Source organism: Zingiber officinale, chromosome 1A (genome assembly GCF_018446385.1).
Source record: "Zingiber officinale cultivar Zhangliang chromosome 1A, Zo_v1.1, whole genome shotgun sequence".
In the NCBI taxonomy this organism is placed as follows: Eukaryota; Viridiplantae; Streptophyta; class Magnoliopsida; order Zingiberales; family Zingiberaceae; genus Zingiber; species Zingiber officinale.
The window spans coordinates 189,216,173-189,288,261 of NC_055987.1; the positions used below are offsets into that span (position 1 = coordinate 189,216,173).

A 72,089-nucleotide genomic window follows, 5' to 3' on the forward strand; every position below is an offset into this window, starting at 1 on the left:
GCTGTGCCATACTTCTAGTCTGACAACGGGTGGTCCTGCCGTCCCATCAAAGAACATGCTCGGACTGTGGCAGCATGGTGTCAGGTAAGCTCTCTGACAAGTGCATACCGTGGTATGGGTTGCTGACACGTACGCACCTCGGTGGGCGTGCATCAGTTCCTTCTCCGTCCTATATAAAGAGGCTATTACTTCGTCAAAGGTACGCATGATACAAATTTGGCAATCACTTTCTCCACCACTTACCTTACTTGAGCGTCGGGGGACCGTTGCCGGGGCACCCCTCCCGGCTCGGTTTTGTTGCAGATTCGCCGGAGCACTCGAGGATCCAGCAGAGAGCGCCACGTGCCCAGCATCCGCTGACTCTTGGTTCGGACAGGATCACTATTGTAACAACTATAAAATTGTAACTCTTAATATTATTTCATATTTATTATAACACGAATTTAACTTATTCACTTAATATTCATATTATAGTAATTATAAAATCTTAAGTGTTACTTAATACATCACATTTAGTTGAGTGACGGTGTATATGAATTGAAGTGTCCTTTTGAAAAAAACATCAGAATGGACATCTTTGATGATTTTTAAAAATATGAAGAAAATAATAATTTATTTAAATATATTTATGTAAAAGGTATTCTAGATGTCCAATACGATCGGCCTTACAATCTTATAATCATAAATTAAGAAATAGAGCATAGTGCATTTTTTTGAATAATTTATTTAAATATAGAAAGTATTAAGGTTTGACGAATCTATGTCTTTGATTGGCACCCTTTCTTCACGTTTTGTAATAAAAAAATAGGTGAAAAAGTATTTTAAAACATTTTTATATTCTTCATCGAATATATTAAAAAATGATTGAATCCAGGATTATTCAATCTAAGTGGGCTAGGTCAAGTAGATGCTTGGCCAATTAGATTGAGTCAAACAATTTGGTCAGGTGGCGTAAACTGATCAATCCCGTAACATGCAAATACCAGTCCGTGGGACTATCTCAATCGTCTATCTCAACCCTGCATTATGTGTCTCACCGTACTACCGTCCGTTCTTTTTGGTTTACCCATATTTAACACACGATTTACTAGCTCCTCGTCTCCGATTCTAGGGTTTTCGTTAAGCCGACGCTACTGCGCCGAACTGAGTGCGAACGCGAATTCATCCCTTTCGATTCCCTCAAAACATGGCGACCCAAATGAGTAAGAAGCGAAAGGTGTAAACAATTGTAGCACGAGATTCCTCTCTTCCTGATAATTTCTTTCTTCGCGCCTGACTTTCGTCGAATGTCGTCTCCGTGTCGCAGTTTGTGGCCGACGGAGTGTTCTTCGCGGAGTTGAACGAGGTTCTGACGAGAGAACTGGCGGAGGATGGGTATTCGGGCGTGGAGGTCAGAGTTACGCCAATGCGGACCGAGATTATCATACGGGCAACCCGCACCCAGAATGTTCTTGGTCGGTAGTGAAACAAATTTGAAATCTTATTCTTCCGCTGTTTATTTTCTTAAGGCTATTTATGCTGTCTCTTTGGGATGTAGGTGAAAAGGGTAGGAGAATTAGGGAGTTGACTTCGGTTGTGCAGAAACGATTTAAATTTCCTGAGAATGGGGTCGAGCTATATGCAGAGAAGGTGAACAATAGAGGGCTTTGCGCGATTGCTCAGGCTGAGTCGCTTCGTTACAAGCTTCTGGGGGGACTTGCTGTTAGGAGGTTTGGATCATTTCTACACCGTTTAATTTTTTGCAAAATGGATTCATTATATTTCTTATGCCAACTCTGTTATTTTTATTGTGTTTCATATCCTGAAGTTTTTTTAAGTAGTATTTCTAATGCCCTGAGTTCTTTTCATGGTATATATTAAGGTGATGGTTTTTTGGTATTGTACCGTGAGGTGTCTTTTCCCTCGTTAAGTTGACCATTTTGTTCAATTTTGCACGATAAGTAAGATTATAACTTATTTTTAATAGTAATGGTTTTTGGCCTTTTGGCCTCCATGAATTAACTTTCTTGCATGTTTATAGTCATCTATAAAGCAAATAGGTCATTTGGTACCATGTTTGTGTCGGAAGGTGACAAAATCAAGTATTCCTTGGGGCAATTAGGGGCCAGATATTTTTTTTTATCTCATGGCTGAAGCTCCTTTGTATACATGTAATTTACTTTTGATTAATGTTTTTCCATGTTTATTTCCTTGGCAATGGTTCTTGACCCACAAATCCACGGTGGAGTGTGCCTATGCTTGTACCCTTTGATAGCACTGATGGCTCCTTGTCCTAGGTCAAGGAAGTGAGTTTATCTTCCAACTTGTGTAGGAAGATGGATCTTACATGATTGGTGAGAGTACAATTATTTCCTTTTCAGTCATGGTTATTATTTTAAACCCCTGTTCAATTAAGATTGTTAATTTTAACCTGATGGTGAAAGTATATAAAAATATGAATACTCCTAACTGCTTAAGCTTTTGAGACAGGTAGTCGTTCAATCAAATTTAAAAGAAGCTATTATAATAACACACGACTTTTGTTTTCTTCTGTGATAATCTCACTGGTTTTGATATTCAAAATATATATCCTCCAGTTAAGTCCACTTGTTTTCCCTGTACTACTGCAGTCCAGCCTATATATCCACACATGTGGAGATTGTTTAAAATATACAGGATTGATTAATATATTTTTTTACAATTAGTCTGTAGTTGTTTTAGGTATATCCCCCATTTCTGTTGGACAGCTGACCAATGAAACATGTCTTCCAAGTCAACATGAAACTTTGTTTCTCTTATTGTTACTGAGCGTGACTATGTTTGTTTTCAGGCTTTAGAGCTTGTGGTTTTGCATTTTTTTTCCTTGAGCATCATTAATTATGTTAGTGCTAGGCATTATATTGTCTAATGGCTTGTTCTTATGCTCATATAATGAATTAGGAGCTTGTCAGGCTTCTTGTATAGGTTATGTACTTGAAGAACTTAATGTAAGCTAATTGTTATCATTCATTAAAGAGGATATTTGTTGCGTCTTATATGCATATGGATGTTCCTTTCACCGTCATGTTATGTAAAGAAGAAAAGAAGTGAATTTGTAAACAAATTTAAGTTAATGCAGTTGCAATTGCACCTGCATGGTCATGAGACAATAATGAAAGAAATTCCTTACTTATTATTGTTCTGCACCAGATATGAAAATCCTGTTGTTTCTTCATGGTGCTTTTAACTTTATTCCCTCCATATGTCATACTTCCCATAAAAAAAATTTGACCCTTAATGTTCTTTATAACTTTATAACTTATTTTTTTTAATATATCAGCTGTTTTTTTTATTACCATAACTTCCCTATGTTTTTGTTTGGATTTCTACTTTTAACTTGTGCCAATACCAGTGTATTACATACTCCAGCAATAAGGTATCAGTGTCTTATTTTCAGGGCCTGTTACGGTGTTTTGAGATTTGTCATGGAGAGTGGTGCCAAGGGGTGTGAGGTATATAATTTTTCCTAAGCTTTATATTCTATGGAGATTTAAATTGATATCATGATCAATCTCACAGGTCATTGTAAGTGGAAAACTTAGGGCACAGCGTGCTAAATCAATGAAATTCAAGGATGGGTACATGATTTCTTCTGGGCAGCCAGTCAAGGAGTATATTGATTCAGCAGTGAGACATGTTCTCCTGCGACAGGTTTTCATCTCCCTACTTTGCCATGATCTCTGGTTATTTTAAAGTTCCTAAATTTCTTTATGTCAAACTTTTCATCTGGGTTTAATTGTTGATATTGTGTTACTTAGGGTGTTCTTGGAATCAAGGTGAAAATCATGCTGGATTGGGATCCAAAGGGTAAGCAAGGCCCTACTACCCCACTTCCAGATCTCGTCACCATTCATCCGCCGAAGGATGAAGAAGAATATGTCCAGCCTTCACTTGTGTTGGCTCCAGAGATACCTGTGGTTTGACGACCTCCATTAAAGGGAGATAGATAGCCTGCATCTATGTTACGCTTGTTTAAAGAGCATATTAGTTTGCACCTGATGTTATGCTTGTATCGTGACTCAAAACAAGTGGCATATTATTTATGATGTGATTGGATTCCTAACTAGGTGGGAAAAGAGAGGTTGGGGAAAAGAAATGCAAACTTTTATATAGATGAGCCATAATTCAGTGATAATTATGTACGTGTGCATCCTTTCTTCCCCTCTCTTGCTCTCTGGATGTGTGTGGATTCTTGCGGATCAATCTCTCCAGTTTTAGTGATTTGGTAGAGATAATGGACATGTGCCAATGCACCTTTATAGTGCTTCTGACAGTGCTAAAACGACATGGCAATCCATGCATGGCCTTAGTTAAAGAAACACACGCAAGTAGCATTCGTTAGTTAAAGAAACACACACAAAGATGCTCAGTGCATCATTTGTAGTTGATAGTCACTCCCGGGTGTAGTCGGACGGCTTCAATTTTTTTTTTGCCACCAGATGTGAAATATAATTTATTTTGATTTTTTTTTCCAACATTTAACAAATTTTTATGTGAAAATTGGAGTATAAATAAATGATTTAATGTATACTGTATTTTTTTTCATAAACACGTGCTCTACTCTACTGTTTACAGTTACTATTATTTATTAAATCGAAACGATCTTCGTTTTTTTTCGGTGCCAACTCTTAAGCGTTCCTTTGTTTATTATCCTACTCCAGTGCCGCCGTTTTCACGTTTTCAGTCCCTCCTCCCTCCAGCGCCCCTGTTAGCAAGAGCCCTAGGGGTCGAGGCGGCGCTGACGGAGAAGTTACCTTGAAGGGATGGAGCACGAATTGCCGGCGGAGGCCCTTCCGCACCCGCCTTCCGTAGTCGAAGACGGTGCTACCGACGATTGGAGCAAGGAGGACGATGATCCTATGGCGGAGGACCACCCTCAGCCTTCAGCTGCCGTCACTGACCTGGTGGATCCTCATCCCGAAGGTACCTTCTTTTGCTCTATATGCTAAATCCCAAGTCCTACTTCAAGTTCGTCAGTAAAGTGGATCTGACACGGCTTCCAGACGATGATTTGGTTTCTCGCTTATTGTTGCCGATAAAAAAAAAATCTGAAATATGTTGTGATACAGGAATTAATTGTTTTGCATATAGAGATGGGTCTTTTTATAACATTGTCCCCGCAACAGGGTGTTGAAATCCACGCAGGAAGTTTGTTTTTATTTAGTTCCTAACTGATGCAATTATTATAAACCATGGAGATGAAGATTACGGGAAATAAGATGAAAAGAGTAAAGAAATAAGAGAATTGAGACAAAACTAGTTTGAGAATTCTTGCATGATATGAGGGAAATGTTTAAGCATAATTGGTAGTGGTTTCACTTACCTCTCAAGTCCCATTGTGGAACTAAATTGAGGTGTCACAATTTAATTTGAATACTTGTGCATGTAGAGCATTTAAGAGTCTGTGGTTCATAGGCTATCGTTTGTTTTAATTTTAGTTAATGAAATCTATCTGCTGTAGTAGTAATTGCAAATATATTGAGTTCGCTGAAATTCTATCTGGTGTAATTTGATGTTCCAGTCTGATGTAAACAGACTTTAGAATGATATAGAGTGATTGTTTGTGCATGCTTTCTGTAATATGGATTGAGTCAGTTTTTGATTGGGATCTAATCTTCATTGTAAATATACAAGAAATGATTCAGATTTTCTTTTCTTTCATCCACTTTTCACGTTGCAGAGTATATGACATTTTTTTTTGACTTTTGAGTCTTTGGTACGTTCATGCTCTTACGCCATGCAAATAAACATTCTATGAATTAAGCAAGACAACTTCTATAATCTTTTCAAATTATTTATCTCAATAATTATTGTTTTCACTTAACATTTCATTCCCTTTGCCCCTTGTGCATTTTCTGATGTCAGATATTTTTCTTTTTGTAGATACAAAAGCAGATATTCAGTCTGGCCTTCAGTCATTACAGCTGGAAACAGGAGGTAATGTATTTTGTGATCCATCTGAGTCTTATCGCATAGAACTTAATCTGCATAATAGACGAACCACAAAGAAGATCACAAATTTATCAATGAAAATTATTTCTCTTGTATAAGTTCATTGTCATAGTGATGTATAGTGAAGGTGAATTTTGGTTCAGATTAACTTGACCCTTACTTTTTAGAAACAAATTTCTCTTCTGCTTTACTCAATCAACTTTTAGTCTTAGCTTCATTACACCTCGACAATGGAACCATTTTACTGTACTCTTTATTTTGACTCCCATGCTTGTTTTTTCCTGAATGACAGTTAAAGATAAGAAGGCAATTACAGATGAGAATGCTGAAGAACTTGATGACAAAGAAGAAAACAAGAAGAGACACTTAAATGTTGTCTTCATTGGTCATGTTGGTACGTCAACATAGATTGTATTAATCCTCTTTTCTGTTGAGTCTAAGATACATTAAAATTATCATGATTCTTTTGATTAGATCTGTGTTTTATTTATGCAAATAAATTTTCTCCAGAAAACTACATTTGCTTATGCTAAAACTATCTTTACTGTGTTTGAGAAAATTTAAACTTATCTTACATGTTCAATTTTTTGATTTGCCGTTAGGTACTTTTTTTTGACTAATTAGTTTTAGATGCCATATCACAAACCTTATTGAGATTCATTTGTTTACAGCATTTTTTGGATTGGATGCTTTCAAGTTTTATTGCTACACTAGTTATTAAGTTAACCTATACAATCAAAACTCGGAAAATGCTCTCCTGAAATCTATCAAAGTGAAACAAGATAGTATTTACCATTATCAGAGACTTGAGAAGAAATAGCATTAATGTAAATGGATTTGTTCGAAAAAAGATAGAATATTATGATTGTTTTACATGTGAAATTTCATTTGATGTTATGTATTGCTATATTCTATAAGATACTCTATATACCTCTTACATTTGAATTATAATATTTTGTTCTGCTCCAACTCATCTAATCGAGTGTAAGTTGTCTTGAGACTTATTTTTCTAAAACAACTGTCATAAAAAGTTGGAGCATGCGAACATCTGAAGCTAAAGATAATCATATATAAACATGCATGAATCAATACTCAAATTGAACAGAGACAATTCAGATGAATAAATCAAGCTCAAAAGGAAACCATGATGTATTCAAGGTCAAATATTTAAAGTTCTGCTTGTAGCACAACCCTCCTTCCTTTGATATTCTTCCTTGCTACCAACGTTTCGAAGGCCACAAGATTGAACTCCTCTCCTTGCCATAACCTTCTGTTTGCCACTACCTCTCGCCCTCACTCTAGTACTCACTTGCACTCTCATGTCTTCACATCCCTCAAAATCTTCATAAGTGGATATTTCTAGTAAGCGACCTTTTAACCGTAGTCAACCTCCAATTCGTTGGTTCTACCAAAGCTCAAACCCAAACCTAACTCAATCTCTCATGTGGATCATAATTTGTTGATTATCATAATTACACCACTCGAATTCCTCATCTAGATTCCTCATCTAGATTCCTCAAATTTAAGTGGGCTCTCTCGCCAAATCTAAATCAAATAATGAATAATTAAAATTAGGAATTTCTCTTTTACCAATTAATTTCATGTCACAATTAAGTCTGAAATAAATTTTTCTAACAAATTAATCTAATAAATAATAATTCAAAAATTTAATAAAATCTAGAAATAGAAACAAATTTATTGGTCTCCACATTGGCAAATTCTATTTGAGTTGTGTCATTACCTATTTTCCTTTTGTTTTTCTGAGGTGGGAATAAATGCTGAATCTTTGTAAATGAATTGTTTGTTAACTAACCATAAGAAAGATAAGCACCCGGATAATTGGTTTGTGGATCTGGAGTGTTGACCTGGAAACTTTGTTTTCTTAGATTTGACTTGGAATGATTAATAGGAAGATTTTTCTTACATTATGTTTTGGTCCATTTTATTTTTTAACAGCTCTATTTGACTTGACCTATAATTATATTTTCTATTTCCCTTGAGGTGGGAACTGATGCAGAATTTTCAATCTTTGTAAAAAGAATTGATATATTTTAATTCACATCTCTGATTTGATAAGCACGCTAATTATTTATGTTGTCCCCCACCCCCCAAATTCTTTATCCATGCATTCAGATGCTGGTAAGTCAACAGCTGGTGGTCAAATACTTTTACTTAGTGGTCAAGTTGACGACCGAACAATTCAGAAGTATGAAAAGGAGGCCAAAGATAAAAGTCGAGAGAGTTGGTATGTGAATGATTCTTCAAAATCATCTTTTGCTACTCATTTTTCAGATACTGTTATATAAATACAATAGAAGAATTACTGCAGTGGAATGATATATATTAATCATGTCTATCTATCATTTGGTTAGGTAATGCTCTAAGTTTCATCTTGTAGTTTCTTCAAGTTCTATGAAATTGTTTTGATATTGTACTGCTACTTTGGCAGTAGTTTCAAATCAGTTTTCCAATACTTACAAATAACTTACTCTTACTCACCAAGAGCCAGACCTAGTTGGTGTCGGGCACTCCATTATAGTCTATTTGGCATATATCATTGAGTCAGTGCCTAACTGAATTAAATCTACATTTAGTTGGTCTTGATTGGTTGCTTTAGTTGAAAATTTTAAATAGCGCATGTGGGCATTGGTTGGGCCATTGAATTCAATCTAGATGTGTTTGTTTACATAATCAATTTTTTTTAACTCTAATTATACAATAATTATGTGTTGAGAACTCAATCAATGTCAATAATCAACTAAAAATAGGTTACCCATACCACATTATGAATGGTAAAATGCAAAAAAGGTCTGAGTTTCCAAGGCAAATATACAGTGCTTATTATACAAAAAATTTCTAAAGTGAAAAATTTATGTGCATTTTTTGTCTTCTTTATGGATCCCCATGATGAGATGTCTTATTATCTTTCAAAAGTGTGCAATTAGAATACATATAATTCTTATTCAGGTGTAACATCTTTTTGTTGGAGACTATCAAACAAACATTTGTTTGAACATTTCGTCTTTCGTAGTTAAAGGATCCTTTCTTATTCGAATTATTGATTCTTTTTATTTGCTATTCACTGAAACAAATTAGATTATCCTCCTTCATATTTTACTAATTCTTGCAAATTTAGTAATTTACAATCAGTCTTGTTAGGATGAATTATTATAGGGTCTATAAAAGAGATCCGTGTTGTTGTTTCATTGTTAAATTTAATACAGTATTTGGGTTTCCACAGTCCCCTTCTCTATTGTGAGATTGTCTACATATGTATGCAAACACCTGTGATATATGTGAATTATGTTTTGTTTAACCCAATAAACATGCAAGATCTATCTTACTTGTTGAAGATTAGAGAAACATCGGACTGGAAATTTGCATGTAACCCATATAACCTTTTATCTAAATGCATATTTTGACTGACTGCATAATGACTGATTGGGCTAGATGTAAAATCAGCCGTGTCCTTTTTAGTAGCTGTTCAGCAAGATAATTGCTAATATGGTTTTACTGTGTACCTCAAAGATCATGACTTGATACAAACTTCCCTGTTTGTTGCTTAATGCACTATCTGATGTGCACTGTACTATAGATTTGATATGCCTTTTAGCTTTCCTGGTGGATAGCCATTATCCTGTTTATTCTGCTGATAGAAGTTTTTAATGATCTTGAACTGAAACTTTGATAACCATATCTAATGTGCTACGTCTTTATTTCTCTTAATTCAATTTTCTGGTCGATAGTGCTTTTATAAAATCTTTACTGATAAGGTTATCTGGGACTTCATTAAAATTTTATTTATTTTATCCTTTCTGTACATAATCTTCATTTATAAATTTATTTTATTATTCTATTAATTTGAAACTCTGCCCATGATGACCTAGTCATGACTAGTCCCAAGTCAGGAAAAAGGAGGAGGGTTACGTTAGGTTGCTAGCCAGCGTTAAACTATGACAAATGTTCAATAAATTGATCTATTAAATTCTATTAGTTTGATTGACTAAGTGGATTTATAATGCATATCTAATTGCATCTTTTCTAAATTGTTTTGACCGAGAAGATTTTATTCAAACATTAAAAGTGTTTTCAATTATAGCATAAGATACATGTAGTTTACCCCTAATTGTTCAACTCATGACTTTTTGTTGTTGCATATTCTATTTGATTTTATCAATAAAATTCATATAGCTAATTCCAATAGTTGTGACTCATGCATTTGTTGTTGTTGTATATCCTATTTGATTTCATTTTGCTGTGGTCAGAAGTATGCTTTTGTTTCTGTTCTGTCTAGAGCACAATCATATGTTTAGTTTATGGAATGGAATTGACCAGGAATAAAGTAGATACTGTTGGAAATGGAATTAGTGTATGAATATATATTTCTTAATTTGGCTTATGGAATGGATTGGGGGTTCTGTAAGAAGTAGTCAAGGAAGAATTTCCACAAGACCAGACCTTCTAGAACATTGGAATAATTATTGGGATTGATAAAAGGAATAACTAAGAAGAATTAAGAAGGAATAGCAATTCTATCAAAACTAGTATTTTGAGATTCATTTTTTTAACCCAACTGAGGATTTATGATTATGTTAGAATTCATGAAGTACGTAACATGACCAAGCATGCTGTTAGTCTTCTTGAGAGGACATTGAAAATTTTCTTGGGTAATTTATGTTTTGTAGTCTTAACTAAACCTTCTTGCACCTTTGAGATTATTTGATTCAATGAATGTATACCTTATTGACCTTTTAATTCACTATGAAGTTGCTACCTAATAACCATGCTGTTAAGGTCTCTTGAAAGGAAATTGAAAATCGTGTTTGGTAATTTATGCTTTGCAGTCTCACTAAACCTTCTTGCACATTTGAGATTGTTGATTCTATGTATGTATAACTTATTGGCCTTTTAATGCAAGAACCCTAGCACATTCATATTAATTTTTTACATTTTTTTCTGTTATGATATGTAGTTAGACTGCATTAGACTGATGCACGGCTTCATGTGAGTTCAATTGATGGTGAACACACCATATTGATTCTAAGAGTGGGAGACAGAATAATGATTTGTCATTGTCAATTGGACCAGGTCGTATGAAGCTTGTAGCTCAATATATTATCATCTTTTATCTTTGTAAAATTTTAGTTTATTCACTTTTTCCATTCATTTATATGAATTTCGTAGACAATTCTCATCTTCTACCTGACACTAATTGAACAAATTCATATCATATATTACAAGATATTAATTGAATGCTTTGTGTTCTAGGTACATGGCTTATATTATGGACACCAATGAGGAGGAGCGTGTTAAGGTCTGTTTCTATATTGTTATGACACTTTCTCATAGTATTACATCTTTCCGATTATGCTTAAGCATTTGTTTTTGTGATTCAAGTTTACTTGTCTTTTATTCACTGAGCAGTTTTTGAAATGGGAAATTCTGTGCATTTGATGTTGGCAATGAACCACAAGAAGTTGCTTGTTGCTGATAACTTTCTATGCCAAATGACTAGTCTGATTTCGAAACATTTTCTTTGTTCATCTGTTATTGTGTTTTCTAGGGAATAACTGTCGAGGTTGGTAGAGCGCATTTTGAAACAGAGAATACAAGGTTTACAATTTTGGATGCACCGGTAACTTAAAGTCCACTTCTTTCCTTGTATAAGTTCTTGACATTAATTGATATTTAGCAACTAGTTTCATATGTGCATGTTTGGTGGCTCAACTTTTTTATGTTCTATAATTCTATTGTTTTGACTCTTCAATATTGGATTAGATTGGGATGAACTGTTCTATAAGGCTTGGTTATTGTTGTTGATAATTTCATCAATAGAGCATTGCCATGCCAAAGTTTTGAACAACAGTTAAATCGCAGTAATGCAAATTTTAGATTGAAGGCTTTAATTATTTTATGTTTCACCTATCTTGATTCTTTTTATTGTCAAAGAATACTGGGCTAAAAATTTGTGCAGTAAGTGGCTATGCGCATTAGATGGTGTTCAAGAGTGCACACTAGTTTTTTTGGCAAAGTTATGCCACAACCACCAGATTGCACTCAAACTGTAAACTTAATTACTTCATGTTGGATTCTTTAGAGCTTTATTGGCTACTATTGTTTTCCTTCTACGAGGATGTATAGAGATTTTGCATAATTTTGTCATTCACTATATCCTATAGACACATGTATATATACATCTCAATGAAAAAGATCAATAATAAAAAATGGATGATGTCTTTCTTAATACAAACCAAGAGGAAAAATGAAAGTAAATCATGATCCATTAAGCCTTAAAAATCAACAGTTTGAACTTTGAAGTTCTGTATGAACTTGTAGGATGAAACTTAAATTGAAAATCATCGTGCAGCTCTGATCCTAATTTCTAAGTGTATTTCTCTAGGAATTTTTGGCTGATAAATGAGACATTGTATCTATTTGATATATAATAGCTCCATTGTTCTTCTAACAAGAACTTTGGTTGTTCTTTAAAACAGAGGCCTAACTGTTTTTTCTATGTCATGGTCTGTCACCAATGTTTTTTGATCCTTTTTAAGTTTCAATGCTAAATCTTTTATTATTCATTGGCTCTAATTTTTAGCACTTCATAAGATCCTCAGGAGCCGTGTATTTTCCTCAGCTTAAATTACTGCTTATTGCCAAGTCTATAGGCAATATTTATTTTCCTTCCATGCAGGGCCATAAAAGTTATGTTCCTAACATGATAAGTGGTGCATCTCAAGCAGACGTCGGCGTTTTGGTACCTCTTCCAGTCAACCCAAGTTCGTCTAAGATATGATATATTCCACTATTCAATAATCACATTGTATTCTGCTTGGTGATAGGTAATATCTGCTCGGAAAGGTGAATTTGAAACTGGGTATGAGAAAGGAGGACAAACTCGTGAGCACGTCCAGCTTGCAAAGACATTAGGTGTTTCTAAATTGGTTGTTGTTGTCAACAAAATGGATGATCCAACTGTGAAATGGTCCAAAGAAAGGTTCAGAGTTCTTTTTTTAATAGAAATCTAACCACTTTGCCAGGTTCATGATTTAGTTTCTTTGTTATTTAGGTTTGATGAAATAGAGTCCAAGATGGTGCCTTTTCTCAAATCCTCTGGTTACAATGTAAAGAAAGGTAAACAAGCTTAATTTTTAATTTCCACATGTTTTTTTTTTAAATATGTTTTTTTTTCAAGATTGTTGACATGAATATTATTCTCTCTGTTGATCCTTCATAGATTCTTTTCTTCCTTTATTTCTATGTGACGAAATCTTTTCGGAAAGGTTTAAAATCTGGGATTGGTAATTTGGTAGAAATATTGATATCAAGATTCAAAGTATCTATTTTGGTATGATTCCTCTTGGACTAGTTCATAGAGAACTATTTTGGTATGATTCCTCTTGGACTAGTTCATAGAGAATAGCTGAGCTGATCTAGTGCAGAAGAGGAAGATTAAGAAATAGAAAAGGAGTGGAGGGAGTGGAAGAAGAGGAAGAAAGATGGCGGATATGATTGGAGGAAGCAGTTGAATTAAGGGGATTGAGGTTAATGGGTATAGGATAATGGATTTTCTTATTAGGTTCAATGGGTGGATGAGCAGAAGAAGAGGAGGTGGATATTCTTACCACATGCAATTGAGGCTGCCTCCTATTGTTCCCCAGTTTTGTCCGTTTTCCTGCCTTTTCAATGCCAAGCCAAACTTTTCCAGTATAGTACTAGTTCTTGTTTGTCCACTTTTAACTTAGTTCACCCGTTTTAATTCCATTCCTAGTCTACGTGTGTCCAAGAATATTTGAGCATCACGGAGCAAATTTTAATCCAACTGATACCTATAATTGGTTAGGAGAATTAACATCAGCACAAAAATTAGTTTTTCTCCTTAAAAAAAACAAAGATTATAAATAAAATTCCTAAACGCACCTGCTGATGCATCCTCCAGTATGCTCGGTACCTTTTCTTAAACGGACTCAACTGGTGACCTTAAAAGAAATGCTAGAGATTTTTTTTTTTGGTGTGGTTCTGTTCATGCAGCTACTATTCACACAGCACTATTCATCAAACATTTCCGAAATGAGGCATTTCCTGATCATTCAAGTAGCAAGAAGGTATTTAAAAAGACATAATAAGAATTTTTGTTAAAGATCTAAAACTTTTTTTTTTTTTTCAAATATCGAGCTTTACTTAAATGTCTAACGGAACTAACTAAAGAAAGAAATCTGGCTAACAAAGAACTCGAATCAACTCCTTTCTCTTGTTAATTCCTGGAACATTATTTTGAAATATACATAAACTAAAAAGGGCCTCGGTTATGCACTGCCTGGTACAAGCCTACTCATCCATCAAGTCTCTTGTCTTTTTATTCCCGTCTTTTCGTTACCTACACCATATGAATTTAGTGAGTCTAAAGACCCAACAAATTCAAACTAATATAACGAGTAATATATATACATCCATATGCATTTCAAAATATTTTTATGAAAAACTTACCTTAATCATTTAACCTTAAACCGGTGAACATAAACATGAACTTCAACATTACATCACTCTTAAGTCCTTTTAGGCGAGTTTAGATCATTGAATGTGGCACCTTTATCTCAACCTTTGATTGTTTGGCCAAACTTTTTCGTAGTACTAGGTTTGGTAGTGGTCATCGGTATCCTCTAAGCAGGATTCCACAACCCCTCTTTTTCACCTCTGTGCTAATAAGGATTTCGATATCCTCTAAGCCAAACTCCTATTCACTTCTGAGTTTAATACGGATTCCGGTATCCTCTAAGGCGGACTCCTTACCCGTTAATTTTCCACATACGAATTGCCTCGCTAATCAAAAACTTTTACCTTTTGTGCATCAAACATAAAACAAATAATTTCATTTCTTTTTTCATAAGAAAATTAAAAGCTGCCCGAAGTTTCCGAGACTGCCTTATCGACCTCGTTCCTCCAAGGCCATCAAATCATTTCCATTCACCTCTAGGCATGCCCGTAAGGATCCAACTACATCTCATAATTCCAATTACAAGAAACAAAAAGGACAAAATCCAGCACCTCATAACTCCAATTACAAGAAACACGAAGGAAAAATCCAATACTTGATAATCCCAATTACAAGAAACAAGAAGGAAAATCCAGCACAAGAAACGAAAAGGAAAAATCTAGCACCTCATAACTCCCATTTCCATTAACACGAAATAAAAAAATCCAGCACCTCATAATTCCAATTATAAGAAATGAAAAGGAAAAATCTAGCACCTCATAACTCCCATTTCCAGAAACACGAAGGAAAAATCCAGCACCTCATAATCCCAATTACAAGAAACAAGAAGGAAGATCTAGCACCTCATAACTCCAATTTCAAAGAAACAAAAAGGATCATTAAACTTTGCCATAACATCGCAAAACTTAAAAAAAAAGAACGTCATCAATAATTCATATTCATAACACTTAAAACGCATATTATGACCCATATAGTGCAGAAATAAAGTTTGAGACCTTGCCTTAGCGTTTTAATGGGCGACAACCTGAGCAAAGTCTAGGGGACTGACAGGAGATGATCGAGAAAGCTTTTCTTCCAAAATTCCTTAACCTATACACAAAATTTTCGAGATGGAATTGCAGAGGGATGGCAGCTAAGAAACCCTAGGCTGGGAGATGATCCCTTTTTTTTTTTCCCTCGAAACCCTCGTGAAGCCAAGCTAGGGTTATATGGTTGTCATTGATTAATTTAAGGCCATTAACTTAATAGTTAAAATATTAATTACCCAGGCCCGATAGCATATAATTACCAATACCTATTTAATGAGATTGAAACTCTAGTTTTTTTTTTTAATTTAAAATGAATTTCTGAAAATTTAAAAGAAATGCTTAAAATAAGAAACCTAAATTACTTTATCTGCATTATTATTTTAAATAATTTATTTCATGCAAGTAATATATATATATATATATATATATATATATATATATATATATATATATATATATATATATATATATATGTTCACGCTCGTTCGGCGAGTGACTCTGGGCTACTCAGAGTGAATCCAGGCTTCCGGACCACTCCCGGGCACCCCGAGTGGTCAAAATTCACTCGGGCCGCACGGGAGTAGTCCGGGCGCTCGGATTCACTCTGAGTCGCCCATGCGTCACTCACCGAATGGGTGTGCAGGGTATATATATATATTTGACACTGCATATTCGAAGGACAGAAGTAAATTTATATTAATAATTACAATGCTAGTTTGTATTTGATTGCTTATTTATACACTCATTTGTCCTATGGAGATCATCAGATCCTGATTTAGTTATGGCGTCCTTATCTGGTTCGTGAAAAGTGTACCCGTTCTATTCATGGCATTGATTGGAAGAGAGTTGTTTGTATGGGGGATTAAATTATTTCTGTTTAGGACTACATTTTTTAACTCGCTTGTCATGTACTTTAGAGGTATATTATTTTCTAGTTATATTTTTTATCTTTTGCTCACAAACATATCATTCTTTTATATATTTCACTGGAAATTGTTCTAGGCAGGAGTTATATTTGGGTTTAGCGAATGCTTGTTTGTATTTAATTATGATAGAGTTGCTTGACTTCTCTCTATTTGAAATGGGAAACTTGAGATATGTGCAAAAAATATTCATCACAGCCAGCTCAATCAACCTGCTGACTTGTGTGCGGTGATTCCTTATTCAATGGGGTCAGAACCTGTTGTGCAAGTTGGTCTTTCCTCAGCTCTATATAGTTCCGCTGCGACTCAACTCAAAATCTTCTAAAGCTAGCAAAGAACTTATGAGAAAGCATATATTCTTTGCTCTACCTATCTTTCTGCTTGAGGTAGAGCGGATCTGACTTGCTATCTATTCAACCCGGCTCTGTATTCATTCAAGGTTTATCAAATATCAATCAAATGGTGAGTATAAGAAGTGAGTCTATTGCCAACACGGTGATAGAAGCATTGGCTTGATATGAATTGCCTGACCTTTCTCAGTTTGAAATGGGGAGCTTGTAATATGTGCAAAAAAAAATACTCATCCTAGCTATAAACACAAATTAAATTGTTGATTTGAACCCAATGCCAACATGGTGGTAGTGGCACTGGGTTTATGCTAAGCATCCATGTTTGAAAATCTTAGCTTGGACTGTTGTGCAAATTAATGTGTATAATTGCCCTATGTGAAAACGAAGGGAAGACTTATCTAGTCTATCATGGTTTTAGTTTTGTTGTACCCTAATTTTAGAATTACTGATACCATCTGAAATACTCGTATGGTAGAACACGGTGGTCTGACATAGTAGTTGTTGCGATTTGTTTTATTTTTGATATTCCTCCACCAGATGTTACTATATCCTTTTAACATAAGCTTCTTCCTTTTCCTGATGGACCTATTCCAGATGTTCAGTTTCTTCCTATCTCTGCTTTGTTTGGTGCAAACATGAAAACCAGAATGGAGAAAAGCATTTGCGATTGGTGGTCTGGACCTTGCCTCTTTGAAGTACTTGATTCCATTGAAGTTCCTCCACGCGATCCTAATGGTCCTGTTAGGTATGATGCTACTTTATTTTCACCTCTTACATTTAACTATTTCTATTCAATATCTAATAAAGTAGATTGCACATTTCCTGGAATCAAGTGAAGCTTGGGCCTGCTCCCATCCTACCAACAAATAGATTTACATGCCAATTATTAAGTGTTTTCATCAAATACTGAATGATACACCTCAGTATGCTACCCTGATATATTGGCATTTGCTCTGTTCATTGGGACTCATTTAAGAGACTTAAGTGATTAGTTAATTCAAGTTTTTGCATTCTCAACATTTAGCTTGATAAATTATTCAGATCCAAGCAATTGTCCACAGTCAAAATTGGGAATCTGAATTGCTTTGATTGTTCATATATTCCTGAGATATATGTACTATTGAAATTACCTTTCTTTCTAATTAGTTATAGTATGGAGAATACTCGGAAGAGTATGTGTATGGTTCTAGTAAATTATTTAAGTCGTAGGATGTAACAAGTCTAGGATCTTGGTTGATGAACTGTTGGCAGAATCTATCTAATGGTGAAAATGTCAATTTTACAACCTTTATTAGGTTGCAACATCAGCCTTCTCTCTTTAGATGTCTTCCACTTTCTCTTTATATGGCTCCAAAAGATTTTACTGTCTTCTGCATACCCAGTTCCATGTCGTTTTTTCCCCTTAGAAAATCTGGTTTCTTTTTTCATTTGTGCAAATATTGTATATACAGAATGCCAATTATTGACAAGTACAAAGACATGGGAACTGTAGTGATGGGGAAAATTGAGTCAGGAAGCATCAGTGAAGGAGACAATTTATTAGTAATGCCAAATAAAGTATGCATGTTCTTTTTGGCAATCTGCTTTAGTTTCTAAAATTACTTGCACTGAATTGATACCATGATCTGGTTGATCTTCTACAGGCTAGTGTTAAAGTACTTTCTATAATCTGTGATGAAAATAAAGTCAGAAGAGCTGGGCCTGGTGAGAATGTCAGAGTGAAATTGGCAGGTGTTGAAGAAGAGGATATTTTAGCTGGTTTTGTTCTTTCAAGTGTTGGTATGTAATTTTATTTGTTGGAAAATTATCTTTCGCCATTTGTTATTAAAATTTAATTGCGTGTTTGGTGTCCTAAATCAGTGATACCAGTAATGAAAAATACAAAGATTGGATTTTTAAGGTGTCAAAGCTTGCATTATTGCACATAGAAATTCTCATGGTGTATATGCCTTGAAGAATATGCATCCATTTTGACTTTCCTATTTTTCTCCTTTCATTTGTATATAGGAAATGAAAGGAGAGGACGAGTTGCCTGGAACTGAGAGATCTAAATATTTAGGATCATTTTTACAAAATGATGGAGGGATTGAGAGAGATGTCTTACATAGAATACAAGCAGGATGGGTGAAATGGAGGGGAGCGTCGAGTGTTTTATGTGACCGTAAAGTACCTTTTAAACTTAAAGGTAAGTTCTATAAAACCGCAGTTAGACCTGCTATATTATATGGAGCTGAATGTTGGGCTATGACTCGAGCACATGAGCAGAAGATGAGAGTTGCAGAGATGAGGATGTTAGGGTGGATGTGTGGACATACGAGGATGGACAAAATAAGAAATGAGAGCATTAGAGAGAAAGTAGGAGTTGCATCTATTGAGGAAAAACTTAGAGAGACACGTTTAAGATGGTATGGACATGTACTTAGACGACCAATAAATGCTCCAGTTAGGCGATGTGAAACTATGATAAACATGCATATAAAACGAGGAAGAGGAAGACCAAAAAAGACTTGGTTAGCAACAATAAAACAAGATAAAATTTATTTAAATATAGATGATGATATAATAGGAGATAGAGCTCAATGGCGTAAAATGATTCATACAGCCGACCCCACCTAGTGGGAAAAGGCTTGGTTGTTGTTGTTGTTGTTGTAGTATTTGTATATAGGAAAAAATTAGTTAATTGTTAAACTCAAGGACACAAAAACCTCTGGTCAGATTGTTTAACTGACCCAACATAAATTTATTCGATCTGCTAGGAGAAAAAAAAAATCAACAAATTATGCATGAAGCATAACAAGTCTAAAAGTTGGAGCTAGAACCTCAATTAAAATCACTAACTCCCTCATTGCCATGGCAAAGTTGTAATGTTGTTGTGTAATTGTATTGATTAGGGTTTAATATGACCATTTGCTATTGTTTTCTTCAAAATTATGGCTTACTATAACTATACTGTAGTTTCAGTGTTTTCAAATTAATGTAGATGCATAAAGAATCAAGGTAACACATAGAAGCCCCCATCTACGACTGCAAGGGTAGAGATAACTTTAGCTTAAGCAAACAAGTCAAGACTTATGCTTAATGTTTAATGGTTTATTATACAAGTTTTCTTTATCATTCTAATAATAATTTATGGAAAGGTTGGGCTTCCTCTCTTATGAGTTGCAGAGAAGCAATCCAAATTCTAGTGACCTGGAATTACCAAGGAACAATCATATTGGTCATATAATCTCCTCTAAAAGTCATTGGTGGGATATGGTCTTGATAGTCAATATGAAAATTGTTGGGAAATATAGGGCCTTTTCTGTTATTTTTATTCCTATGTATAATTTCTGTTATGTTGAAAACCCTCTACTTCTGATGTCTTTTGTTGACTTCTAAGTCTATTCTTATATTGGTTCTGAAAAGAAACAGAGACTATATTAGTATTAACTTGCAACTTAATTTGCTTTGGGCAAGCCGTTATTGAGGAAACCAATATTAAGAATGAGAGATTGCATATTTTCAATTGCATCATGTTATCATTTATTTTTGCTTTAGACAGATTCTCTTGGTCATCGAACCCAGTGTTTTTTTTCTGACACAAGTGATGATGACAAACTATTTATTCTTGCAGCAAAACCTATAGGTGCTGTCTCTGAATTTAATGCTCAGTTGCAGATTCTTGAATTGCTTGACAATGTAAGTTTTCTTCCACGTTATTATTAATTATTTTTGATAGTGATAACAAATGACACTAGTTCTCAGATATATTTCCTCAAACGTTCTATTACTATTTCAGGCAATTTTTACTGCTGGATACAAGGCAGTTTTGCACATTCATTCAATTGTTGAGGAGTGTGAGGTTGTAGAACTTCTCGAGGAAATTGATACAAAGAAAAAAAAAGATGCAGATCCTAGAAAGAAGAAGGCCAAGAGGAAGCCACTTTTTGTTAAGAATGGTGCTGTTGTTGTCTGCCGCATTCAGGTCTTTCTATACATCACTCAAATTTTGAGGGTATGATTGTGCATGTTTTGGATATTAACTTCATGTGCTTCTAGGTAACCAACTTAATATGTATTGAAAGCTTTTCTGATTTTGCTCAACTTGGGAGGTTCACGCTTCGTACTGAAGGTAACATCCAGAATTTCACTATATATATAAGATCCTTCAGTGTAAGAAAATTAAATTAATAGTCCAATTTCACAGGAAAAACAGTAGCAGTTGGGAAAGTAGTTGCCCTTCCACCAGCAGGAAGCCCCACATTTGCATAGTTGATAATAACCAGTAACTCGTCCTTTTCCCCTGTGCCCTCTGTTCATTCATTTGGAATCTTTTTTGCTATACAACGAGTAGTTTATTTATGAAGTTATCTTTTCACCTGTGCCTTCTGTGCTTTTCAGTTGGAATCTTTTTTTTCTATACAGTACTTCATTCATATTGTTACATCTCAGCATATCAAATTTCAGATTGTTACATGGCAAGAAGAGTCTGAGGCAATTTAGTTTCACAAGAAAGGAGTTTTGCTCCTTACCAATAGAGTAGAGCAAACACCACTTTCAATTCATGAACAAGGTGACTACATCCTGAGTGACAACAGATGAAATAAGAGTTCCAAATTATGGTAAACAGTCTGTGTATGCAGAAGATGAACCAAGGGTTATCAGGTCTTCTGGAAGACATGACATTCATGTCCATGGAGCATTCCTTTTTTCTTTTTGTTATTTTACATCAACATTTGTTCTGCTGCATTGTAGTTATTGATAAAATAGTTTCATGTAACTAAACTTTGTCCAGGATAATGGAAGTATAACTGAATATTTGATTCTTTTTCGGCCTATTTGTTTTTGAGATGTTTTCATTCGGAACTTGTGAAATGCATTGGTGTTATTTTCTCCATCCAAGGAATTTTCACTCACTGGAAAATGCGAAAGTATCCAGAGGGTTGGTTGGCCAAATTTGGTTAAGCAAGTCTACCTCATTAACCTTTAATTCGTAAGTAAATGCTGCTATCATCCTTTATGCATATCTTTTAATCTCACCAAGTGATATACCCTGCAAATTTATTTTCTGTTCTAGCCGGTCATGTCATCTTGTATTGTTAGTTGTTAAAGGATTATGGCTTGCTGATAGTTTCGTTAATATATGTGTATCCATGTTTCATTATTTTCAATCTTATTCTATGCTAAATATACTGCTTGATCTTGGCTTTGAGGTTCAAAGAGCATGGGAGGACCAGTCAGAGAGTTTGAACATTTTGTATCTTCTTGACATTGGCATTAAAGAAAAAAAGTTGAGCTGCTCTCAGTCATATGGTTCTAGTGCTATCGAGTTCTGTTACACTCCAGAGTCGGCTCACTTTCCTGAATTTCCTGTCCAGTCTTCTGATGAATCACACGAACATAGTTCTCCAGTATCATATCTAAATATCATCATGCTCTACATACTGCATTTAGCGGTTCAAGAAAGATAATTGTTGCCTGCTACGTAATATTTGTATTATTCATTGGAGTTCTGTATTAAGAAGTTGAACTCCGTGTGCTGCATTGATAAATTGGTACTTCATGAAGCCATCCTAACAGTTTAGATGGTCCTGTTAATAATTTAGTGTGCCCAAGTTTCATATCGAGTTTTCTATGACTTTTGCTAACCTGATTATTCATTTCCTTGAGGTGGAGAAGCAGATTGAGATGTACGGTCAGCTAGGTGAATTTAAGATGCTCATTTTGCAAATTCAATCTCAAAAGGGTTGCCCAAATGTTTTTGTTCTTCTGATTGGAGATGTGAGAGCTAACATTGTAGCCGGTTTCATTTATCCTCTAGCAGGAACAATGAGTACAGTGCCTGGTCTTCCAACTAGACCTTACTTTTATGAGATGGGCATTGATGAAAGTCCTTGGGCTTATAGAAGGTTCTTGAGTTGAAAATTTACTGAGTTTTGCAAAGTACTATTTCTAATTTCAGAATTAGAATTTCGTGAGAGTTGATTCACGATTATAAAGTTCTATTTGAACTTCTTCAATGTATGTTTAAATATCTTTTTTTAAAAAAAAATGAAAAACATAAGTCTATATATATATATATATATATAAATTTTATTGTATCTTTTTCTATCAGTTTGGGTGCTCCCTAAAATGTTATCGACTTTCATACTTCTGAGATTCAACGCCTTGAGAGATAACATAAGTTAAGGCTTGAGCTAGTTTACCGACATGGTTCTTTCAATACTCAAGTCAATCATCCCAACGCTTAAGTCAATTATCGATAAGAGAGGAAGAAGTAGGAGAGAAGAAAAAGAAAAGGCTTAGTGGAGAAGAATTGTCTTCATTTGTCAAAATAAGAAAATTATCATACCTATCTATGACTTACCTCTTATGGTGCTTATATAGTCATCAGGAAAGTATCTCCATGTTGGATGCGTTGTGCTCCCTCACTTCTTCTCGTATGAGTTAGTGAAGGAACACCCATTGATAATCGTTAGCTATTGCTCCATTTATTGATTACCATGTATTGAGAGAAAGACACCAAGGAGATCAGATCTGACATTCACTAGCTCCTCCATTCATCGATTGCCACGTGTTGTGAAAAAGGCATCTAGGAGATCAGATCCGACGTCTATTACCCACTTCTCCATTCATTGATTGTCATGTATTGAAAGAAGAAATCTAGGAGACCAAATCTGATATCCACTACTACTCTACCCACTCAAAAGATGTCATGTATGTCTAACAAAAGGTTTCAAAGTCTGATACACGTTGGAAGCTAATCCTGGTGCTCGGTGGAAGCTAGTTTTGGTGCTCGATAGGAGTTAATCCTGGTGCTCGGTAGAAGCTGGTTCTGGTGCATGGTGGAAGCTAATCCTAGTAAGATAGCTTTGATGCTTGGTGGGAGCTAATCTTGGTGCTCGGTAGATGTTACGATTCTGCAAATGCACGGATTCGTCGTTAGTAATAAAGATTATCGATCTCACGAGGACTGGTTATAAGCACTAGCAATGATTCACTTAGGATTAGTTAAATTATCGATGGTTGTAAGTTATCTAAAGAAAAGAGATTGGGAAACGAAAACGAGAACTAGTGAAGAGAGAGTAATTAACTTGGTTTATTAAGAGTTCTAGGAGTTCGATTTCATTGTGGTGGTATTGATGTATCACTTTCTACCCTTCACTCTTTGTCCGTCAACATGTATTGGCCGGAAGCTAAAGCAACCATCCTTGAGCGTTAAATAGAGAAGATCCCTGTGAAATCATGTTACGATTAACCCCTGTCACTAGAGCGCCTCGGTAGATCACAAGAACACAACTCTAATTGGTGTCATTAAGGATAGAAATAAGGGTTTGGTTTGGTCTCTTACTTCCTTGTGGAGAAGTTGTCTCTCCTTTCAAGAAAATACCCTAGATGTCCGTGAACGGGTTACCCCTGTCACTAGGGCCCCTCGGGTATACGATCTAGGTGTTAAGATGTATACTAAAAGCCTAGCTTTTGGTATAAACATTTATCTAGAAATAAGAATCACATTGGTCAAATGTCTACATTTACGATAAATGTAGTTGCTCAATTAATTTATATTGTAGATAACATGGTATGTGGTGTCACACACAGAATATCATGTTATAGGTTCCTTATAAATTATAAGCAATTGCTCACGATCAAGATGGAAAGGAATAAACCATTGGAAGGTCGTAGTGTAATTAGATATTAGTTTATCTTAACTATATAATTACACTAGTACACTTAGAGTGTATTGAGTAGGACCATTTGAGGTCGTTCCTTTTATACTACTTTATGAAGGAACAAAGACCTCAGTTATTATGGAAGTGTGTGTTCTTAATCCTAATATAATAACAAACACATATATTTGATATTTATTTCTTTAATTTATCAATGGGTGAGATTTAGTTCGATAAATCAATAAGTCCGATAAGTTGGGAAATGATATCACTTATAGTGTGTGTTGTTGATTATAGAAGGAAACTGTGTCCTAGTAATCTAGGTTGAAAATGTCTCCAAGAGGAGCTCATAAGGATTGTCATGTTAAACCCTGCAGGTGGACTTAGTCCGACATGACGATGAGGTTGAGTGGTACTACTCTTGGACTAAGATATTAATTAAATGAGTTGTCAGTAACTCACTTAATTAGTGGACATTTGACATCTTAAACACAGGGAGACTAACACACTCATAATAAGAAGGAGCCCAAAAATGTAATTTGGGATTGACGCGGTAGTTCAATAATAATTCTTTAGTGGAATGAATTATTATTGATGAAGTTAAGTTGTGTGTTCGGGGCGAACACGGGATGCTTAATTTAATCGGGAGACCAAAACCAATTCCTCCTCTCGGTCCCTATCGTAGCCTCTTGTATATAGAGATTTATACCCACCACATACCCACCTTCTTACCCATCCTATAGGGGCCGGCCAAGCTAGCTTGGAGACCAAGCTAGGGCCGACCATGGTTTGGTTAATGGGTGAATTCATGTGGCCGGCCCTAGCTTGAACTCAAGCTTAGGTGGCCAGCCCTATTAAAATAAAAAGGAATTTTAATTTTTAAAAATTTTTCTTATGTGGATAACATGATTTAAAAGAGAGTTTAAAAATTCAAATCTTTCCTTTTATAAGATTCTACAAAAGATTAAGAGAAGAGCTAAATCTCTTTCCTTATTTGTAGATTAAAAGGTTGATTTTAATTTTGGTAAAAACTTTCTTATTAATCATGTTTATTATTTAAAAGAAAGTTTAAAAATTAAAAATTCTCTTTTATTAGTTTCTACAAAAGATTAAGAAAAGATTTAATATCTTTCCTTATTTGTAGATTAAAAGAAATTTTAATTTTTAGAGATAACTTTCTTTTTATCCACATGTTAAAAGAAAGATTTTAATTTATAAAATTTCCTTTTTATTAACCAATCATGAAGGGAAAAATTATTGGAGAAATTTTTTATAAATTTTCGGAAGCAAATAAGGAAGTTTTAATTTGTGTTTAAAATTTTATTTGCTTGGAAATTTATGGTGTGGCCGGCCATTTTAAATTGAAAAGAAAAATTATTTTTTAATTAAATAAATTTTCCTTTTCAATGGCAAAAGAATTAAGGAAGTTTTTATTAAATTTTCCTTATTTGACAAGACCAAGGATTATAAAAGAGGGGGTAGAGAAGACTTCATGGTGAATAACTCTATTCTATTTTCTCCCTCTTTTCTACCTTGGTGTGGCCGGCCATCCTCTCCTCCTCTCTTCTCTTTGATAGCCGAACCTCATCCTTCTTGTGAAGATTCATATGGTGGCCGGATCAAGTTTAGAGAAGAAGAAGAAGAAGGAGAGAAAGAAAGTTTTGTTTCTAGCATCCCTTGGAGCATGGTGGTGGTGGCCGAACCTCTTCATCCTAGGAGAAGTTTTGATGGCCGAAACTTGTAAGGAAGAAGAAGGTGCTTGGTGGTTCTCATCTTGGAAGATCGTTGCCCACACAACGTCCGAGGTTAGAAGAGGAATACGGTAGAAGATCAAGAGGTCTTTCTAAAAGGTATAACTAGTATTTTTCCTTTCCGCATCATACTAGTTATTTTTGGAAATAATACCAAATACAAGAGGCATACGATTTTAGTGTTTCGAATTTGTTTTCGATGTAGTGTTCTTTTGTTTTTCTTTTCCTTGTGATTTGATTGTTCTTTTCGGCTGACCTAAAGTTATTTTAGGAAATTAAATATTAGTTTTCCTTAAAAGGTTTTGTCTAGTCGGTGGTGGTTGCTCCCATATCCAAGAAGGTCATGTGCCTCGCCATGTCAGTACTGGAAACCAATTTTGGAAATTAATATTTAATGGAATTAATAACCTAGGTGATTTGGATCGAACGTGTTAAGTTCCGCAGGAGATCCAAGTCAAAACCTAAAAGAACAAATAGATTAAATTTTGGATCAAACGTGTTAAGTTCCGCAGGCGATCCAAGTTTAATTTAAAAGAACACATGGTAGCTAGGAAAAAGATTCTGACCTTTGTACAAAATTTTTGTACAGTAGAACCATTAGGTTTTCCGAGTAGCAACCAACACTAGGATACTCTCTCTACGAGGTTAGCAATTCCTACATAATCAACTAATACGATATGGAAATCTAGCAACAAGTCTCATGCATAGTAGTTGAAACAAAGCAAGCGAAATCATCCAATGAATAAAGGCATAAATATGAGTCTTACATCAAAATCAATCCACAATTACTCCCTAATCCTAGAACAAGGAATCTACTCCATAGACGTCGGAGAAAAACCCGAAGACATAATGTAATCAAGCATACAATCCTCAAACAAGAAGAGAGAAAGAGAAATGATGCTTATCCAACGATAACGAGTGATCTTCGGATCCAATCCTTTGCTTCTGGAGTTGATATGGTGATGAAGGATCGCTCGACGGAGGTCCTGGATGGCGTGGAACGACACCAAGGCAATTCTCCCTTTGACGACTCGCTCTTTTCCTGGGAGAAGGGTTAGAAACCCTTTTTATATGCTAGGGTACGACGCCGCGACACAGCCATGCAGATGTGGCACGACTGTGCCTTCTTTTGCTTCTGGCCGAGCTGTACGACCGTGCTAATTGGCACGACCGTGTGGATCTGGGGCTCGGCTCCTGGGACACGGCCGTGCAGGATCGCACGATCGTGTATGGCTTTGCTGCTGGTCGTGGGGGGTACGGTCGTGCAAGTTTGCATGACCATGCAAGGATCCACCTCTGTTTGACCACACGGTCGTGCACTGTTCTTCCTCTGTTTGGCCACACGATTATGCGAGGTTGCACGACCGTGTTCTCTGCCTCATTCCGGTGCGTCGACAATCGCTATTTTTGCTCCGAAAATTATCCCTGGCAACACAAAATCAAACAAAGAGCAGATCTCCGAACAAAAGAATATTTATGATGAGTATATGATAAAAGAGACGATCATGCAAAGAATATATACACATAAAGCAAGTGAATGTGCATTAAAACATGCATAAATGATCATAATATTTACGTACATCACACCCCCAGACTTGAACCTTTGCTTGTCCTCAAGCAAAATGTTGCAAACTATGTTCATGAGTTCCTGCAATGTTTCATAATCCCTAGTGCATTCGCCTAACTCTATCACCTTTGGATGAATCATAACTATTTCAAAAATATTTCTACTATTCAAGCTTAAGTACTTAAGTGTAGTGAAAATAAGATCCTTAAGGTTAGGCCAAGACTTATACCAAACTCCATACAATACTTAACTTATTTCATGCTACTAAAGATAGAGAAAGGAGATACACCAAACATACTAACACTATCTTGACAACACATGAACTAAAAAAATGCTAGACATTTTGCTATCGGACAAGTTAGCAAAGTAGAAGGTTTGATGTTCTTAAATATGCCTCAAAACTATTTTTTATTATTTTTTTTTTCAAAAAAAATGACGAAGAACTACAAGTAGGAAAGTGCAAATGAGATGCAAGTAGAAATATGAAACTAATAAAATGCGAATAAACAAAACAGACTAATAAAATATGTAGAAAGAAAAGAAAAACTCGACTCGACTCAGGTTGTGTAGACACAACACTCCTCAGACTTAAACTTTTCATTGTCCCGATGAAATCAATATGGTGGCGGGGGTGGGGGATAAGGGGGTCCCCGATATGTACCGGAGGGAAATCTAGGCATACCAGGAAGATGACCAATGTATTGATGATATTGATAAAGGACATCTACTTGTTGTCTAGTAATATCCATATCATCCATAAAATTTCTCATTCTTTCCTGGTCAACCTCATAGTCCTGAACGAATCCTGACACTTGACTATGGAAATCCCTAGTAAACTGAAAATGATCCTGTACCTCCCTGAATTGGTCGTCAGATAACTTGAAAAGACCCTCCAACAATTGTTGTTGGGTATTTTGCTTCTCATGGAGGGAGTTTAAGGAGGCACGGAAGTCAGAAAAATCAAATATAGAAGATCCCGTTCCATAGGCAAAAGAGTTCCTAGGAGGTTCCGAATATCCGAAATGTTGCGAGAATCCTGATGATGAGGGCTCTTGGTGGTACTCAGTTTCTTCTATAATGGAGGGAACAGTTTCGACGATTAAGTCGGTAATCACCCAGTTTGCGGGGTTGCGAACTGAAATGCGCTCGGAGCAAGGAAGGGGTAATGGAAAATCATTGTTCCTAGGGAAGGCGAACTCATTCTCATCCCGACAAATCATCTTCATTGCAAGACAAGAATCAATGTCGATCTTGTCATTACTATGAATGACCTCTAACCCATCAAGCTCACAATCCAGATTGAATGTTATTTAAGTGATCAATCCACCAAACACTATTATCCCCGATGATGCCTTAGCTGCCCTCAACAAATTTTGTAAGAAATAAAATCCGGAATCAAAATCTACTTTATTCAACATCGCCCAAAGAGAGTAAAGCTCTACCTTTCTAACCATCCCATCACTCTCTCCTCGACCAAAAATCATTTTACTCATCACTCGGTGAAGGTATCTAAAGGTCCAGTTTTGCATGCGGGATGCCTTAGCTCTAGAGGGTTCGTAAGGGTCCTTTGATCTGGTAATTGATGTCCAAAATTCATTCCATTTAATCTCCTCATCAAATCTACGGGCACCACCAATAGATAAACTAAAACAATTATTAAAATCACTAAATGTCCACCGAACTTTTTTATTCATCAACCTAAAAGTTATGATCCCTACGTAGTCATCCTCAGATGAAAATTTAACATCAATTGAGTTCAAAAATTCAAGGACTAGGCGGGGGTAAGTCGGTAAATGAGCGTACATAATATCATTCTAGTCTAAGGAACTAATCATCCAATCTACGTCATCCCTAATTCCTAGCATATCCAAAGTAGTGGGATCCATATATCTAGTACATATAATTCTTCTAGAGACAAGGATATCATATCTAGCTTTATGTTCATGATTTCTAAAAATAATATTAAACTCATTTTCGTTACCTTCGTCGCGTACCACCCTTTTTCCTTTGCCTTTGGAAGAAGAAGTCTTTCCCTTGCCTTTGTCGCCTCCCGACATATCTCTTTCGCCAGATCCACCGCTTCCTCGACGAAGTCTCTTCAAGATTTGCGATATGATGTGCAAGGTGAACTTTGAGGAATTTCTTGTAGGTGGAGATGGATCTTGAGGATGGAAGAGGAGGAGAAAGAAGAAAAATAGGGGACTTGCTTCTCTCTTTTCGGATTTGTGGCTTGAAAAAGTGTTAGATCTAGATATAGATCTAAGTAAAGATGAACTTTAGAGGTAGGGATTGGGGTTTGATGAGGTGTAGTGGGGAGGAGAAAACTTTTGGGAGAGAATGAGACGTGAATTAGGGATTTTTAGAGGGGTGGGCGGCGCACGGCCGTGCCAATTGGCACGACCCCCTCTTTTCTCTCCTCGACCAAAATCGTACGGTCATGCCGGTTGGCACGGCCCGTGCCTCCTACTTCTCTGCTTTGATCGCACGACCATGCCAATTGACACGACCTGTGTTTCCTTCTTCACGGGTGGTCTTGCACAGTCGTGCCAATTGGCACGACCCGTGCCCTTTTTTTCTCTGCACAGGCCACACGACCGTGCAAGGTTGCACGACCAATGGCCTTTGTCCCCCTGTTGGCTTCACACAGTCGTGTGGGGTCACACGACCGACTCCCTTAAGCGCACGGTGATCGCCTTTCGCCATTTTGGCTCCTCTGTCGCCTCCACACCCATGAAACGCTCACGGTTAGCTTGTGGAGGCTATGCATATCCAGAAAACGAATACCCAAAAATAAAATATATATATATATATAATAACAGCACTCGACTGAACTTACTAGAGAAATAAAATGATAAACGGAATAATTAACTAAAATGAAAAACCCTTGGGTTGCCTCCCAAGAAGAGCTTGTTTTAGGTCTTTAGCTCGACCCCATTTTAGTTAGTGTGGACTAAACCCATGGAAGCATAGCTCTCCTCCTAGGGTTAATGCTCCAATCTGCACCTTTAGTTTCACTCGTGTAGGACAAATGTACTTCTTATTGCTCACTGGAGAGGACCTCTCTTGGAAACTGCATTCCTCAGCTTTGTGTATGTTCATCTTGCTAGAATTTCCCTGAGAAGAGGGGTCGCAGTTAGAAGAATCAGATAAATCAAATTCTAACCTTTCTTTGTCGATCTCCAAGAATAACTTGTGACTTTTCACATCAATGAGGGCTCCAGCGATGGCAAGGAATGGTCTCCCAAGGATGATTGGTATCATGGGAATGATGCATCCGCCTACTTCTATTAGCACGTCTTCCACTATTCCCATTGGGTATCTACATGAATGGTCAGCTAATTGCAATGTCATAGTAATCAGTTTAATGTTCTAGAGTCCTAGCTTATTACATAACGAGTACGGAAGTAGGTTGACGTTGGCTCCCAAGTCGCAGAAAGCTTTCTGTATGAGTTATGAACCAATTTTACAAGATATGGAAAAACTCCCTGGATCCTGAAGTTTCGGTGGAATATTTGTCATAAGTAGAGCGGTGCAATTTTCTGTTAATGCTACGGTCTCAAAGTCGCCCTTCTGCCTCCTGCTAGATAAAATACCCTTTAAAAATTTTGTGAACTTCGACATTTGGTCAGTGCATCTATCAGACATATTTCTATGCAAATTTCTTTAATCTTTCTTAGGAATCGGTTGAACTCTTCATCCTTTTGAGAAGTTATCAGTTTATGAGGGAAAGGAATTGTCTAACTTTGTGGGAGAATTTGAAGAGTTCCTTCGACTTTCTTGGTGATCTCCTCTCTATCCCTGTTCTGGATCTGATTGGGCATTAGGGGAGAGGGCTCTTCCTCTGAGTTAAGTCTTTTCTGAGTAGTGATTTGGGGTCTCCCAAAGTTTGTCCGCTCCTCAGCTCGATGCGGTTGCAGTGTTCCACCAGGTTTATATCGGGCTTTCCTGGAAATGTTCCCTGTGCTCTTGAAAAGGACTGGGCTATCTGGCTGTCTTGCATCTTTTGATGTTTTTTCAAAATTTTCAGTCTTTGAGTCAATTGCTTGATCTCATTCTTCATCTCTTTTTGCTCTGAGAGAGCTTCTTCGAGCATCTTTTTGATTCTGGACAGTTGTGAAGGTTGTTGTTGTTGATAAGTCTGTTGTCCAGATGAGTAGCTCTGTTGCCCAGGTTGATAGCTTTATTTTGCTGGTCCTTGGTCCTGATTATTCTGGTACGAAAAATTTTGGTGGTTCCTCCATCCAGGGTTGTATGCGTTAGAGTACGGATTGTTTTACTTTTGGTTGTAACTGACTATCACATCGTATTGCTCAAGTTGGTTTATCTGTGCTTGTATTGACCCTAGGGGGCAAGTATCTTGAGCATGATCCGTACTTCCGCAAGTTTCACAAACACATACTATTGCATTGGTCGTGTTGTTTCCCATGGCCTCAAACTTCTTGGTCAGAGCGTCCAGCTTTGCAGACATGAGTGTGACTGCATCTACATCGAATTTTCCTAATGCCTTTATTTGATTCCCTGAGAAAGAACCACCAGATCTTTCGGTTGCCCACTGATGGTGATTCTGTGCCACATTCTCTATTATCTCTTCAGCTTCATCAAGGCTCTTGTTCATTAATGCTCCTCCTGCAGCATAATCGAGGGATACCTTTGTGTGATAGTTGATTCCATTGTAGAATGTGTGTAGTACCAACCATTTCTCAAGGCCATGATGGGGGCACTATCTCAGCATACTTTTGAATCTGTCCCAGACTTCAAATAATGATTCTGATTCTATCTGTTTGAAGCTTGCGATCAAATTCCTCGTGTGGACAGTTTTACTTAACGGGTAGAATTTGTCCAGAAATTTCTGCTCACACTGCTCCCAAGACGTTATGTCGTTTGCTGGAAGAGAATTTAGCCACAGCTTGGCTCTGTCTTTTAGGGAAAATCCAAAAAGGAGTAACCTTACTGATTCTGGAGGGACCCCGTTCACTTTTATAGTACCGCAAATCTCGTAGAAAAGCTCTAAGTGATGATTTGGATCATCGTGCGACCCTCCTCCAAATTGATTCTGCTGGACCATGTAGATTACTGCAGGCTTGATTTCAAAATTGTTAGCTTCAATTGGCGGTCGAGTGATGCTAGATCGAACCCCTCGTGCATAAGGTGCTGCGTAATCCTTCAACAGTTTGTCAGCCATTTCTGAAGATTCTTGTTCGACTTGAAATGTTTTTTGTAAGTTTCTTCTTCTCAGGAAAGTCCTATCGATCTCTGGATCGAACGGTAGAAATCGTTCTGAAAGATTAGCTTTTCGCATGCAAAAAACAAGATATGAAATATTTTGAGTGAAAAATTAAGAAAAATAAAATAAAGTAAAGAAAAGAGTTGAAATAATATTAGTATTTTTTTTAGCATTTTAATAAAAATACAGAAAATAAAGAAAAATAAAAATAAAATTATTTATCTCTGAAATACAGAATATTAGAAAAAGGAGAGTTAAAGAAACAGAAACAAAGTCTAGTATAATCTAATATAATTTTTGCTAATGTTATAGACGCAGTCCTCGACAACGGCGCCAAAAACTTGTTACGATTCCGCAAGTACACGGATTCGTCGTCAGTAATAAAGATTATTGATCCCACGAGGACTGGTTATAAGCACTAGCAATGATTCACTTAGGATTAGCTAAACTATCGATAATTGTAAGTTATCTAACGAAAAGAGATTGGTTAACGGAAACGAGAACTAGTGAAGAGAGAGTAATTAACTTGGTTTATTAAGAGTTATAGGAGTTCGGTTTCATTGTGGTGGTATTGATGTATCACTTTCTACTCTTCACTCATTGTCCGTCAACATGCATTCGCCGGAAGCTAAAGCAATCATCCTTAAGGGCTAAATAGAGAAGATCCTTGTGAAATCCTGTTACGGTCAACCCCTGTCACTAAGGCGCCTCGGTAGATTACAAGAACACAACTCTAATTGGTGTAATTAAGGATAGAAATAAGGGCTTGGTTTGATCTCTTACTTCCTTGTGGAGAAGTTACCTCTCCTTTTAAGAAAATACCCTAGATGTCCTTGAACAGGTTACCCCTGTCAGTAGGGCCCCTCGGGTATACGATCTAGGATACTCTCTCTACGAGGTTAACAATTCCTACACAATCAACCAATATGATATAGAAATCTAGCAACAAGTTGTTGGTCCCTTTAGAGGCCGGCAAGAGGGGAGGGGTGAATTGCCCTACAAAATAAAACCAAAAACCCTTCTCGGATATTCAACTAACTTAAAAGAACTTGTAATTAAAAAGGCAGAGACTAATTAAAACAGAAAATAGACACAGAGGAATTACTTGGTTTGCAATCAGAGGATTGCTAATCCAAGACAAAGAAGGCGCACTAATTGATTCTCCTCTGGGCGGAGTAGCCTCTTACAGCGTTGAAAGCACAGAAAGAAATAACACAAATGAAAGCACTGGATTACAAGTAGTTGTTCTTGATTGATTATCTTGCTTCTAGACCAAGGCTATATTTATAGCCTTGGTCGGGGCACCTGGAAGGGTTCCGGGCGCCCTGGGGGGGATAAATTTTATCCCCCAACGTTCAGATCGAGTCAAAGCTCGATCTGCTCGAAAATCAACTTCCGGGCGCCCGGAAGGGTTCCGGGCGCCCCGGACTGTTCCGAGCGCCCCGGAGCCCAAAGTCAACACAGTTGACTTTTGGCCCGGGCTCTTTGCTCCGGTTCAGTTCTCCTCGGTCCAGGTCTTGTTCGCTCCAATCTCGCTAGCTTGGGTGATCTCGGCCATCCGGAATAGGGCTCACCCGAACCCAAGTTCCGGCCTTCTCTTCGAGCAGCCTTCCTTCCCGGTTTCTCGTCCCTCGAACGCCGCGCACGTTCTTCTCGTCCACCGGTGTACTCTTCCGCGGACACCTCGTCCCTCGGACGCACCGAGCCCGTCGGCTCTCTCCCGTGCCGTCCTTCTCGCTAGCCGCGTCTTCCGCTCGACTTCCTGTGTTCCTAAGTTCCTGCACACTTAGACACAAGGGTTAAACTACGCAGGACCTAGCTTAACTTGTTTGATCACATCAAAACACCTCGGGGTTCCAACACAAGTCTCATGAATAGTAGTTGAAACAAAGCAAGCGAAGTCATCCAATGAATAAAGGCATAAATATGAGTCTTACATCAAAACCAATCCATAACTACTCCCTAATCCTAGAGCAAGGAATCTACTCCATAGACGCTGGAGAAAAACCCGAAGACATAATGTAATCAAGCATTAATCCTCAAACAAGAAGAGAGAAAGAGAAAGGATACTTATCCAACGACGACGAGTGATCTTCGGATCCAATCATTTGCCATGTGGTGATGAAGGATCGCTGGACGGAGGTCTTGGACAGCGTGGAACGACACAAAGGCAATTCTCCCTTTGACGGCTCGCTCTTTTCCGAGGAGAAGGGTTAGAAACCCTTTTTATAGGCTACGGTACGGCACCGCAGCACGACCGTGCAGATGTGGCACAGCCGTGCCTTCTTTTGCTTCTGGGCGCACTGCACGGCCGTGCCAATTGGTATGGCCGTGAGGATTTGGGGCTCGGCTCTTGGGACACGGTCGTGCATGATCGCACGACCGTGTATGGCTTGGCTGTTGGTCGTTGGGGGGGGGGGCACGGTCGTGTAGGTTTGCACGCCCATGCAAGGATCCACCTCTATTTGGTCGTACGGTCGTGCACTGTTCTTCCTCTGTTTGGCCACACGGTCATGCGAGGTTGCACGACCGTGTTCTCTGTCTCGTTTCGGAGTGTATACTGAAAGCCTAAGCTTTTGTAAACATTTGTTTTAAATAAAGAATCACATTTGGTCAAATTATCTACATTTGTTTGTAGTTGTTCAATTAATTTATATTGTAGATAACATAGTATGTGGTGTCACATGCAGAAGATAATGTTATCAGTATCTTATAAATTATAAACAGTAGCTCACGACCAAAATGGAAAGGAACAAATCATTAGAAGGTCGTAGTGTAATTAGGTATTAGTTTATCTTGACTATATAATTACACTAGTACACTCAGAGTGTATTGAGTAGGACCATTTGAGGTCGTTTCTTTTATACTGACTTTATAAAGAAACAAAGACCTCAGTTATTATGGAAGTGTGTGCTCTTAATCCTAATATAATAACAAGCACATATATTTGATATTTATTTCTTTAATTTATCAATGGGTGAGATTTAGTTCGATGAATCAATAAGCCCGATAAGTTGAAAAATGATATCACTTATAGTGTGTGTTGTTGATTATAGAAGGAAACTGTGTCCTAGAGATACTAGGTTGATAATGTCCCCAAGAGGAGCTCATAATGATTGTCATGTTAAACCCTGCAGGTGGACTTAGTCCGACATGACGATAAAGTTGAGTGGTACTACTCTTGGACTAAGATATTAATTAAATGAGTTGTTAGTAACTCACTTAATTAGTGGACATTCGATATCTTAAATATAGGGAGACTAACACACTCATAATAAGAAGGAGCCCAAAAATGTAATTTGGGATTGGTGCGGTAGTTCAATAATAGTTCTCTAGTGGAATGAATTATTATTGATAAAATTAAGTTGTGTGTTCGGGGCGAACATGGGATGCTTAATTTTATCGGGAGACCAAAACAAATTCCTCCTCTCGGTCCCTATCATAGCCTCTTATTTATAGAGTACTATACTCACCTATACCCACCTAAAAGGGGCCGGCCAAGCTAGCTTGGGAATCAAGCTAGGGCCGGCCTAAGCTTGGTTTATGGGTGGCCGGCCCTAGCTTGAACCCAACCTAGAGGGGGCCGGCCATAATAAAATTAAAAAGAATTTTAATTTTAATTTTTATTATGTGGAAGATATAATTTATTAAAGAGAATTAAAATTAAAATATCTCTCTTAAAAGGATCTACAAAAGATTAAAGAAAGAGATTAGATTTCTTTCCTTATTTGTAGATTGGAAAGATATTTTATTTTTTCTCTTTGAAAATTATTCACATGTTGAAAAATTAAAATTATAGAAATTTCTTTTTATCAACCATGAAGGGATTATAAAGGGAAGTTTTATTTTTTTTTAAATTTCCAAAGACAAATAAGGAAGTTTTAATTGTTGATTGAAACTCTCCTAATTTTTCTATTTGAGGTGGCCGGCCATGATTAATTGATTAAGAAATTTTATTAAACTTTTCTTAATTAATTGTTGTCAAGAAAAGTTAAGGAAATTTTATTATAAATAAATTTCCTTATTTGCCAAAGCCAAGGAATATAAAAGAAGGGGTAGGGGTGCCTTCATGGGACACAACTTCTATTGTTCTTTCCCTCTTTTCCTTGGTGTTGTGGCCGACCATCCTCTCTTTCTTTCTTCCTCTTTGTGGTGGCTGAATTCTTCATCTCCCTTGGAGCTCTTGTGGTGGCCGGATACTACTTGGAGAAGAAGAAGAAGAAGGAGAGAAAGCTTGCATCCCTTGGAGCTTAGTTGGTGGTTTTCTTCATCCTTGGTGAAGCTCTTGTTTTGGCCGAACCTAGCAAGGAGGAGAAGAAGGTGTGTTGGTGATTTCTCATCTCGGAAGATCGTTGCCCACACAACGTCCGAGGTTAGAAGAGGAATACGGTAGAAGATCAAGAGGTCTTTCTAAAAGGTATAACTAGTAATTTTTCCTTTCCGCATCATACTAGTTATTTTTGGAAATAAATACCAAATACAAGAGGCTTACGATTCTAATATTTCGAATATGTTTTTCGATGTTTGTGTTCTTTTGTTTTTACTTTTCCTTGTGATTTGATTGTTCCTTTCGGTTAACCTAAAGTTATTTTAGGAAATTAAATATTAGCTTTCCTTAAAAGGTTTTGTCTAGTCGGTGGTGGTTGCTCCCATATCCAAGAAGGTCATGTGCCTCGCCACATCAGTACTGGGAACCAATTATAGAAATTAATATTTAATGGAATTAATAACTTAGGTGATTTGGATCGAACGTGTTAAGTTCCGCAAGAGATCCAAGTCTAAACCTAAAAGAACAAATAAATTAAGTTTTGGATCAAACGTGTTAAGTTCCGCAGGCGATCCAAAATTTAATTTAAAAGAACACATGGTAGCTAGGAAAAAGTTTCAGACCTTTGTACAAAATTTTTGTACAGTGGAACCTCTAGGTTTTCCGAGTAGCAACCAACAGTTTTTGCTCCGAAAGTTGTCCCTGTCAACACAAAATCAAACAAAGAGAAGATCTCCGAACAAAAGAATATTTATGATGAGTATATGATCAAAGAGATGATCATGTAAAGAATATATACGCATAAAATAAGTGAATGTGCGTTAAAACATGCATAAATGATCATAATATTTACGTACATTAGTAGAAGTTATTCCTAATGCTCGATGGAAGCTATTTCTAATGTTTAGTGGAAGTTGATTTTATGCTCGATGGAAGCTATTTCTAAAAAAAATGATAATTCCAATTAATCTCATTGACTATATCTGGGGGCGATCGGTCCAGTCCCACAGAAGTTTTCCACCGGCCACCAGGGTAAATCGGGAAGTGCACACGGCGGCCAGTCCAGAAGCCCGGTATCCTTTGATTACGCCCCCCATTTGGAGGAAAAATTCCTACAAATATATCATAGCTGGGGTTCGAACCATGAATGTCTGAGAGACAACTTGAATATTCTACCTCGGTACCATGGCATCAGAGACTCGATGGAAGCTATTTCTAGTGTTTAGTGGAAGTTGATTTTGATGCTCGGTGGGAGCTTAATCATGGTGCTCGTGAGCAACTAATACGTGACAATCAATGTATATGAACACCTGTACTTCTGTGAGTATCTAATATAATTTTTTTTATTTGAATTTTTTTTAGATTTGATATTGTACCCTAATCTTTAAACCCTAAAGCCTGAATGGCTAGACCCTATGCTTTTAAAAAAAAACAAAAAATATTGTATACTGCAAGCACGCACCGCATGGTGAGCGACATAACAATAGAGCGTGAGTGTTATGTTGAAATTTAATCTAAATTATGAATACAAATTTCAGCATCTTAATCAGAAGTATCAAAATTTTGTTAGGACAGTAAAATTCAAAACACTACTGTCGTAGCTTAAAATTTAAGGGTTTAAAGTCCCTATCCAGCTTACCACTCCAAGGAAATTAAAGATGGTCCTAGATTGTCTGAAAATCTATATATATATATATAGATATATATAGAAAAGATTTTTTTATTATTATTTTGTTTCTTCTGATTCGAATATGAATGATCCAACAACAACACCCAACCCTAGAGGAGGAGGAGCTGAGGCAACTTAATCATTAGTCTTTTTACACACTGACGCATGATGAAGAAGGAAAGAAGGAAAGAAAGAAGCAGGGTTTTGACTGAGTTATTAGGAAAGGAAGACCATTGTCCTCTCCACAAAAGATCGAGAGCCCCTGTCAATCCCTACAACTGTACCCAAGTCCAATGAGACAAAGGAAGGGTGGAGCAAAACAAAGCAAAAGGCTACGCTGAAACATAGCTGATGAACCACAATGAGCCAAGAGCCCACCCCCACTGCCCCCCTGGCCCTGCCATCTCCTGACCTCCTCTGCCTCCTCCTGCCAAAGCCTAACCAATGCCAGTCGCTGCCAAGCTCAAACTCACATACGCGCGAGGCACTCACCCAAAGTGAAAAAAAAAGCCAAAAGGTTAAAAAAGAAGATCAGAGAAAAAAAAACAAATTAAAACAAGAGCATCAGCTCATTTAAAGCTTCTGTAGCCTTTTCTTTAGCACTCGTTGAATTGGTATTTTAAAAGTATGATATACGGGTGGCGATGCGAATGGAACCAGATGCGTGAAGAAAAAAAAAGATGCTTTTTTTTGTTTCAACCTTTCTCTTCGCTGTTGCTCCTGCTGCCTTTTCAGAGTCGCGTACATGAGCGCACGAAAGAGAGAGGGAGAGAGAGGGCGAGGGGGCAGAGTGGCACTGAATACCATGCCATAGCAATTGATGTTCTCGTCATGAATGATGCCTGTGTTTGTTTGTGTGTTTGTATGCTGTCTACTTCAATGGCGTAGGGACCAACAGTAAGGAAAAGTACCATGGCAAACTGAAGCTCTGACCTCCACACCAACACAGAGGCACATTCATCACCAACACATTGACACATTCATCACACACACCTCTCTCTCTTTCTCTCTCTCTCTCCCTCCCTGAATCTATCTGTAGCCTAGAGAGACAAGGGCTACTGCTGCGACTTGCACTATCGAATTGGCTCTCGACTTTTATCTCTTGCTATCTAGATAGTGGATTTGGGTCAGCATTTGCTCAGTCTCGTTGCCTTGCACTGCTCTCTTGCTTACTCAGCTGCATGCCACACTATATCCTAATTAGAACCTCTGCTCTTGCAAGTACATGCCTATTATAATTCGCTAAATACAATGCTGAAGAGCATGCAGCAGGCGGGCTCTCGAAACAGATCGCCATGAGAAGAAGACATCTCCTTCTAGCTACCTATATATATCTCTTTCTTTTATTAATTAATCAACCATTTGGAAAGCATTGCTTCTCCGGATCATGATCGAGCAAGCAATTTAATTAAGCTGAAATATTATTAGGAAGATAATGGATTAGTTATTTAATGAATTAGCATATATATATATATATATATATATATATATATATATAAAGATGGCGATGATGATGAACATTGAACATAAAATATATTACAATCCAATTGCATGTCTCAATAGCACGACGTTCGATATTAATTTACATGCATCACCCAACAATATTAATTATATTTAGGAAGAGATAGAGAGAATTAAGGAGAAAATGGAGAAGAGGATCTATATAATATCGATCATTGGATTGGAATGCAATTATATTAATTAATTGAGTTGTGGCAATAAGTTGGAGGGAGGTAGATATAGCTAGCTAGCTAGATCTTTTCCCGGCGGTTACGGCCGTCGTTCGTCATGTCCTCCTCGCCCTCGGTGACCACCGACGACATGTAACTGACGACGAAGGAGTTGTTCTCCTCGGAGGCCGTCACCGCCGGCACTTGGAACTGCTGCCGGCAGGCGTAGCACGTGACCTGCAACAGCGCGGCGTTGATCTGCCTCACGGCGCCGTCGCGGATGGCGTGCGCCCGGCTGAGCTCCACCTGCGCCTGCTGCCGTATCCGCTTCGCGTTCTCCAGCTCGTGCTCGGCCAGCTCCAGCTGCCTCCTCGCCTGCTGCCTCGCCTCGTCGGCCAGCGACTTCTCCACCATCGCCCGCTTCAGCTGCTCCACCACCGACCCGTGATCGTTCTCGGAGCGGCGGGCGGGCTCCTCGTCGGCCGGGGGTCCGATCGAAAGCTGCAATCTCGTCGCATCCATCGCTTCCTCGGTCGCCGGAGACATTATTAACGCGGGGGCGGAGGAACCCGCAGGGCGGGTGTGAGCGGGAAGGAGTTGGAGCTCGTTGCGGCGGTGCGGGTGAATTACGGACCTAGAGGAAGACGGTTGATCGGCGCCGAGGTAGGGATGGATGGCCATTCTCAGGGCGGGCCCTGCGGGCCAAGTGCCGGGGGTGAAGTTGGTGTCGCTGGAGGGGCTAGGGCTGGAGGTCGTCCTGGACAAGCACGCCGCCGCCGCCGTCGGCCCTACGTGGAGGTCCGGCCGAGCTCCGCCGGAAGTGCACGTGTCCTGGTGCTCGATGAAGCTCTCCACTCTGCATGTGGCGGCCGCGCCGATCATTAAAAAATAAAATTTAGCTAGCCAAATAATTTACCAAGATCCAGCTGCCACATGAATATGTATATATAAATGTGGCAATAGATAGAAACACTCTCGAATGAGTTAAATTTCAATCAGCAAATTGAGAATGATCAGTTCTTTCATAATCATATCCATTTACAAAATTCTCTCAAATTTGAGAGAGAGAGAGATGGCAATTAAATGGCAGAAGAGGGAAAGCAGCTTAGTATTGGGAATTGTGTGTGATCGTCTGCTGCAACTGGAGATCAATTTAGGAAACCCTATCAAGATGCGTACGATATATTTATAAATATAAATTGATCTAAAGATCTGGATCCTGGCTTAAATAGATAGTAAAAAAAAAAAAAAAAAAAAGAATGCGGATGCGCGCAGGAGGAAATTAAAGAGAAAAGAAAATTAATGATTAAAACTAAGATTTAATTAATTAATTAGTTGGAAAAAGGAAGAGAGAGAGAGAGAGAGAGAGAGGGAGAGATATTAATGAATTGGACCTGGAGAAGACGCGGCCGCAGTCGCAGGAGTGGCCGCGGGTGCCGCAGGTCTTGAGGTGCGCCTTGTAGTCGGACTGGACGGCGTAGGCCTTGGAGCACTTGGCGCAGACCCACTGGCGGTGGTTGCTGTGCTTGCGGCGGAAGTGCTTCTTGATGCCGACCAAATCGCCGAGGGCGTGGCAGGGGTCGTGGTGCAGGCAGCTCGGCTCCGGGCACACGAACACCCGCTTCCGCACCTCCGACGCCTCCCGCTTCAGCAGCTTCCACGGCACCTTGTGCCGCCGCCGGTGCATCTGCAGGTTCTGGTCCCGCTGGAACCCCTGGTTGCAGATCTCGCACACGTACCGGTCCGACTCCAGCAGCGTCCGCGGCGACAGCGACACCACCTCCGCGTCCGGATCTATATTTATATATATATACACACACACATCCCGGCCGACGATCGATCAATTCAATTCAATTCCCGATCACACAAAGACAAAGACAAAGACAAAGGCAAATCGAAGAGTACTAACTAACTAATCGACTCAAACATTAATTAATTAATTAACTAACTAACCTGGAGTCCCCGCCGGCCGCCGCTTTTTCTTGCCTCCCCCCACATTGAAGCCGAGCGGAGACGGAGGAGCCGGCGACGGAGAGCCTAACATTGAACTACCTACCTAGCGATATGGATCGCGCAAAATAGTGAGCGAGTGAGCTATAAGTAGGCAGAGAACGGCCAAGGCCCAAGAAGAAAGGGAAGTTCTCAGGCCAGCCTTCCTCAAGAATCTTGTTTTGTGTGTTTGGAAGCGAGCTAGATATCTATGTAACACAGGAAGACAGCTTTGTAACAGCTACAAGCTCAATTCAATTGAGGAGATCCATAACAATAATAATAATATTATTATTATTATTATTATTATTTGGGGAAGATCGAGATGGAATTGGTCTTGTAATGGTGAGAGGAGGAGGAGGAGACTGATGATGATCTTTCAGAAGGAGAGAAGGAGAGAAAAGAGAGAAAGAGAAGACAATTAAATTGGGAGTACTGAAGGTCCACCACTACGGAGGGGATTGGGACAAAGAACAAACATCCCCACAAAGAAACAAAAGCCACCATAATTTCATCGCTACTTCCATCAGTATAAATTGCATGCATTAATGCAGGCCTGTCTCCAAATACACGTGAGATCTCTTTCTCCCTCTATTTTTTTTTTTTCTCTTCCTTCTTTCTTTCACTTATTTATTACAATTATTATTATTATTTTTAATTTTATTTTGCCGTACGCATAGGAAATATACGATATTATTGCTACTATTTCTGAGAGTATGAGTATCAGGTACACTTGCGCAGACGTCAAGGAGTGTTTTTTTCGAGATGTTTGATAGATTTCCTCTTCCTCTATTATTGAATAATAATATTATTGTTATTATTAATAAAAAAATGATGAATTTTGTTTTGTGGAGTTTTTTTATGTTGGATGCCTTTTTCTTTCTGGGCAAACCGTGACATGTGGCCAATGAAAAAGTGTATTTGATGATGCAGGAAATACATGCATCTCCGATGGCGATTTACCAGGCCAATTATTAATGTACCGCTAGCTGCAATATTATCATATAATTGAATGATTAAATAGCTATCGACAAAAAAAAAAAAAAAGAGAGAGATAATAATAAATTCATTGTTGGATGAGAGGAAATGAGGATGCTATTGCATCAAGGCAATGTTATTATCTTTGAGTAATTGACAAGGTCTCTTACGTCTAACATCGAACCATCTGTGATTAGTCATATTTCACTCATTGGTCCATGTGCACTCGAGCACACACTAGATGGGATATTTCATTCGCAATGATATTGGATGATGAATGTTATTTCTATTGTTTAGGGTCGTGAATGAATCAAATGTTCATGAGTATGTTTGATGTTCAATTTGGTAAAAAAATTTTATATTCATTTAATATGCACAAGATCAATTAAATGAATAAATTTGAATAATTATTTGTTAAATTAAATGAACCCGTTTTAACACATTTGTGAACAAATATTATGAACTGTTCACGGATAAAGTTTATGAATCATCTTCATAAATAGAATTCTTATCAATTTATTAAATAAACAAAAAATCTTTCAAAATGAGCTCAACAATCAATCAAATAAGTTTAGAGATGTAAAAGTTTTAAAAAAATCAAATAAACTTGAATTGAAAGTTCGATAACATATAAATGAACCAAACTCAAACTTGTAAAAAAAATTGTCTTTTATTTTAGGTGTGATTCAGTTCCCTTATCAAATAATTAAGCTTGAACACAACAGAATTTGACTTGGCTTAGCTCATGTACAATCCTATTTTTGTCTATGTCTTATTTTTCATCTTCCTCTTGTATTAGCCTCTTTGTTGTCTATTTTTTCTTCCTTTTTTGTAACGCTCTCCTCCACTTTTCATCTTGCTCTTTTATTTATATTTATGTTGCTTGGACCTTGATGTTACTCTTGAGCAACCATTGAGCTAGACAATGTTCCCCTTCGTTGAGGTGATTAATTAGATTTTATGAATGGAGGGATATTTTGGATTTTTATGTGCGGCTAAAATTTGAGATATATATAGTTTAGTTGACTATTATGTTTGGATTAATTTGACATAATGTATTGTATCAATTCGGAATGAATGTGACTATGATGTGCATTAATTGCATGTTATGATTATGGGGTTGCAATATATATATATATATATATATATAGGTTTCTATCCACTTTTATATGTTTATAAATTTCAAACTAATTAAGGGTAATGACCATGCCATAAAAATAACTCTCATTGATTTTTATTATAATTAAGTTTTGTATGGTGAATAATATTTGCTTATGATAATTTTTATTGTCATATATATTCTTTTTTAGTACAATATTCATCTTATATGCACTAACTTTCTTAGCATAAATCTATATATTAAACATAATGAATCAAAATAGCAAATTATTAAAGATGTATTGCTTTTCTTTACAATAACAATAACATTTGAATCGTACTCATTTATCATTGAACTAAGCAAATGTTGATATTCTATATATAGAGTCCCTGTATGTTTTTATGTTTTATCATCCTTGGTCACATAGCAAAACTCAACTCGAAAAATAATTAATGTGATACGAGACTTAAAAAAAATTTATGAAATTATACTTACTAGATTTCTCCATGGTAAAAATAGATAGGTTGTGTTAGATCTTATCCATTTATGATTCAAATTTACTAGGAACTTTCGGTCTAATCATTTCGTCTCATTTTTCCACATGGTGTCATTTACTTAGCATGATTGGATGTGTATTGTCATTGATCAACAAAGGACTTATCGGCGAAAATTTCGGTACTACACCAAGTTAATTGTTTTCTCCCCACAACTGTGAATATTTACTTAAGAGACATAGAAATAATAATAAAAATACTCTTGCAATTATCAAAATCTTCCATTTCAATTTAATATATAAACTCTTTTTTTCAATATCACAATGCCCAAATCTCAAAGGAAGAAGTGGAGTAATAAAAACTTTGTGAAACAAGTTTCAGAATAGCAATTAATGCATTCATCTCGATCGATCAGTTCTTCCTACCATTTAATTAATATTTATTTTCACGTTTCAAATTTGTTCTTTTTCACCTCTGTCTCTCAAATGTCGTATTATTATTTTACAGAATTTAAATCTCTATTAATGATAGTCTAGATTAACAATAGCATTAACTCCAAATAAAACTATATATATATACATGATTGCAACAAGAAGAAGAGTTGAAGGACAGCATGGGGACTGTGTGTGTGTGTCATGTTTGGTGGTAGCTGGATATATGTGAACAAAAGCAGACGATGCCCCACAGCTAGCGAAGCTCATGCCATTATTATTCCACACCAGATTAACTAGCTAGCTTAATCCCAAAGTTATAGCCAATAAACAGTAATTAATAAATATAATTCCACAAACTCTAGATCTCCTCCCTGATCTCTCTTTCTCTCTCTCTGTGCATCAGTGCATGCACACACACACAATGATAGTTTTGCTTCACCAGCTGACACTGTGGAAGCCTCGTCTCATTGGTTGATCTTGGCGGTGACTTTAATGTCCCCTTAGCTTTACAACCATATCCATGTGTTAAAAGGTGATTAATGGATTCCCTCCCTCTCTCTTCTTCCCCCTTTCTTTCTTTAGACTAATTTCTCATGCATGCCCTCTCTTCTGTACGTACGTGTATACGTATGTACAACAATATATTAACAGCAATTAGCCAGTTCACAGTTAGTTTAAGCACTACTACAGTGGTTAAGTCGCTAGCTATATATATATATAGACTCAAAAGTTGGCCTTTCTGCGTGCGCCTACTGTTCTACTTTGGCCTTTCCGGTGGTTGAAGGTGGAAGGAGGATCTCGACACATGCATCATGTCCTTTGCAATCATCCGTCCCATATACTGCATCCCTGAATCGAATCATGCCTTGTTAATAACCCTAAAGACATGATTTATATATATATATATATGTTGGCTCAGAATCAAAGATTCGCACACACGCACAAAGCAAAGAAGAAAGAAAAGAGAAACACAGAGCAGTGCCTTCACAAAAATAAACTTGCAGTGAATTGATTTCTACGTACATCTGTGATGTATTTATACACAAAAGTTGATAAGAATTAATACTACGAGATGCAACAAAATAGGAAACGAAATAGGAAAGATCCATACAAATAGGGAAGACTGAGTAAAAGAATTATCAAAAAAACGACGTGGGGATAAGGCTTATTATGTCAGGATTATTTTCTCACATTACTCCCCCTAATCCTGACATTGTTGTAAATCACGGACGCCGAGTAATTGTCGCATCGCAGCTAACTTCACTCCTGACAATGCTTTAGTTAATACATCGGCTCGCTGTTCTCCGGTATTAACGAACTCAACCTCAATCTGTCCCTTTTCAACACATTCTCTGATAAAATGAAATTTTGTATCTATATGTTTGCTTCGACCATGGAATACCGGATTCTTCATGAGAGCTATGGCAGATTTATTATCAACAAATAATGTTACCGGCTTCGGCTCTACACCGGTTAATTCGCTTGCAAGGCTCTTTAACCATAAAGCATGACAGGCTGCAGTTGTGGCTGCCATGAACTCTGCCTCACAAGATGAAAGTGCCACTGTCTTCTGCTTCTGTGAATTCCAAGACACCAAGCTTTCATTAAGATAGAAAGCCATTCCACTTGTACTTTTCCTTCCATCAAGATCACCAGCTAAATCACTATCCGAGTAGCCGAATATACAAAATTCCTGAGGTCCTTTTATGTAAACAAGCCCAAAATGGATTGTACCTTTCAAATACCTGAGAATTTGTTTGACCACCTTGTGGTGCATAATTGTGGGTCTCTCCATGTATCTGCTCGCCATTCCGACAGAATATGACAGGTCCGGCCGTGTATGTAACAAATATCTCAGGCAACCAATGAGGCGCCTATACTCCGTGGCGTCAATTGGAGTCCCTTCCAAGTCTTTATGCAGCTGTGTCTTGGGTTCCATTGGATGCTTTGTGGCGTTGCAATCTGCCATCTTGAAATGAGATAGAATTTTCTTGGCATAAGCTGATTGTCTAAGTAAAATCCGATTCTTCTGTTGTTCCACTTCAATCCCTAAGTAGTAGGAGAGAAGACCCAAATCACTCATATCAAATTCTGCCATCATTTGTTGTTTGAACTTGTTGATGTTTTCTGTGCTACTTCCTGTCACGATGAGATCATCGACATATACTCCAACAAGTATACTTACTTCTCCTTTACGCCTTGTATATACTGCATGTTCTTGCGTACATTTTTTGAAGCCAAGCTCTTCTAGACTCCTGTTCAGTCGTATGTTCCAGGCTCGTGGAGCTTGCCGCAGTCCATAGAGAGCTTTGGACAATCTGTACACCTTATCTTTCTGATTTGGTACTTCAAATCCTTCCGGTTGATTGACATATATTTCTTCTTCTAACTCTCCATTGAGAAATGCTGACTTCACATCTAGATGGTGTACCTCCCAGCTTTGATTTGCTGCAAGCGCAAGAATTACTCGAACAGTATCAAGTCTAGCGACAGGTGCAAATACCTCTTCAAAGTCGATGCCGTGTCTTTGTACATAGCCTTTCGCCACTAACCTTGCTTTATGCTTAATGACTTTCCCATCTGCATCTTTCTTCAGTTTGAACACCCACTTTAGGCCGATAGGTTTGTGGCCTAATGGGAGTTCAGTTAGGGTCCAAGTCTTGTTCATCTTGATAGACTTCAGTTCCTCCTCCATTGCTTTGTACCAGCAAGCCTCGGTTGCAGCCTCTTGGTAACATGTCGGCTCTTCAGACATCACCATCATCACCTCTTCATTAATACCAACAATTTCCTCAGTGTTGGCGTAGATATCGGCAAGGGATCTATAACGGACTGGTCCTTCATAAGACTCGGGTGTATTTGATTCCGAAGATGAGGTAGCTGCATAGGCGTTCGATGATGGTGTAGATGGACTTGATACACTTGTCATGGGCACCACGGCTTCTGATGGTGGTGTGACATCTTCCACTCCTGCCTCAGTATCTGCTGCAACAATCGGCTCATCGGAATAGGATGCATCCAACATAATAAAGTCCGGCAAGTTTTCTTCATTGTTAGCACCTGCATTTCATGTCCATTCACAATTTTCTTGAAATATGGCATCTCTACTTACTTGTAGCTTGCCACGCTTTGGATCAAATAGCCGATGAGCTTTGCAGCCTTCCTCGACACCCAAGTATACCATGGGTGAACTTCTGTCGTCGAGCTTCTTAAGGTGAGGGGTTGTGTTTTTCACATATGCAACACAACCGAACACCCTCAAGTGGGAGAGATGTGGCTTTCTCCCCATCCAAGCTTCAAATGGAGTACGCTCTCCTAGCGCCTTAGTTGGGAGACGGTTTAGTAGATAGACAGCATGCCTAACCGCCTCTCCCCAGAACCTTGCCGGCATATGCGTACCCTTGAGAAGAGATCTTGCCATGGCCATAACGGTGCGATTACGGCGCTCCACAACACCATTCTGTTGGGGTGTGTAGGGAGCCGTGAGGTGTCGCTCGATTCCTTCATTTCCACAAAAACGAGTGAACTCCGTGGATAGAAACTCGCCGCCTCGGTCTGTTCGAAGTGTTCTGATCTTGTACCCAGTCTTGTTCTCCGTCAAGACTTTGAACTTCTTGAATGCTTGGAATGCATCATTCTTTGCTGCCAATAGAAACACCCACATCCACCTTGTGAAATCATCAACAATCAAAAATAAATACTTGTTACCGGCGAGTGTACATGGTGAGATTGGCCCGCAAATATCAGCATGGAGGAGTTCTAACGGCTTCTCTGCTCTAAAGTTTGCTTGGTACGGGAATGATGACCTTGCATGCTTGGCCATCACACACACTTCGCAAAGCTTGTTTGGCTGGGGCAATAGTGGCACACCAACTGCCAAATTCTTCTCCCCCAAACGCTTCAAGTCCTGGAAATTGACATGTCCGAGTCTTGCATGCCATAACCAGGTTGGGTCTTCTAAGCTTGCTATGAGACAGACTTGCTTGAATGTCTTCAAGGTTATCTTGTACAAGCGATTTTGTGTTCGCTTTACCTGTATCAAGAGCTTCCCGCTCCTATCAATCACCTTCATGGTATCTCCTTCCATGTGCACCTCGTTCCCAATTTCTGTCAATTGACCAAGACTTATGATATTACTACAAAGTTTCGGAATGTAGTATACCTCGTGGATAGCCTTCTGATCACCGTTCTTGCATTCGAACACAACCGTCCCCTTGCCCATGATCTCAATGGTTGATCCATCGCCAAACCTCACCCTCCCGGTGATGGTTTCATCTAGTTCTTGAAACTTCTCACGATGGCCAGTCATGTGGTTGCTGGCACCGTTGTCAAGATACCAGACGTCTTGATCTTCTTCTTTCTTAGCGTTGCGATACATCTCTGGTAGAAGTCGTTCTTCGTTGAGCAGAATGATATCTTGCCGCTCATGCCTAGTGTGAGACTCCTCGTGGTACACTGTCATCATCAGTGTTGGTTCTTCATCGGCGACGCAAGTGAGGTGAGCCTCATCTCTATGAGGCTTGCTGTAGCATTCAGATGCATAGTGCCCCATTTTCTCACAATTGAAACATTTTATATGTTTCTTGTCCCGAGTGCCACTGTTGTTGCTGCTAGTGCCTCCTGCACTGTCTTGGCGCTGCGTACCACGGCCACGTCCGCGCCCTCGCCCACGTCCACGCCAATTGCCACGATTGGGATTGCTGGATCCACGCCCCTTGCCTCTTGATGAAGTGTCCACATTGCTCCCTTTCTGTCGCATTTGCCATTCGGCATGAGTAAGTAGGAGCTCACCTTCAGTGTTGTTGGTGTTGCCATGTAATCGTAGTGTTCGTTCCTCGTACGCCTTCAGTCGCCCTATAGCCTCCTCAAAAGGCATAGTCTCAAGGTCGTGGAACTGCTCAATACCGGCAACAATAGGGAAGAATTTATCAGGGACAGAATCGAGCAACTTCTTTACCAGAGAGGAATCTTCAAGTGTGGCACCAAGGGTGGAGAACTTGCTGCTCAAGGCGCTGAGTTTGCCAGCAAACTCATCAATCGTCTCGGTCTCCTTCATCCGGAGGGCGTCAAACTCGCTCTTCAATGTTTGTACGCGTGCCTTCTTCACCCGATCACTACCAAGATACCTCGTCTTGAGGCTATCCCAGACTTCCTTCGCCGTCTTCTTATTTGCGATCTGGAGAAGGATGTCTTCGGGGACACACTGCAAGATATATGCACGTGCCTTTTTGTCCTTCTTTGCATCTACCTGGGCTCCTTCTGCTGGCTCCACCGTCTCCCAGACTCCCTGGGCATCTAGAATCGCCTCTGTCTTTATCGCCCACACAGTGTAATTGTGAGGGTTTAGCATCGGATAAGGAAATGGCACTCCGCCGTTCTCCTTCGCAGCAGCTTGTGGGATACCCGACATTTTTTGTAGAATCGTGGATTCAAGGCTCTGATACCAATTGTTGGCTCAGAATCAAAGATTCGCACACACGCACAAAGCAAAGAAGAAAGAAAAGAGAAACACAGAGCAGTGCCTTCACAAAAATAAACTTGCAGTGAATTGATTTCTACGTACATCTGTGATGTATTTATACACAAAAGTTGATAAGAATTAATACTACGAGATGCAACAAAATAGGAAACGAAATAGGAAAGATCCATACAAATAGGGAAGACTGAGTAAAAGAATTATCAAAAAAACGACGTGGGGATAAGGCTTATTATGTCAGGATTATTTTCTCACAATATATACATTAATTAGAATGTCCAAGGATTGATATATATATATATTTGCATTAATGGAGGAGCAGCAGGGGTTGCAGGTGGTGGATGTGTGTGTGGGTAGGCCGGTCGTAGAGCATCATGATCATGTTTGCATGCAGTCGCGGAGGAACATGGAGAGGAAAGGGAAAAGCTGAGAGAAGGCCGACAAGCATGATCTTTGTTGGCTTCTCATGATCTTGGTGGTAGCTGCATGAATATATGATGTGTGGACTTAGGACCACATAAATATATATGAGACGACCTAGCTATATAGCTAGCTACCTCATGACGTCTCCACTAGATCGCGATCGATCGATCGATCGATCGAGTAGTTACTTGTATGTTCAATTTTGTTTCCTAGCCAGCTACGTACGTACGTACCTGTTTATTTAATTATGTTGATTCTTGTGGCGAACGAGAGGACAAGGAATTCACTATCTGATCTCATATTAATTAATTAATATATTATATATATTTATAAATCATTTTCCATCGAGCCTGATCGAGAGTACGAGCTAAATAAAGCCTTTTGTTAGAAGGGCCAGTGCTGCCTCAATATTTGAAGGCTCGTGCAAGCTAAGCATGGCCATTATTTGAAGTGGCATATATATATTTCTCTCGTCACATATATATGAATTTCAAAAACATTGTTAATTATTGTTTTTTCTAATTAAAATTTATGGTCAAGAATACATTATTTTTAAACATGATTAAGTCAAATGATTAATGATATGTGAGCACTAGAGGACAAACTATATAAACACTTAAAAAGCCTTTAAACAATCAACACTGAATAGCACATTGATTGAACCGTAGATAACAACTTTGTGTTTAAGCACAGTAAGTTCGACTGTCATTATCTAATTCCTACTTTGGACCATCTATTTAGAATATTACAAACTCCTTTTTTTTTAAAAAAAAAAAAATGTGAGTTTGGAATGTAGAAGAAGATTGTGTCAAATTTATCGAACATAATATTTGATAAAAGAGTAGAGTGTCAAAACTTCCCAAAATCAATAAAGTACACAATTGGGTGTAACAGAATATTTTATAGAAGCTTCCATATTGACACTTACTAATGACTAAGCTTAGCATGTTCTTTCATAGTCTTTGCTTAGTAAATCTAGGCATCTTATCGATATGTTCTTTCATAGTCTTTGCTTAGTAAATATAGACATCTTATAGATATGGATATAGAAATCTTAATGATTTGCACCCTCTGTTATCTGCATACCCAATTAGCTAGCATTGTCTTAATAAAGAGCTCAGTTCTGGCCAGTTGCTTAAGTCAAGTCAAGCAAATTAGGTCTCAGCCCCTGTCTCCTTAGCTTCTTCATGGTCCCAAGACCATGAAGCCACATTATTCTTCAGTAACATGCAAATGAAACATGATACAGTAAACGATGTGATCGACAACAAATGACTAGTAATACATGTGGTAAGGGAAAAAGTGCTCGTCCTAGCACCCCTGTCTGTCCATCTCATCAGGAAGGATCAACACGGAGGAGAAAATGCCTAGTAATAGACACTAAGCATGGAGGTTAGAAAGAGTTGTAAGTGAGAATCCTGTTGATATATGATATATTACATATGATTGGATACGCAAAATCCAACCAAATGATGACTACAATATACTTGCACTTGGTCAAAAGCTCATTGACTCACATAGATCTACATTTTGTCTCGGTCAGTCACGAGAATCAATAAAGAGCAGCAAGTGTGAGAATTGTTTTTTGTTTTCTTCACTTTGTGTGTTTTTTTTCGACCTTTTCATCTTTTACTTCACACCTCACTAAACGTGAGCATGGACTCCCACCATGGGCGGCAGCCTCTAGTGGAGGGGTCCATCTTCCACTACTAGCAACTGCTGCTCAGTTTCCTCCATTTCAATTCTGACATATATTGTCTTAATTTACAAATCGAAAGCTATATGTGTTTTATATTGGATAAATATTAAAAAGGGTGTTCATCATTTATAAAATTATCAGTTTGGTAATTTATTTTTTATTAAAGTTAAATGGATACCTTAACATGAACTATCTAAAATATTTTTAGATTATTTGATCATTCGACTTAGAAACTGAGAACTAACTTTTACCATAGTAATTTTATATATTTTTATTTTATTTTTCCGAGTAATAATTTGATTAAAATAATATGTTAATGAGTAAAATAAATGATGAGGACTCCATACGCTTACTATATTTTAAATGAATATTATCTGATTACAACAAACGTGTAGAAACTAGAATATAGCTTCTACAATGTATAAAAGATAGTTACTAGTTTCTATAATGATGACTTTATATCATTTTAATTTTGTTTCTTTGAGTTATAACTTGGTTACAATAATATTTTAACGAGCAAAATAAACGGGTAGACTTCATGATACTTATTATAGTTCAAATGAATATAATCTAATCATGACCGAGAGTGTAGAAGCTAGCATGTAGCTTCTATGTCTTCTACACCCTCAGGAGCAAGGTGTCATGGTTAGACCATCCAATGATAGATCAAAGATTTAAAGTTCAAGACTTAGTTGTGGCGTATTTTTGATCATATTTTTCCTTAATAGGTAGTGGATTTGATAATGTTAGCTCTCAAGATGAACCTATGTGCATTTTCACAATTTATCGAGGTGGCTGGTGGGAATCGGGTCTGTCACCCCATGTTTGATGTTACATGGTCACTCATTTATAAAAGTTACCCATATCTTCTACATGTTGTATGCTCTTGTCTAAGATCATGGTCTGGCAAGTCAAGATAGACAACTGCTGAGAGGGAGATCTTGGATGCTTCTGTGATGAAGAAAAACACTTGAGATATATCTACAACACTCAACTAGAGGTTAAACTAGGTGCAAATACTGGACTCAACATGACCACTCCAACTAGAGACAGGTAAAAGTTACAAAGTAGTAGAAGAGTTTAGATGATTATGTGCGCCTACACCTTCGTTCGCGGAAGCAGGCCACCTTTAAATGCTCTTACGTTACCCATGCATTTGTCCACGTCTTTCGAGAGAAACAACTATGTTGCCCATGTCTTTTGGGAGAAACTGCTATGTTACCAATGTTCTCCAGAAAAAAGGAACTGTAAGCCATATAGGATGTAGAGCCCAACCAAGGATGACTAAGATGAAATAGTCGGTGTTAGAAATACAATCAAAGTCTTACATTAGAAATACATAAAATAGATGATGGGTTTAAAGGAATAAAGATATCTCTATTAATAGTATGAGATATTTTGGATTTAGTCTAAAAATAAAATCATGAGAGCTTAAACCCAATATAATTAATATTATACAATTGTGCAGATATGTGAATTTTTTAGATCCTAACAAATGGTGTCAATGTTATGGTTCAAATTAGATGACAAGTGGGGTAGCCTTGAGCGAAGTTGAGAGGAGATCCGGAGCAGATCAAAAGTGACCGGATGCTTGCAGGGAGAGCCGGACAGGTCAAGAGTGACCGAATACTTACAGAGAGACCCATAATAGGTTAAGAGTGACCAGATGAGAATGCTCACAGGAGGTTCGGAGCGAGTTAAGCGTGGCCGGATGCTTGGGGGAGGCTGAAACAAGCCAAGAGTGATTAGATTCTTACGGAGACTCGGAGCAAGTGAAAAGTGACCTGATGCGAATGCTTGCGGGGAGACTTGGAGCATGTCAAGAGTGACTGGATACTTACGGGGAGATCCGTAGCAGGTCTAAAGTGATCGGATACTTTCAGGAAAGCCTGAAGCAGACTAAGAGTGATCGGATGCTTGTGGAGAGACCCAGATCATGGGAATAGTGACCTTTCGTTTAAGGGAAGGATTATTGGGAATACAATCAATGTTACATATTAGAAGAACCTGAAAAATATCATGAGTTTAAAAGGGATGAAGATATCTTCATTGGTATGAGACATTTTGTATATAGTTTAAAAAAAAAACTATGAGAGTTAGGCCCAAAATGACCAATATTATACCATCGTGGAGATATGTTAATTTTTTTTATCTCAATAGTTGGGTGATCAAGCTCAAGGAGTCTCATGAACCGAATCGGAGCATATGACCGAGCTGTCGGAGGGGTTGAAGGACTTGGGTGAGCTGAGTTGGAGGAGTCTAATGAACTGAGTAGGAGGAGTCGGATGACTTCCTTTGTTTTTGTGTAAGAATCTATCTGATTCATATGTTTTCATTAAACATCTATCTCAATGCGAATCCTCTTTCGTTAATAATGTATGCGAATCCCAAAGGGCTCCTCTTTCTTTGAAGCGGGGTGGGCCCCCGAATCACCCTTTCTTGTTTAATAAACTCCTTTCATAAAGGAATATTCTTTTTCTCAGGAATGACATCCGAATAAGCCCTAATCCGGTTCTCCTACCCAGGAATGGGCTTAGTGTATGAGTCTTTTATACTTATTCAGTTGAGACAGGGAGGCTTTCAATCGAGGAATCAAGGATGATTCGATAACTCTCTCTAATAGATCTTGATTTGCGGACGATGTAGTTAAAGAGTCCATTGACTTGACCTCTCACTTGGTCCTACCATGTGTAAGTTTTTCTTACAACAATGTTAAATTCAAGGTATTTTGAGATAAAATCATGAGAAGAATGCCTATTTATTTATTTTTTAAAAAACAGAGGTGCTAATGTAATGTTTCAATTGAAACACATTCATTACTTTTAAGATATTAGTAAGTACTTGCAATTGTACAATTAGATTTAGATCTATAACTGTGGATGATTTTTTTTTTTTTTTGGTTAAATGTATAACTCATATTACACTTTTGACTATAACTTCAGTTCATTCAAGCGTATCTATTATGTTTGTTGGATAGTTGATTAAGGGGACGTTTTGTTTAGGGGAATAAGAGTAGGGAATAGGAATAACAATTATTGATTGTCATTGTTAATGTTTAAATTACATGAATGGACATACAAATAAAGGAATAAATCCTTATAATTAGATAATGACTCATTCCCATGTCCTCCCCTTTAATGAGTCATTACTCTATTTTCAACAATCAAAATATTCCTTTATTTCAAAAATACCCTTGACTTAAAACTAAAATTATTCTTAATATCAAATATCAAAATATATTTACTTAATTTTTCTTTCATATCACTTTCTCTCTCTTTGTTTTTTCTCATCATACTTTCTCTCCCCTCAATCTCTCTCATCACACTTTTTTTTTTCTCATCGCACTTTCTCTCTCATCATGCTTTCTCTCTCCTCAATCTCTCCTATCACACCCTCTTTTTTTTTTCTTAACACACTTTCTCTCTCATCATGCTTTCTCTCTCATCATACTTTTTCTCTCCTCAATCTTTTCCATCACACTCTCTCTTCTTATTTTTTCTCATTACACTTTCTCTCTTTTCATCCCCTCTCATTATATTTTTTCTCTCATCATATTTTCTTTCTCATCTTCTCTCATTATGCTCTCTCCCAAATACACTCTCTTTCCTCATTTTCTCTCATCATATTTTCCCTTTCTTCATTTTTTTCCAATCACACTTTTTCTCTCATTATTCTCTCTCATCATATTTTCTCTCTCATCATTCTCTCTCATCATATTTTTCTTTCACATCTAATTTTTTCACTTATTTTCCTTTAAGGGTAAAATTTTTTTTTAATTTATTCGGATAGAAAATATTCAACTAATCAAACATTGCTTTTAAGAGTGATATTCATGCTCATACTCTTTTCCATTCCATAATACTAGAATTCTCATTCCGATTCCTATTACTAAGAAACAATCAAACATCCCCAAAATATTTTAGGCATGTGAGTGAGAATGCAGTAAATTTATTGGACCACTGTAGAAATCTTCTCGGGACTGATCAAATTGAACAATCCTTTCTTGCTCGATCGACTCAAATGACCTAACTGACTTATTTGACTATAGTATACAATCTACTCGGTTCAATCGAACAGAATTCTTTTCTGCATCAATTAGCACATAGATACTTTCTCTATTAATTTGTCACTTTTTTTAAAAACAAAATTGTTTGATCGTCTGAAAAATTAATGATTTATTTTGAAGCACAGACAGACTCACAGTAGAAGGGAGACTATGCGCTAGCTGCCCTGCTGGCACTGTAAGCTGCACGAGCCCTGCCCGAACTGGGAAGTGAAGAAGTGAGGCAGCGGTACAGCAGGCCAATTGACATCCACCATCGCCTGCTGCCGTCCCAATTCCCAAAGCGAGCGTCGATGGTGCTCCGCCGTCGACCGCCCTCTTTGTCCCATTTGCCCACGTAGTGACAAATCCCAGCGTCCACCTCTCCGACCACACGTCGCCCTCCGCGTACGCTGTCACAACTTTTCTAAGTGGGAGGCAACGCTGGGGCCTCGCCCACCCCCTTCCCCCGCCTGCGTCATCTCCTCACTTCACATACATGCCTTCAACTTTGGCTCTTGTACTTGTACGAGTTCGTATACAGATATATGCTCTTTCCAATTATTGACTACTCTGCTCATCTCCTTCAACCTCACTCACTCACTCACTCACTCACAGTAGGCAGGAGGAATCAAGGGGTTTAGACTTACTTTACTAGCTCTCTTTGGAGTTTGCTACCCAGTCTGCTTCCTCGCGGCCTTACATACTCAGACGGATCCACCTTTATTAATTCAATTTGGTAGCATGCAACAGAGCTTGTGATATATACAAGACAACCTGATCGAGTGAAGTAGGAGGGCCTGCCCTGCCTCCTAATCATGTTCCTATTCAATCGGCCAGTGCGGCGATGGGGTTTTTGTGATCGTCCTAGCTCATTAATTATTCCCTTTCGATCGATCGATATCTAGTCGATTATCATCTTCCTTTTATATGTTTGTTGTTGATTTGGCGTCGCAGGAGTTGAAGGGCATGCACATGAGCGTGCTGGTGGTTAGACATAACAGCGATGCCCCGCAGCCAAATCAGGCTTCTTCCATTTGCTGGAATATAAAAATTGTAGAAAACGATACGTGAAGGAGTGGGGTTACATACATAGGACAAACAAAATAGTCTGCTTTGCCACCATTAATTAAGTAATTGATGTTCCGACATCAGAATTATTGAGTTCTTATATGTTTGGAAGAAGGCATTCGCTAGTAATTCAGTGAGCTCGTTCCTGTAATGACACCCACAAAAGCACAAGACTTGTTTGTTGCCGCATCTATCCATGTACGCGAATTAAGATACACACGCACACAGGCATTGAAGAATGAAGATTCTCATGTCCAAGTAAGTAATTTTAGGAAAATCTAGAAATAGATTTAAAATCATAAGACGATGATTGCTCATGATCATGATCGTGATATGCACATGCATTGAAGATTCTCGCCTGTTTAATGCTCATGATCATTAAACTACTTTTGACTCGTCAACTTATTCCTTAAAATGAAGAACAGAATTGCTTTATTTAAGCTTAAATTTTTTAATCTGCAGGGCTGATCTGCAGTAAAATCTCATGGATGCTCTCTAGAGAAATAGTCTTGGGCGAGGAAATTTAAGTAGGGCTGTGACGCACTATCAAACATGGATCAGCCATGTGGAGCAACAACGCAGTGTGATTGAAGAGGCAGGGCACTGTCAAACACTGTTTTTGCTTGACTTGTCTTCTTCCAATATCCAAATGGGAGGAGGTCCCATGCAAGAAGATGCAATGAGTTCAGGCTTGAAAGATATGGAGAGATTATTGTTTCTGAAAAGTAAGCGAGAGAAATATTCCACCACCATATCCCTCCTCTTGTTCCCCCACAGCCCCATGCCCCCCTGGCCTCGCCTGCATCCCCTTCTTATTAAACCATAACCAAATCAATCTTGTAGGGGTCTGGCGATGGATAATACCACCTATCATTCAACACCTTTTTTTTCCCTTTAATCTTCAACAGTCGTTTAATTTGTTCCATCGCATCACCTCGGCATCTTGAGCTCTTCAGTAATGCATGAAGGGAACCTTTAACCGCATCGTGACAGCACTGCTTCAGCCATATGCAGTAAACTCGAATAAAACTATCAATAAAACTAATGTAAAATGAAAGAACATTTATGAAAAACTAATGTAAAAGCTTCATTTACATTAGATTAGTTTAGTTTCATAAACTCTGATCCATATAGAATAGGATTCACATGAAAGTCACCTTCACATATCATGGTATGAAAAGATGCAAGTCTATTCACAAATCAATCCTAAAGTATATTTGTGTACAAGTCTTAATTAATGGCTATTTCTTTCCTATTTTGGTAGCAATAATAAAACAATCTAGCTAGTATCGACTAAAATACCTTTCTACCAGTTCTATTCTAATTAATAAATCTCTTATATATCCTATGGTAAGTCACATGAGATGCTTCTCGACCAAGTGATAAGAATGTAGCAAAACGTCACTTCGGTATGCATGATTCAGGAAGTAAGCATGCACTAAATAAGCTAAAGAAAAAAAATATATGCTTTATTTTCTTCTGCATTGCTTCTTTTTAATTTTCTTTTTAGTTGGGAAGTCCCTTTTTGGATGAGCCACCAGACCATGTGCTTCCATCTCCATCAGTCGTGGTGGTGGATCATTTCACATGAAAGACAAAAAAAATGAGACAAAAAGAGAGAGGAGGAGCGGAAGTAGGCAGAGGAAATAAGAGTGGAATCATGTCACAGTACTGAAATCTATATAGATTTAGATTTGGACATGGAAAAGATAGAGAGAGAAGAGTATTCTCATAATCTCATTACAACGCAAAAGTGATGTCTAAGGGAAAAGGAGGAAGATGGAAAGAAGGCTTTAATTTGTGGTACCTGGGTTTAAATTGTTTTAAATGGCAAGGAAGATTCCTTTTTAGCAAAGCAAAGCTTGACACAAATGATTCAATGGGGTGCACTAGTGGGAAGGATGCTTCCATATCCATCATCCATGGCTTCTTCTTCATGCATCGGTGAAAAAGCTTGGTAGGGTCGTAGGAGCTCTCCTTTTCCAAAAGCCATTGTGAGACCACAAAGGAACTGAACAGACCATGTGAATTCTCACCCTATACAATGCAAAAGTCAAAACAATCGAATCTTTTAAGATATCAAACCTTCTGCCCATCTTTAACTTAATTATATACATAATCCACCAAACTGATTAAGCTCTTTTAAATCAACTCAGTGTCATTGGGCTTAGCTATGCTGGCACACCCATCCACACATTTGGGCCGGTATTTTCACAAGGCACTCCAACAACTACACAGGAAGCAGCCCCCTGCCCTGCATATCATCTTTTTCTACTCTTCCATACATAATATAGTAGGTTATGGAGCAGAGCAAAAGCCTTGAAACCTTAATGCATCTCTATGCAAGGTCCCTCTGGAATAGCTTAAATATCAAGGATTTCTCATTTACATTTAATTTCTTGAAAATTTTTATACCATTAGGCTAATGGTATAAAAGCAGGCCCTCATCTTAGTGATAGTGAAGATTGGAGAGGTATGTATATTGAACAGGGCAAACAGACTCTGAAACTTATCCTTACATCTCAGCCACATATTTTTACATTTTTGGATTGGATTGTACTGCATCTTGAGATTTGACATGTACATAGGATCACAAAGAGAGACTTCACGAAACACAACTTTGTGCTTGTGCCAAACTTTAGCTGTTCCTTTTGATCAGGACCACAGCCAGAAGGACTTGGGAGGTAGACAAATAAATGGCTTCAGGGACCAACTAGTTGCTTGGGTTGGATGTTGGCAATTACTTTTCAGCTGGAGGCAGCAACAATGGCATAAAGACGCAATGATTAAAGGTGGGAGGAAAGGTTTGTATGTTCATGTGGGTGTCGCTGTGAGCAAGACATCTCTTTTACATTAAAATAATTAAGCATGTCAGTATAGATATATATGTTTGAATTAGGCTATTACTGCAACTACGACCAAGTTTGCTTTTAAATGAAGTGCAGAGGAAGCTACAGCCAACTTTCTATGCTTCTTTTCTTGTGGTACCAAAATTTATCCACTTTTCTCCTTCAGGATTGAAAGTTCATTCATTAATAGGATGGCGAGTTTAGAAACGAGGACCTCACTATAACTGTCAAAGTCTTTCCTAACTTGATGGCTGACAATTTCATCTAATTAAGAATCATGAATGGAGCCTCAATCAACAAAACAAACAGATCACAAAGAATTTAATGTTTTAAGCTTACCGAGTGCCAAGTCCAGATCCTTGAAGAATGAAGATTTCAGACTCTTGGCCCATTGTTCTTAGTTAGCTGGATCTGGATGTTGTCAAGAAAAGGAAAACCCAAAATTTGGCTCGGCAACTTTGTGAAGCCTTCTTCCATAATCTTGCAAGCTGTAAATAGATTTATACTATCTTCATCACTTTGTAATAATGAATATCATAGCGAAATCAGGTGATTGACTGGATGCAAGTGAAGATTTAGATGATTGAGAATACTAATATTAAGTAGGCTGTTGACAAAAGAATTTACAAGATGTCTTTGAAAATGTAACTACAATTAAAGACAATGGAATTCAAAAGAATACTTTGTATCTAGAATCATGTCTTCAAGAAAAGAATAAATGATTTCCAAGTAATGACTAACTCTTGAATGAAATCATTGATGGGTTAAAAGTGCATACTCATTGCATGTATCAACTGTCAAGTAGGTTGCTGAGAAACCATTTACAAAATATCTTTAAAATATTTCTATGACTAAAATAATGGAATCCAGAATAATAATGTGTGTCTAGAATCATGTCTTCAAGCAAAGAAAAATAATTTCCAAGTACTGACAAACACTTAAAGATAATGGAACCCAAACGACTGCTGTGTATCTAGAATTATGTCTTTAAGCAAAGAACAACTATCCCCATGTTTACAAACTCTTGAATGAAATCATTGATGGTTAAAAGTACATGCATCTCAAAGAATGATGTGCAAACGTATGCTAAGCATAAATGTTGGGACTGAAAGAATTCATATATCTTCACAATGATATGATATTGTCAACTTTAGGTCTAAACTCTCATGATTTTATTTTTGGGCTCTACCCAAAAGGTCTTATACCAATGGAGATATATTTATCCCTTTTAAACTTAAGATCTTTTCCATGTCTTTTCAACATGGGACTTTAATTATATTCCTAACAATCCTTCCCTCAAACGAAGGACTGCCATTACTCTCATGGTTCGGACCTCCCCGTAAGCATCCGATCACTCTTGACTTACGCTGGATCTTCCTGTAAGCATCTAGTCATTCTTGATCCGCTTCGGGCCACCCAAAAGTATTCGGTCACTCTTGACATTCTCTGGACCTCCCGTAATTTCGTTCAGTCACCCCACATGGCATCTAGTCTGGACCATAGCTCTAGTACAATTTGTTGTGTCTAAAAAGAATTCACATATCTCCATAATGATATGATATTGTCCACTTTAGTCTAAGCCTTCATGATTTTATTTTTGAGCTCTATCCAAATGTCTCATACTAATGGAGATATTGTTGGTGCAATCGACCTAAGTTTGATAGGTACGATCATGATTTTGATGTGTGTATCAAAGAGTTTAAGTTAGTCTTTCATATTGTTTTGATATGTGTTTAAGTCTTGCAGGACTTGGTGAAACACATGAGGAACTTAGTGTGATCAAGTTTGAGAAGCTCATCCAAGGGCTCGAATCCTTGAGTCAGAGAACGATGGTGTGGAAGACACCCGAGGGACCGCCGGACAAGGAGCAACGGAGTGAAGACAAAGGAAGCGGACTTCAAGGCAACATGAAGAATGGCACGGAGAGGAGCCGCGGGCTCGGGTGCATCTGAAGGACGAAGGCCGAGGAAGAGAGCTTCAAGGGCGACTCCGGAGAGGATGAGTGTGAATGTGTAACCGGGACCAGTCGACTACTGGAAGTGACAGCCGACTGGGAGCAAACAAAAGCATTCTGTTCGCTCAGCCAGTAGCGACCAGTCGATTAGTACTTTTACCAGTCGACTGGTAAGTAGCCGTTGGCAAACCATTGACATTGCGACGTAGCCGTTGGCTACCTCCAATGGTAGCACCAATCGACTGGTGTCGAGATGAGTTGATATGATGATCAACTTTCTCCTCTTATTTATAGGAAGCTTTGGGGCATGAAGGAGGTTACTGATACTTGTTGCAGAACTCCTTAGTCATTACTCAAAGCTTCCAAAGCCTACTCTCTTCCTCCCAAGCCTAAACTTCATCTTGTAAAGAGAAAGAGATCTTTTGTGAGAGGTTTGCTCCACCGAGAAGGAGAAAGCTCTAGCCAGAGATTGCCGGGGACTGATCCACCGAAGGATCAAGGGTTCGTCCAGCTCAAGGACACGTCGTGGAGTAGGAGCAAGCAATCTCCGAACCACGTAAAAGAATTATGTTAGCGTTTATGTTCTTACTTATTGCTTTCATTGTTTTAGTTTTTGTATTTCCGCTTGCGCACTAACACCGTGTAGAGAAGAAATCAAATTGAGGGTGACCTAGCTATCCAAACCCCCTTCTAGCCCACCACTGATCTCCTACAAGTGGTATCAGAGCGAGGACGCCTTCAACAGACTAATCGCCGAGAAGAGCACTTCATCAAAATGGTCGGTTCAAGCATCCATCCACTCAAATTCAAAAGAGATTTTTCTTGGTGGAAGAAGAGAATGGAGGTATTCTTCGAAACCGATTTTGATATTATGCTAATCATAGAAAATAGTTTTGAGATGTCTAGGGATCAAAATAATGAGTTGATCGAGAAAGTATGATGGAGCAAGAAGCAAAGGGAAGAGCACATAGCAAACTCAAGAGCAATGCACCATCTCTTAAGTGTTCTCCCTCAATTAGAAGTAACTCAGATTGGGAACTACACAAGTGCCAAGGATTTGTGAGAAAAGCTCATAGAGCTTCATGAAGGCTCATCAGAGGCAAAGTTAGCAAGAAGAGACCTTCTCCGAACTCAACTCAACAACATCAAACTTGAAAAAGGAGAAAAGGTATCTTCACTTCATGCTAAAATTAAAGAAATTTTAAGTGGACTAACAAGTGTAGGCGAGAAACTCTCCAACCGGGGCATTATGATGAAAGCCATCAATGCTTTCCGAAGAACCTCGACATGGAGCTCAATTGTAGACTCGTTCTAAATTTCAAAGGATCTAGAGAAATCTTCTCTAGATGAATTCTTCTCAACAATGGAGCTCCATGAGACTCGGATTGAAGGATTAGATGGAGAAGCCAATAGATCAGGAGGAGCAACCCCTGTGGCAAACAAGGAAAAGGGGAAGAAGAAGAAATCTCCATCTCCACCATCTTCTAATTCTGATGAGTCAAGTGCCTCAATGGATAGCGATCAAGAGACATATATGGTAAGAAAAATGAGAAGAGCATTTAAAAAATTTTCATCTAACAAATCTCATGCTAGGAAAAGTTCAAGGGGCAAGAGTAGAACTAGGAAGGTCATTTGCTACAATTGCCAAGGAGAAGGACACATGAGAGATAAATGCCCCCTATTAAAGAAGAAAGAAGAAAAGAAGAAGGAAGAGAAGAAGAAGTCGAAAGAAAAAGGGAAGAAAGTCAAAAACCTAAAAGCAACATGGGATGATCTATCTTCATCGGAGGAAGAAGAACACCATGTGTCCCATTTTGCTCTAATGGGAATTGATGATGTAACCTCCACCTCATTTGAAAATGAAGAAGGAAAGAGCTCAAGTGAAGATGAAGAAGGGAGCTCAAGTGAAGATGGAGGTCAAACATTGGATTCGGACGTCTTGATAACTGAGGTATACAATCTTCCTTCTCATGTTTTAATTAAGATTATTAAAAGTACAAATGAGGATTTATTCAAAGCAAAAAGGAAAAATAAGTCCTTGAAAAATGATATTTGCATGCTTAAGGGAAAATTAAAATCTATGCCTATTAGGGATAATGATATGCATGCTTCTTCTACTAATTCGAATGATTTATGTTTAGAAGAAGAAAATAGAAAATTAAGGGAAAAGGTATAATATACCTTACCAATGCCTATTGAAAATTTGAAATTGGATCTAAAACTTTAAATATGATCATTAGGAGTCAAAGGGTAAGTTTTAAGAAAAATGGGTTAGGATACAATGAACCCAACAATGAAAACACCTATCATTGTCTACTTGTTAGGGGGCAATCAAAAACTAAGATTATCGATAGAAAATAGATCCCCAAGAAATATTTAGTTAACCCAATTAGAAAGAATTTCTATTGGGTGCCAAAGTTAATCCTCAAGGGTTAGAGGATTTTGGGTTAGTTAACCATTGAAATCATAATTCAAATCTTTGAAAAATGGTTGATTTGAGACCTTAAGGGAGAGCACTTAGTCTTGATAGAAATTCATGATAAAGAGGGTGTTGGTTGCTACTCGGAAGACCTAGAGGTTCCACTGTACAAAAATTTTGTACAAAGGTCTGAACCTTTTCCTAGCTACCATGTGTTCTTTTAAATTAAATTTTGGATCGCCTGCGGAACTTAACACGTTTGATCCAAAACTTAATCTATTCGTTCTTTTAGGTTTTGACTTGGGTCTCCTGCGGAACTTAACACGTTCGACCCAAATCACCTTAAGTTATTAATTCCATTAAATATTAATTTCCATAATTGGTTCCCAGTACTGACGTGGCGAGGCACATGGCCTTCTTGGATATGGGAGCAACCACCACCGACTAGACAAAACCTTTTATAGAAAGCTAATATTTAATTTCCTAAAATAACTTTAGGTTAACCAAAAAGAACAATCAAATCACAAGGAAAAAATAAAACAAAAGAACACAACTTCGAAAAACATATTCGAAATACTAGAACGTAAGCCTCTTGTATTTGGTATTATTTCCATAAATAACTAGCATGATGCGGAAATAAAAATTACTAGTTATACCTTGATCTTCTACCGTATTCCTCTTCTAACCTCGGACGTTGTGTGGGCAACGATCTTCCGAGACGAGAAACCACCAATCACCTTCTTCTCCTCCTAGCTAGGTTCGGCCAACAAAGAGGAAGCTTCACCAAGGAAGAAAATCAAAATACTAACCAAGCTCCAAGAGATGCTAGCTTTCTCTCCTTCTTCTTCTTCTTCTCCGAGTAGTATCCGGCCACCACAAGAGCTCCAATGGAAGAGTAGGGTTCGGCCACCACAAGAGGAAGAGAGGGAGAGGTTGGCCGGCCACACCAAGGAACAAAAGAGGGAGAGAAATAATAGATGTTATGTCTCATGAAGGCACCCTCACCCCTTCTTTTATATTCCTTAGCCTAGGCAAATTAGGAAATTTAATTACAATAAAATTTCCTCAATTTCCTTGACATGATTTAATTTAGAAAAATAAAATAAATTTTCCAAATCAAACTTCAATGGCCGGCCACATCATTGGAGAGCAAATTGGACAAGTTTTAATCAACAATTAAAACTTCCTAATTTGTTTCCGAAAATTAAAAAAAAATAAAATTTCTCTTTAAAATCTCTTCATGGTTGATAAAAGGAAATTTCTATAATTTTAATTTTATCAACATGTGAATAATTTTTAAAGAGAAAATAAAACATCTCTCCAATCTACAAATAAGGAAAGAGATCTAATATCTTTCTTTAATCTTTTATAGATCTTTTACAAGAGAGATATTTTAATTTTAATTCTCTTTAAATTATATCTTCCACATAATAAAAATTAAAATTAAAATCCCTTTTTAATTTAATTTGGCCGGCCCCCACTAGCTTGGGTTCAAGCTAGGGCCGGCCACCCAATTTTATACCTAGGCCGGCCCTAGCTTGTTCCCAAGCTAGCTTGGCCGGCCCCTATTGGGTGGGTATAGAAGGTGGGTATAGGTGGGTATAGAACTCTATAAATAAGAGGCTACGATAGGGACCGAGAGGAGGAATTGGTTTTGGTCTCCCGATAAAATTAAGCATCCCGTGTTCGCCCCGAACACACAACTTAATTTTATCAATGATAATTCATTCCACTAGAGAACTATCATTGAACTACCGCACCAATCCCAAATTACATTTTTGGGCTCCTTCTTATTATGAGTGTGTTAGTCTCCCTGTGTTTAAGATATCGAATGTCCACTAATTAAGTGAGTTACTGACAACTCATTTAATTAATATCTAAGTCCAAGAGTAGTACCACTCAACCTTATCGCCATGTCGGACTAAGTCCACCCGCAGGGTTTAACATGACAATCCTTATGAGCTCCTCTTGGGGACATTATCAACCTAGTATCTCTAGGACACGCTTCCTTCTATATCAACAACACACACTATAAGTGATACCATTTCCCAACTTATCGGGCTTATTGATTCATCGAACTAAACCTCACCCATTGATAAATTAAAGAAATAAATATCAAATATATGTGCTTGTTATTATATTAGGATTAAGAGCACACACTTCCATAATAACCGAGGTCTTTGTTTCTTTATAAAATCAGTATAAAAGAAACGACCTCAAATGGTCCTACTCAATACACTCTGAGTGTACTAGTGTAATTATACAGTCAAGATAAACTGATACCTAATTACACTACGACCTCCTAATGGTTTGTTCCTTTCCATTTTGGTCGTGAGCTACTGTTTATAATTTATAAGGTACTGATAATATTATCTTCTGTATGTGACACCACATACTATATTATCTACAGTATAAATTAATTGAACAACTACAACTAAATGTAGAAAATTTGACCAAATGTGATTCTTTATTCATAATGAATGTTTACAAAGCTTAGGCTTTCAGTATACACTCCAACAGAGGGATAAGTAGAGGTTACCTTTATTTTATCTCACAATGACTTGCATTATTTTCTAAACATAGATGTGAGTTGATAGGATGATACAAATAATTTACTTATGCTTATGACATTTTGATGAGTTATGAAATATATCAATTTTTAGTGATCATAGGCCAACTATGGGGAAAGAAAATATTTAATTAATGGACATCTTGTCCATAGATCATAGTTGGATATTTTAAATGTTCTGAAAATAATTCTATATTTTATTTACTGTGATATAGTTATGTTGAAACATATGATTGCAAAACTAAGGTTCAAATTGATACAAACTCGAGAGTTTTCAAGGTTTTTGAGATTTGGTTAAAATTTCAAAAATATAATGAATTTTTATGAAAATATATTTTTCCTGGTTAAAGACATTATAAGAAATATATTTTCAAAATTTCATGATTTTTCAAATTTTTTAGAATTTTTTATGCATTTCTAAAGTTATCTTCAAAAAGCTGAAATTCAGATTTGTAGTGTGCCAGTCGACTGCAACAGTTGACAATCGATTGGTGACTGTAGTTTTGAGCAGTTTGCATGCATTTTCGGATATTGAACTTAGTTTCAATTAGGGCAAATTTGCTGCTATTATATACATGATTATTTTGATGCAATCTTTTTTATGGTGTCAAAGGGGGAGAAATGGGAATGTTTAAGTTAGAAACTTTTATTTCTCTTACTTGTGTGTAAAACTTGAAAATTAAGATTGAGAGCATATGTTAAGGGGGAGCTTGAGTTTTATGCTTCATATTTACATATTACTTGTAATTTTTAAAGTTATTATTTGTGCCTAACTTAAACATATTGCCACACATCAAAAAGGGGAAGATTGTTGGTGCAATCAACCTAAATTTAATCCGTATTGATCCTGTCCGAGCGCTGAGTCGACAGATACTGGGGGCGTGGCGCTCTCCGCTGTCTCCGACTGGTGATGTGGATCTCCGGCGAACCTACAAAGAAGCCGAGCCGGGAAGGGGTTCCCGGCGACGACCCTCCGATGCTCAAGTCAAACAACGAAGAAGAAAGGAGGCAGAGTAACTATGGCTACAGTGATGAGAATTCTGCATACCTCCGTCGAAGTTTGGGGTCCTTATATAGGACCTCGGGGAGGTAAGGACACGCTTGTCGATGCGTGCACGTTTCCCCAAACATACCTACAAATGAGTGTGTCAGAAAAGCATGTCTGACACCGTTCCGCAATCGTCCGAGCATATTCCTGACGTGACAGTGGAAACTTCCACCGTACGATACTCTGTCTGGTCCGGCCGCCGACCATGCTGCTTGTCGGCGACAGGCGTCTCGAGGATGATGTTTACCAGCTATCCCTTTTGTCCTTTTGCGTCTCTTGTTTGTTCCAGGGCTAGGCAGTCTTGCCGCTCGGCGCTCCTATCACTCGGGTACATGTATGTATTGGACCGAGCGGGAAGATCCTCGGTCCTGTGCTCGGCTGGGATCACACCTCAGTGATCTGTGCTTCAACTGAGCGGCCTGTCCGCTCGGCCCATAAGATCCTTTACCTTAAGCGTCGGAAGCTCGACCTGTGGTCGAGCTATATTCCGATCGGCCTGGAGGACATCCGACCGACCGGTCAGATGTTCTATCTGCTCGATAGGACCTTGGGGTCGCCCCTGTTGACTTTTAACCTCCACGTGTCGTTGACCGCCGCCGACGTGGGTGCTCCGTCCTTACCACCGGATCACATGTCTTCCCCTCAAGTCTAGTCGAAGGAGGCGCTAAGTCCGACTGACTGGACTATGAGTCTGGCTGGGTGGCATCATCCACTCTGCCGCTTTCTAAAATGCTCTTTCGCTCGACCAGTATGATGCCAAGTGGGGTCGTTCAGCCTATTACTAATGATGGACCGGTCGGCCGGCAGCCTGTCACCGCTGACGTCTTCAGGATTCCCTTGGAATGCGTGCAAATTCCCGCCATTATGGTTGAGCACGCGAGCTCTGTCTTGTAATGGGGCTCATTAAATGCACTCTTATGACCTGACGCCACGTGGCACCTTTGTCGTCATCGTACGACGACGGCATCGCGTCCGATGGGACCTTTGGCGGTTTGAAATGAGCGGCCAGATACGGGCCTCGGTCCCTGTGACCTGCATCCGACGGTTCGAGACGATCGGGCCCAACCTTATAAAGCCTTCGCCATCCCCTTCCTCCGCACCTTCGCGTTCGTGCTTGCAGAGCTCTCGTTTGTGCTCAGTGCTTCGGCGAACCAAATTTCTCGGCCTTCCGGCGATCTTCTGTCTTCTTCTTTCGCCCGCCCTGCTTTCTGTAAGATCCTTTGCCTCTTGCTCCCTGGTTCCCGCCTTTTCTTTGCACTCCTCACCATAGTCGTGTTTTTCGGTTACTGTTCCGTTCATCTTTCTCCTCAAGCCCCTTGCCTTTTCTTTCGACCTTTGCCTTCTGTACTGTTCCGGCGATGGCTAGCTCTTCCCAGCCCGCAGATCTCCTCTTAATTAACGCCTTCGATCTCCCTTCTGATTTCGAACTTATTTTGCCCTCGCCTTCCGCTCGGCCGCATAAACCGCCGCGCGACACTATTTGTTTTTTCCGCGATCAGTTTACAGCCGGTCTGCGATTTCCTCTTCATCCCTTTATCCTCGAAGTTTGTAATTTCTTCGGTATTCCGCTCGGCCAGCTGGTGCCAAATTCCTTCCGCCTTTTGTGAGGAGTTGTTGTGTTGTTCAAAATCCACAGCATTCCCCTCCGTCCGGAGGTTTTCTACTACTTCTATTACCCCAAGCAATCCGAGCTGGGCACTTATCTGTTCCAATCTCGAATCGACTTGGTCTTCTTCGATAAAATGCCTACCTCCAATAAACATTGGAAGGAATACTTTTTCTTCCTCCGTTTTCCCGGACGGCTCCCCTTCTTGACCAAGTGGCAGGTCGGACCACCCACCTCCCCCGAACTGAAGAGGTATAAGACCCGACCGGACTACCTTCAAGTGCCGAATATGCTAGCCGGTCTGAAGCTTGACATCAACAAGCTCCTCCCTGAAGGAGTGATGTACATGTTCGGCTTGAGTCCGAGCCGAACCAAACTCCCAAGCAGCTTGGGTAAGAAATTTACTTGTGCATTTGCCTTGAGTTATAACTGATTTCCTTCTCTTTTCTTTGCAGCGAATATCGTAATGGAATCCATACTGTTCGGGATTCTGAAGAAAACGGCGGAGGCGATCGAGGCGGCAGTGGCCAAGGAAATGGAGCAGATGGGTATTGCTTCGGTCGGCTCTCACGAGGGTGAGAGTGAGACTAATGTGGGGGAGTCGGCCGCTCAGACTTCTCCCATGGAGGTGACGGGTGGCGCAGCCTCCAGCAGGGAACCGACCGTTCGAGAGGAAGGCTCCGATCCGGAGGATGAGCTCCCACTCAATAGGAAGAGACGGCGCGCTGAGATGCCACTTCGTTTGGCTACCTCCGCGGTGCAAGCGTCCGAGCATACGGGCCCTCTGTCCCCTCGCGGCAAGGCTCCTTTCGTCGAGTCCCTGTCCTCCGATCGGACCCCGTCACAGCTAGAGCCCTCTCAGGAACCCATCGCCGCGCAACCAATTAGCTCCCTGCCTCCGGTGTCTCGGAGGCCTCATCGCTCGGCTATACTTTCTAAGCCGTCCCCCCCCTCCCACATCTGATCCCTCTGCGTCCGCTCACACGACGCCGGGCGGGCGCCGCACCATTAAGGCCACTCTGCATCTTCCTACCGAGGATTACCTCGCGGAGTCGAATCAGCCCATGGCCCCTGAGCACATGATTGCCATCCGGGGGTCGCTCGCCGAGGTATGGGTGGATGTCTGCGTCGCCTCAATGCCTCTCGGCCTACTAGCTAATAGTCACATGAGGCACGCCACCGCCGTAAGTCTTCTATCCACTCAAACTTCTTTGTATCGCCCCCCCCCCGCTCGGCATTAAAAAGCTCCTTTTTTGTTAGCGATGGGTGGAAGACGTAGCGGTTGCCGCTCGTCTGGCGCTGCTAGATGATGAGCTGAAGCATCTCAAGACTTCTGGTGGGTCGTCCTCTTCTCAGGGCCCTTCATATGTCGAGCTGCAA

General features: G+C 38.5%; 3 protein-coding genes and 1 non-coding gene across 4 annotated transcripts; 3 read left to right on the forward strand and 1 right to left on the reverse strand.

The window, feature by feature from the left end:
- The first annotated feature begins 1,064 nt into the window (after positions 1 to 1,064).
- Positions 1,065 to 4,160, forward strand: LOC122038796 (40S ribosomal protein S3-3-like). The gene is made up of 6 exons (XM_042598739.1): positions 1,065 to 1,216; positions 1,307 to 1,454; positions 1,538 to 1,709; positions 3,416 to 3,470; positions 3,538 to 3,669; positions 3,777 to 4,160. The coding sequence occupies exons 1-6, from the start codon at positions 1,187 to 1,189 to the stop codon at positions 3,939 to 3,941; spliced, it is 702 nt and encodes a 233-aa protein (XP_042454673.1). The 5' UTR covers positions 1,065 to 1,186; the 3' UTR covers positions 3,942 to 4,160.
- Positions 4,161 to 4,625: 465 nt separating this feature from the next.
- LOC122038795 (eukaryotic peptide chain release factor GTP-binding subunit ERF3A-like) lies at positions 4,626 to 21,570 on the forward strand. The gene is made up of 17 exons (XM_042598738.1): positions 4,626 to 4,941; positions 5,902 to 5,955; positions 6,263 to 6,364; positions 8,104 to 8,215; positions 11,239 to 11,284; positions 11,534 to 11,605; positions 12,665 to 12,727; positions 12,813 to 12,967; positions 13,040 to 13,104; positions 17,360 to 17,510; positions 18,217 to 18,322; positions 18,409 to 18,544; positions 20,379 to 20,443; positions 20,544 to 20,729; positions 20,804 to 20,876; positions 20,952 to 21,029; positions 21,212 to 21,570. Exons 1-16 carry the CDS (start codon positions 4,782 to 4,784, stop codon positions 21,014 to 21,016), a joined length of 1,611 nt encoding a protein of 536 aa, XP_042454672.1. The 5' UTR covers positions 4,626 to 4,781; the 3' UTR covers positions 21,017 to 21,029; positions 21,212 to 21,570.
- A 10,862-nt stretch (positions 21,571 to 32,432) lies between these two features.
- LOC122039254 lies at positions 32,433 to 32,538 on the forward strand. The gene has a single exon (XR_006128117.1). It is a non-coding gene; the product is annotated as a small nucleolar RNA R71 (small nucleolar RNA).
- Positions 32,539 to 40,397: 7,859 nt separating this feature from the next.
- Positions 40,398 to 42,938, reverse strand: LOC122038797 (protein indeterminate-domain 16-like). The gene is made up of 3 exons (XM_042598740.1): positions 42,513 to 42,938; positions 41,954 to 42,353; positions 40,398 to 41,415 (listed from the first exon to the last, which is right to left on the reverse strand). The coding sequence occupies exons 1-3, from the start codon at positions 42,601 to 42,603 to the stop codon at positions 40,641 to 40,643; spliced, it is 1,266 nt and encodes a 421-aa protein (XP_042454674.1). The 5' UTR covers positions 42,604 to 42,938; the 3' UTR covers positions 40,398 to 40,640.
- Positions 42,939 to 72,089: the final 29,151 nt, after the last annotated feature.

What these genes read in the sequence shown, in the direction of transcription:
- LOC122038796 (XM_042598739.1), top strand. Translation starts at nt 1,187, where the DNA reads ATGGCGACCCAAATGAGTAAGAAGCGAAAG. An exon ending in CCGCACCCAGAATGTTCTTG is followed by an intron (nt 1,455 to 1,537) that starts GTCGGTAGTGAA and finishes TTTGGGATGTAG; the next exon opens with GTGAAAAGGGTAGGAGAATT. An exon ending in GTGGTGCCAAGGGGTGTGAG is followed by an intron (nt 3,471 to 3,537) that starts GTATATAATTTT and finishes TCAATCTCACAG; the next exon opens with GTCATTGTAAGTGGAAAACT.
- LOC122038795 (XM_042598738.1), top strand. Translation starts at nt 4,782, where the DNA reads ATGGAGCACGAATTGCCGGCGGAGGCCCTTCCGCACCCGCCTTCCGTA. An exon ending in GATCCTAATGGTCCTGTTAG is followed by an intron (nt 17,511 to 18,216) that starts GTATGATGCTAC and finishes TTGTATATACAG; the next exon opens with AATGCCAATTATTGACAAGT. An exon ending in GTTCACGCTTCGTACTGAAG is followed by an intron (nt 20,877 to 20,951) that starts GTAACATCCAGA and finishes CCAATTTCACAG; the next exon opens with GAAAAACAGTAGCAGTTGGG.
- LOC122038797 (XM_042598740.1), bottom strand. Translation starts at nt 42,603, where the DNA reads ATGTTAGGCTCTCCGTCGCCGGCTCCTCCGTCTCCGCTCGGCTTCAAT. An exon ending in GCGGCCGGCGGGGACTCCAG is followed by an intron (nt 42,354 to 42,512) that starts GTTAGTTAGTTA and finishes ATATAAATATAG; the next exon opens with ATCCGGACGCGGAGGTGGTG. An exon ending in TGCGGCCGCGTCTTCTCCAG is followed by an intron (nt 41,416 to 41,953) that starts GTCCAATTCATT and finishes CGCCACATGCAG; the next exon opens with AGTGGAGAGCTTCATCGAGC.